We start from the raw sequence: 69079 nt of genomic DNA, 5'->3' as shown, positions 1-69079 counted from the left end.
CGTAGTTATCAATCTAATGGGGAGAAAGAAGATGATCACTAGTTGACTACTCCTTGATGCGACAAATTTAGCTATGAGTTTCAAGGAATCTCTCCCAATACATATAATGTTTACGATTAAGAACTTGACCCGCCATTGATCCCGTTCAGCCTTTATTTGTTTCAGCTCCTTACGGATAACATCAAACATATCTGATCATAGGTGGTGATTTGGATGATGGAGAAAGAGCACAAGATAACCCAAACATATTTTAGTGAATAACTATATTTAAATTCTGGATCAAAAATAACAAAAGTCTTTGTGTCATATTGGTTAAAGCCCTTGTAAAATTGTCATAGGTGCTCGGTTCAAACCATAGAGTATCCCTTTTTACTGTTGTTCAAATTTTAATTAATTCAAAGATTGGGAGAGAAAAAACGTGACAGAGAAAATAGTGCGAGATTTAAGGAAGATTTGGTATAAGATTTATGAAATATCTATAATTGAAAATGGAAGTTTCCATATTTTCTCGGATTTGACTAGAATACGCAATATACCTAACCCATAACACAGTACAACATGTGCAACACCTATTCTTCCTTAGGCGTCACATAAGGTAAAAGACAGAAGAATCTAAGACACAACATCTAAGTAAGGTACATCATAGAGTTCTGGCTATATGTCGTTATATATCTGCTGGTACACTAAAGACATATTACTAGATTGTGACGTAACTAATTCTAACTCAGATATGAGGTAGAAGAAACCTTAGTTTACGATATATACCCTAGATATATCTATGTATTAAATTTAGTATTCGTTTTCTGGATTAAGTAGATTAACAAAATGTGTATTCTGTTTTGGTTAGAAGAGAAAATAAAATATGATTTCCCATTTTTTTAAAAATAAATTTAAACATATAAATTATCATACCTATGTTTCCTATCCTTTTCATATTTTTTTACATTTTTAAAGTTATATTTACTATTTTTCCCATGAACGAAGGGTAAAACATGTCAAAAATTACCAAAAATATGAAAAATTCTAAATGGACAAACAAAAGTTCAAAGTGTCTCTTTTTTCCAATTCTCCCTTTCTTATATCCAGACCTTTATCATTTTCGAATTTGTAGTAGCATCCACCACATAGGAGTACATCTCCTTATAATCGTTTCCTTGGTCTCTGTGAGTATCATTGTGTAATCAAGCCATTCCTTGAATGCTTTAAATAGGAATATGAACACCTTAGTCCATGTCTCACGATTTCTTTTCCTTTCCCACACAAGACCTATTTTTCACTGGTTTTATCTTATCAGATGGTGTTTCTATATATGGCCAATACACTCATCTCTTTTATAGATTCTTTGAATCTTTCTTTGAACCCCCACGGTTTCCTTTAGTCTATGAATGCATTCTTGTATTCTCGTGGGTTCTGATCCTCGCTTATATCTTTTAAACTCAAGTGCTATTTTCTTATGCATCTTTATCTTTTATGTGTCGACACTTCTTTTATAGTGTTCCATTGTGTTCCAGACATGAACTAATCGATTAGAGATTTCATTCTTACTAAGAACCTTCATTTACCTTGCATTTTGGCGTTCCAAACTACATGGTCTGGTACCTTAGATGTTAGCTGCGCAGCCTTATCTCAATGTCTGGTCTGGTTTCTCTTATGACCTCGGATATGTCATTTGTATGCACCTTTCTTTTCATTTCCGAGGTTCCTTATCTTATGGAACATATTGGTCTATCTTTAGACTCTATAGCAACTTGATTATGTCTCTTCTAGGACATTAATTTCGTGGTGCTTAAGCTGGTATGACTTAGTCATTCTTTTTCTTTTCTTTTCGGGTCTAATCTGTCTGGCATTCTTTTAACTAGCTTTGTATGATCTTTCTTTGGACGTCTTAAATCATATTCTCTGGTCCGAGGATCTTGCCAAGACAAGGATGGTTAATACCATTCCATTTCTTTATACTTGTACCAGCTTATTTCTTTCTTCCCCTGATGTTGGATAGTCGGATTTAATCATGCAATCCGTAAACCTGGCCTTAATCTGATCTCCCATATTTGGCTCAAGATTTCTTATAAAATCGTGGGAGAAAGCATTCTCATATCCAACATATATTCCCAATCTTATCTCATCTTCTTATGAGGTTCCATCCTAGACGGCACATATTATTGTGGTGGTCTATACATAATCTCTTAGGATGGTCTATGTCTGGATCATGACCATTTATTATTCTTAGATGGGAATATCTATGCTCACTTAATATGGCCTGATGCATATTTTTATTACATGTAAATCCATGTGTTCCCAAGCGTTAGCTAGTGATCTTTGTATCAAAAAGAATTCGGCCAAGTTCTATCATGGTCATAGACCATGTCACTCGGATTTTTAATGTTGTTCATGGACCACGGGAGTGTCATTTCTCCCCCTCATGAACATGCTATAAATCTGTTTAGATGCTTGGAACATTATAGCCTATTGAGTTTCCCTTGTGTACATGTTACACAACGTGAGATTCTATGAGATAACTCTTTTGTGCCTTTTTCGATATCAATCTTTGCATCAATTTTAAAGACTGGATAGCTAGTCCAGTCATGTCATAAAGTGTATAAAATTTTGTGGTCAACCTATCTGGTTACCTAGGCATTTTGCCTTTATCATACTGATCTTTTAGCATAGTTTAAATCAGTTGGGAGTACAGTTTCGACCATTTTTATGCCTTGGGCGATTTTTACTTTCTTTATAATCTTTTTTTTTTGTAACAAACTTTCTTTATAATCTTATGGAACTTATATTTCCTTTGCCCATTGGTTCAATGTGGAAACCATTCATTTTCAAAATTTTATAACTCAAATGGGACTTTTATTTTGGTGAATAATTCATGCCCCTTTTAGGCAATGCCTTTGGTCGGATGATTTTTAATTACTATACTCATTTTTAAATTTTCATTTGTCATTTATCAAACAAGAAATTATCAAGCAAGTCAAACATGATAATATAAAACTAAAACAACTCTTATTATATAAAAAAATCGTAAATGACAAACAAATCAAAACATAAAATCAGAATATCGAAATCTCGATTCTTAGGCAATGTATAAGCCGGCCACTCCTTTTATTATTCTGGATGTGGATTCTTTGGATTCATCCTTATTCTCTCCAGCCTTATTGGCTTTAGGAAGTCTCATCTCACTGGTTTTCTTTAGTATCAAATTCGTATAAGTGGTGAAACCTTTTTTTTATAGGTATATTGTAACAATAGATCCCTTGGATCAAATGTGAGGAATGTCTTTTCCAGTAAATCTTCCTCTGTTACCTCTTCACCACATAGTTTCAATCTAGAAACGATTTTGATTACAGCTGAGTTGTATTTATTTACGGACTTAAAGTCCCGAAATCTGACATTTATCCACTCATGCCTAGCCTTTGGTAATAACACTATTGTGTATCTGGATTTTAACTATGTCCAAAGGTCTAGAGGGTTCTCAATATTTAGATACTGATCTCTGAGATCCTCAGTGAGATGTTGGTGAAGAATTGTTACTGTCCCATATTGATGATACATCTGTCAAATCCTCTTATCTTCAGGATAATTGCAGTGTTCATTGCCATTTTTAAATAATTATCTCCAGGGAGATTAAGGGCTGGATAATCCAAATTGGACATCTGAAAATATAGATTTTAGAGTCTTATTATTTGACTTATAATCGGATTCAAACAATGCATTTTGGTTTCTTTCAACCTTTTATTTATGCAATGTGATTTGGTTTCTTTCAACCTCTAAATTATTCAATTCAATCCGATTTCTTTTAATCAATATAGCAATGCAACTTTGGTTTCTTTCAACCTTGGTTTTTATGCAATGCAATCCAATTTTCCATTCAATCTAGCAATCCGATTTTCTCATTGTCTACATGATCAAGATGAGATAAAAAAAAATTTAAATTCAGATCAAACTATTGATTCTAGATGATTTAAAAGTAATCGGATTCTAGAGAGAGAAAATAGGGTTTAGGGTTTCGAAAATATGGGGTTTCACTTTTTAATCATTATTTTCGAAACCATTGATCTGAATAGTCATTATATGACTTACAAAAATCAGATCAATCTTAACAATTATAGCATTTTTCTAATATTTCGAAGGAAAAATGGAAAGTTTCCAGCAATTTATAAAAGGCAATTTCTCAAAGACGGAAGTTTTTAGAAAAGTTAATTTTGCATTTTATCAATCTGGAAACATTCAATTATGGTTTTAAAAAAAGTTTTGGCAATCTTCCATTATTCTAAAATTAATATGGAAATTGTCAGAAACCATAAAAGTCAATTTTCACAAAACCGGAAAGTTTTAGAAAAAGTAAGATTTTCAATTTAGCAATCTGGAAAAATCCGAAATTTTTCTAGCAATCTCCAATAATTCAAGCAAAATCAGAATTAGATCCTAACAATCATTTCTACGTGATTCAAACACTTCAATCAATCACACACTTTTTATGCAGTTTTTTCGGTATGAAAAATTTACACTATGCCTATGTGATTAAAAACGAATTTGATGAAACTACTTACAGGGTTTCTTAGTTAGGATTTATCATGAGTTTTAGTGAATTTTAATTATTTTTTCGGAATTTATTTGAAGAGGTCAATTTCTGACCAGAAACCGAAAAATCGTTTTCCACATAGTTCCAGACCAATGGGTCGGATTCTGATGATGGAAAACTAACTTTGGGGATTTTTAGGAGATTATCATGAATTTTAATTAATTTTTAGACCATAATACATAGTAGGTCATATTTAGGGTTTTAGTTACTTTATAGATCAATAGATCAGACTGTGAGATTCAAAACCATTAGGGTTTCGAGTTTAATTGTTAGAAACAATCTCTGTTGAACATAAAAGCTCCAACTTACTTAAAGGGTTTGGGATCTATTATTTTAGGATTTGAGATTTTGCAAATTTTAGTGGTCTTAAACCTTTATCAATCAACCAAATTCAGTACGGATTCTCTTTTAGGTTTCAGAATTTTAATTACCTAAACTTTGATGTTTGTAGAACCGAACCACCGAGAGCAGGAACGAGTCGGGTCGCAAACTGCATGACGGGAACGGATCAGGAATTGGTCGCCTCTTCTTAACCTCCAATTGGGTTGAATGGAATTTATGAATCAAATATTTGATCTTGGTTAAACCTTAAACACAAGAGTCAAAAACAAGTTAGAATAATAATCAAACACAAATTGTAAAACAAAAGAAGAGATTAGGGTTTTATGGCAGTTGACGGCGCCGGTTATAACGGAGCGTGAGGGCGCCTTTGATATCGGATTGATATGAGGTTTGCGGCGATGGATTCGTCTCGTCCAGAACTTCAATTTGATATATTACTCGTCGTCTGGATCCTTACGGTTTGAGAGAACGAACGGTTTGAAGTCGTCGGATGAGTTTTAGAATTTCAGGGTTTTAGGTCACTTGACGGCGCGTCTTAGAATAGAGCGTGAGGGCGCGTCCGAAGTCAGATAGAAGCGAGGCCGACGGCGTTGGATTCGTCTCGTCAAGAGCTTTAATTTGATATATTAATCGCTGTCTGGATCTCTACGGTTTGATAGAACGAGCTATTTGAAGTGGCGCCGTCAATTAGTGTTTTTGAGGTATCTCGGAATTTAAGAGTCTCGTGCTGATAACGTATTATGAAACAAAGTGAGGAAACGTGTTTCTTGTTATTAATTTTGACCAGGAGTCTTACATATATATATATACATCAGGTGGTGTTTATCCTAAGTGGATAAGTATAACAGTCGATAAGCATTATCTCCTGTGATCGGTACGGTCATGGTCGGTCTGGTTATGTCGATCACAATCTAGTATATAACAAGATTAAAAAATGTAAAATTCGTATCCCGTTTACAATTTAACTTTGACTTAACTCATTGACTTAATTAGCTCATTTTAATTATAAGAGAAAAAAAAACTAAAATTATGTGACAAAGATTCAATATACATAAATCGTAATTATTATATATTAGATTTATATAATTTTGAATTTGATTATAAAATATTAATAATGTAAATAAATTATTTTAACATATATGAATTTATAAAAGATAAAATATTTAAAATCATTTCAGTACATATAAAATTTGGAGAAAAATATTTTATCACATAAAATATTATATTTTCAAAAGTTATGATCCCGTGCTATTTAACAAGTAGAACCTAACAAAATTATAAATAGCTAATAGTTTATATTGAAAATTGCTATTCGCAAAATTTAAGAGTCTGGATATATTTAACATCATAAAATAAATTTTCAACCTATACTTAATAATTTAATCGAAAACTAAACTTTTACAGTTATAATTAAATTACTAATAGCATTTAAAATAAACTATATCTTATTTACTTTTTTAAATACAATCTACTAAAAATTAAATATAAAAATAATGTAAAAGTTTTGTATTTTTTTATTAAATTGTTACTTTTCAACAAAAGTAATATCACGATTTTAAAACGCGGATCAAAATCTAATTTAGTGATAAAGCTAGTGATGAAGAAAAAACAGTAATCACTCCATAAAGACTCAATTCAAAACGTTCCAAAGCCATTTACTGAGAAAGTATCTATCTTATTAAAGTAGAAGTACTTTAAGCTTTTGTTTGGTAACATGGATAAAAGTCTTTAAAAAAATTAAAATTTGTTTGGCAATAAAGATAGTAGAAAATTTTGTATTTTCCTTATTTAAATGATAGATTTAAGTGTTCAATGTCTTTTCTAATTTAAATAATAGATTTCTTTAATAGAATGATCTTAACCAAAATAAATTTCATAATAGATTTTTTGTTAACATTTAATATTTTCAATATTTATTATTAAAAATAATAAAATAAAAATCACACATCAAAATCAATTTATATATCATATAAATAAAATATTAAATAATTTATTTATAAATTGTTAATATAACACTTTTATAATATAAGTCCAATTAGTTATAAATATTAGATTTTTATATGATACACTGTGATATAATAGACGATTAAAATCAAATAATATAATTATTTAAAGTAATACATAAAATTTTTGTTTTAAAATGTTATACTAACAATTATGTAATACATATTAATTTACATATATATATATATATATATATATATATATATTATCATTAGAACAAAGAAAAAAAATTGAAGTGAAAGCAAATATTTATCACCACGGGTCAAACTATAGAAATAAACAACAATGGCGTAGGATTTTTTTTATCAAATTTATTTTAATTTCAAATATGTTTATATATTTTATGTATTTATAAATTATTTTATTTGTTATTAAGAATCCTAAGATTTTGGAATTGGAAAAAAATTATGACCTATCTCTATATTATTTTAATTAGGAATTTAAAATTTATATCAAAATATTTTTAAAACTTTTAATTTTTATTATAACTACAAATGATAATTTCAATCTAAATTTATGTTTAAATATTACAAATATATTATTTAAAAATAAAAAACTAAAAACATAAAATAAATACCCGCCCGGTTGGGCGGGTCAAGATCTAGTTACAATTGAAATAAGAGTTATTCTTGGGTTCATCCCCTAGGGTGAATCTTTAGATTCACCAACCAATAGGATTCAAGTATTTCATATTTAATATCTTTTAAAAAAGTAAATAAAATATTGTTAAATTATATTATGTTTTCAAATAAATAGCTAAAAATAAATAAAAATAGTTGTAGTTGCAAAATTTTTTTTAATAAAAACTCTAAACCCAAAATACAGAACCCTAAACCCTAAATACTAAACCCTAAACCCTTGGGAAACCCTAAACCCTTGGGTAAACACTAAACCATTGGATGAATCATAGTTTTAAAAATTAAAAAAAATCTTTTTTTTTCAATTACTACTGTTTTTGTTTATTTTTAACTATTTATTTTAAAAACATAATATAATTTAACAAGATTTTGTTTCTTTTTTTAAAAGATATTAAATAAGAAATACTTGAATCTTATTGGTTGGTGAACCTAAAAGTTCACCCTAGGGGGTGAATCCAAGAATAAGTCTCGGAATAAATTCGAACCATAGCCACTTACCAAAAAAAAAGGTTTTACAATTGAATAAAAAAAAGAGAAGCCATTAACTCTCGTTTCTCTAAGTTACAGGCCGAACAAGAAAATGTAGAAATGTATCTGAAACCATGGTTCCTAGAAAGATGTAAATGTACTTCTTTAATCTATGGAAACGTTTGGTTCCTCAAATGTCAAATTTCATTTCCACCTGAGGACATATGAATGGAAAATGATGGATTCGGGTCTTCATTGGTGGTTGTACATGCATTTCCACCAATGATGTTATAGTAGGCTCTATATATCCATACATATCATGCAGGTTAAATCAATCCTACTAGCTTGTACCAGTCAAATCAGTCACAGTTACGACATAACTCAGACGATTTTTGGTGGTGTTGACCTGCATGGTCAAAAGAAGTAAGCTGGACCTAGCCTAAGAAATAAAAACAAAAAAAAATGTTCGTACCTAGTCTATAACCAACAATTCCAGTGCTGGATTAATCATGTCCTAAATATTTGTTGTTCTCAACAATCAGTAAATAGAACTAGAACGAAGATACGTTGGGCTAGTGGTTTAGCATAAAGAATTGGATTCTTTCCTAGTTTTATTCTTATTGGGAAAGATGATTTACACTAATATCACTTGGGCTTGGTCCGAACTCCTCCCAATTAACAAAAGTAAAAAAGAAATTAGTAAATAGAAATCAGGGTTTAGGAACAATTACTAATTGTCTCTTAGTTGAACTAACTATTCTAAGTTTTTTTTCTTTATAATTCTAAAAGCTTTCATATGCTCGAAGAAAATTGAAAGTAAAAGATTGAGACGTTCATTTTAGAAAAAGTAGCATGCTCAAAATTAATAATCGGCTGTCTTTAGCTTTCTTTTTCACTTTAGGCAACCAAAGTTGATGGGGGAAGGCCGGCCTCCTCATTGTTCTCCTCAAAGTTTAGGCATCTCAATAATCTAAACCGAAAACGAAATGGAATAAACTAAAAAGAGCCCATGAAATAGCAAAAGATAGACAGATTCGTTTGGATTTTCACTGACAAATAAATAAACTAAGGTATTCATTTGCACATCTTTCCACTTCAAGTTCAAACCCTTATTATATATTGCTCTGTAGTAGTATCTTCGAATTTTACTTTATGAGTATAAATGTCTATTCCCTTCTACTTATTTGTTAATTCTAATAGCATTACTCTCATTCTTATAAAAATTCTTCTAGCTCTTAGTCGGGAAAATATATAGGTCAACAGAACAACTAATTCATCCATTTTACAGAAAATGTGAAACCGACCAAGATAATACTCATTTCAGTTGTTGTTTTATTGGACAAACGAAAAAAAAAAACTAAATTGAAACTTAGACTAATCCACAAATCTCATGGAGAAATACCAAATTTTTACTATAGTGAAAGTTTTAGAAAAGGGGGAAAAATCGTAAAGGGAAAGTTTACGAAATAATTTGATAATAATAGTAGACTGGCATGATGTACATATATCCTTTTGGAGGTTCAAGGTCTGAAAAATTCGAGAAGATTTGGCTGTTGAAACACTGGGTACAGAAACAGAATCCTTGATGACAGAGAAGTAATTAATCTATATATATAAAAGAGAGTTGAATCTCTCCTACTGACACATCAGCGTCCACGTCAGAAATTAGAAGTCTCACGAGTTGACACATCAGATACGCACCGTATCACTTAAACTTTGTTCTCTCGAAATGGGCTTCGCAGTGGGCTTCGTCCAGCGCAAATGAAATGCTCTTCGGCACTAGGCCCATCGACACTGTTCTACGGAATCTCTAAACAGATGTTCTCCTTCGTGTTTTTCGTCTGTTTTCATTTGGCGCTGAGACTTTCTAGATTCTGTAACGGTGTTTGTGGTTTAATCTTAAATCGTCTTTATTCTCCATCCCACTACGAATCAACCTATTGCGCTCTTCGTCTGCTAGATCTTTATATATATAAACCTTCGATGCGTCGTTTCCGGCAAAATCTATAATCTTCCGGAGATCACGATCTCTTCATCTCTCTGAAAAAGGCAGCGTCTTGTGGGGTTAGCAAGCTATTCGTCGGCGAGCAGGTGAGGCCAGCGACCATTGGCATTACCCGGAGCAACCACAACTTCAAGCTTTCTGACTATACAATGTCTATACGCTTATGGGTATTCTCAAACCTTGGATATATTATCAAATATATAAGATACTACAAATTTTCTTTTTCTTTTCCAGCTTTAAAATACTCCAAATTTTGTGAGGCTCATAATCCGTTCGTGGAATATAATTATTTATTTTATGGTTATAGTTTAACTTGCAAATGTATGATTATAAATACAAACAAAAGTAATTTAAAAATATATATTATATTTTAACTATGTATTCACAAATGAAATTTCTATAAGTTCTATATGTATTAATGCTTTTAAAAATATTAATAAACTTTAATATAAATATAAATCACTGTTATAGAATAACTTACAAAATCCAATCAAATGACATAGAAGATTAATCTTATTTCTTCTAGGAATAGGAATAGATGAAGTAGAATAAAAAAACTTATATGATGTATAGATCTTTATAATTACACATTGTGAATGATATAGATGATATAAAAGGGAAAAACATTGACAATACAAGTTAGATCAAATATAAATAAACAAATAAAACATATTTGGATATTCTCATTTCTAAAATAAAACTATACTGTATAGGAAAATTGGTCAATTGTAATAAAATTATGTTTTCATCAAACTAAAAACCCACAACAAAAAATATAAATAATAATTATAATAGTATGGTCTCACAACATATACATCAAATAAAATTAGAACACATCACATTAAAATAAGTATATATTAAATGTTAAACAAAATAAAAATAGACATTTTAAACTAAATATTTATAGTATACATATATAGATATAATTATGTTTAAATATTTAAAAAATATATAACTGGTCCGGATCCGGATATACATGCCTAAAATTACAGTATCTAGATCTTAATGTTTTTAATTTGTATATTAACCGTTGAAATTATTTTATAGTTCACATCCCGCCCGTAGGGCGGGCCGACCCTAGTTTCTTCTAAAACAACATAAAACAAAAAGAGCTGCACAATTACCAAAGATTCTAGTTACTTTGGTCTGGACTAGCTTTAATGGTTGGACAAAGTCATTGCAACGCCTCTTAAATCTGATGGATTATATTTTTATTTTTAGTTAATTGAACATAAACATTCAAATGTAAGGTATGGTGTTTATTTCACAGCATATGGTTTGTAGTTAGCAGGTGAATTCCACCCGAACTAAACAAAAATTGATTAATGCTTTTTTAAAAGCAAAAAATGATCACTACGTTCGACCAAAATGATAAGACAGATAGAATTTAGCTGAAAATACTATTTGATATTAGCAACATGTGATATTTGTGTGTGTTTGTTTATCTGTGATATTGTATGTTTATGGAAATCCCTCTCATTGTTCCTTTTTAATTGGTATCGTAGAGATGGTTTATAATTTTGACCATTATTGGAATTGTTGGACATGTTAGCACGTAAACAATACTCCTTCCACTTCCAATGTATGTTTTAGAATTTTCACATATATTAAAAAAATATGTAAATTCTCGATTATAAATGTATTACTTTTTGTGTTTTACTATTTTCATAGTTTTTAACCAATCAAAATTCAGTAAAACAGTTAATATTTTAGAAATTTACAATTTATCATTTTATATATATTGAAAAATTAAAATATTGATCTTTTTAAAAACATTTTTTTCCTTAAAACATATATCATTCTGAAAAATAGAGTATAAATTTTAAAATAAAGTTATACTATTTCAACTAATATATTATTTTTTTATCAATCTTCAAGACAGTAAGCTAAAATTGTTATACCAAAATCAACTTGTCATCCCTAGTATTTTTGATTTCGAACTGAGGTAAGATTAGTGTTGCATTGACAACAATTTTTGTTTTATTTTTTGGTTCCTAAAACCCAAAATTCATTATCTTTAGGGTCTCATCCAATCACGTTCTTAAAATTTTGTTCTCTTAAAACCTAATGAATAATGTGATTATGATCAGAATAATGTGATTATGATCATATAAATATATATATATAAAACCTAATTCAAATAATCCTAATAATTGGAAATAAAAAGAAAAAGAAATCAAATCAAAAGATAAAGAGAAGGTAAAAAGAAGGCAAGAGGCACTGATCTTTAATATCTATAATTGTCTCCGATCTCCATTAAAGAAAAAGCGATGATGTGTGTTCTCATCTTTTGTGAAAGTGTATATATATTGCTTTTGCTTTTATCAAAAGCAAAAAAAAAAAAAAAAAAAAAAAAGCATTAAAGCTCAATCCAACAGACGAAGAATGCATTGGATACTGCAACTTCTTTTTCACTTTTCTTTTAAATTTCTAGAATTATGATTTTCACATTTTAATATATTCATGAAAAAAACGCAACATTGAAATGATGAGTACCGTCCTCACTTATTAAGCCACTCACTATAAGCAGCAAACTCCAGAACATAGTGAGCCCCCAAAAATATTTAAAACAGTAAGAACATCATCATGTCTAATGATGATGATCTCCTTTGATTGATTCTTCTAGGATTTTGCAAATTTCTTGGAATACCCTTCTTCCCTTTCACTTCTCAACTTCTCTGATGTTACAATGGCAGACAGGATTTTCATTTTCTTCCTAGTCTTGTCTTCAATCTCTCTGCTCTTCTCTCCTCTCCTCTGTTCTTCTTCTAGTTCATCTCTTAACCTCTCACTTGTTAGACAAGCCAAAGTCCTTGTCTCTCTAAAGCAAAGCTTTGATTCCTATGACCCTTCTCTTGATTCATGGACCGTTCCAAATTTCAGTTACCTCTGTTCTTGGAGAGGTGTTTCTTGTGACAACTCCAATCAGTCCATTACTCGTCTTGACATCTCTAATCTCAACATCTCCGGCACTCTCTCGCCAGAAGTCTCCCGTCTTCCGTCTCTCGTGTTTCTCTCCGTCGCTTCTAACAGTTTCTCCGGCAAGATTCCTAAAGAGATCCACAAGCTCTCTTGCCTAGAGGTCTTAAACATCTCAACCAACACCTTTGAAGGAGAGCTTGCGCCACTCGACTTCGGTCAAATGACTCAGCTGGTGACTCTTGACGCTTACAACAACGACTTCACCGGATCACTTCCCCTGTCTCTAACCAAACTCACTCAACTCGAGTACTTAGACCTCGGAGGAAACTACTTCAACGGTGAGATCCCTACAAGCTACGGAGGTTTCTTGCGTCTCAAGTATCTTTCCTTATCTGGAAATGACCTAAGCGGGAGAATCCCTAACGAGTTAGGCAACATCACGACTCTTCAAAACCTATACTTAGGTTACTACAACGACTTCCACGGCGGGATACCAGCGGATTTGGGGAGATTGATCAATCTTGTCCACTTGGATTTAGCTAACTGCAGCTTGAAAGGATCAATTCCAGCAGAGTTAGGGTTCCTCAAGAACTTGGAGATTCTGTTTCTTCAGACCAATGAGCTCACAGGTTCTGTTCCAAGAGAGTTAGGGAACATGACAAGCCTCAAGACTCTAGATCTCTCCAACAACTTTCTAGAAGGAGAGATCCCTCTAGAGCTGTCCAGACTTCAAAAGCTTCAGTTGTTTAACCTCTTCTTCAACAGATTACACGGCGAGATCCCTGACTTCGTATCTCACCTTCCCCATCTTCAGATTCTCAAGCTTTGGCACAATAACTTCACCGGAAAGATCCCTGCCAAGCTCGGATCAAACGGGAAGTTGGTAGAGATCGATTTGTCTACTAATAAACTCACAGGTTGGATCCCCGAATCGCTCTGTTTCGGAAGAAAGCTACAGATTCTCATTCTATTCAACAACTTCTTGTTCGGTCCTCTCCCTCAAGATCTTGGCCAATGCGAGACGCTCTGGAGATTCCGTCTAGGTCAGAACTTTCTCACAGGTAGACTGCCAAAGGGTTTGATCTACTTGCCTAATGTATCACTTCTCGAGCTCCAAAACAACTTCTTGACCGGAGATATACCAGAAGAAGAAGAGGTGGGGAATGGAGGGTTGTCAAGCCTCACTCAGATCAATCTTTCCAACAATCGGTTAACCGGACCGATCCCTGGTTCAATCAGGAACCTCAGAAGCCTTCAGATTCTTCTTCTTGGCGGGAACCGGTTCACGGGGCAGATCCCTGGTGAGATTGGAAGTTTGAAGAGTCTTCTAACGATTGACATGAGCAGGAATGACTTGTCAGGCAAGTTACCTCCAGAGTTTGGTGATTGTCAGTCATTGACCTCCTTGGATTTGAGTCAAAACAAGATCTCAGGTCAGATTCCTGTTCAGATATCGAAGATTCGGATGCTAAACTATCTGAATGTTTCTTGGAACTCATTAAACCAGAGCCTCCCGGTTGAACTCGGATACATGAAGAGCTTAACATCAGCAGATTTCTCACACAACAACTTCTCCGGTTCAGTACCAACTCTAGGGCAATTCGTTTACTTGAACAACACGTCATTCCTCGGAAACCCTTTTCTCTGCGGATTCTCATCCAAACCTTGCAACGGTTCCCAAAACCAATCACGATCTCAGCTTCTTAACCAGAAAAACGCTAATTCCAATGGCGAAATCTCTGCGAAGTTCAAACTGTTATTCGGGTTAGGCCTTCTAGGGTTCTTCTTGGTGTTTTCCGTTTTAGCTGTGGTCAAGAATAGGAGAATGAGAAGGAGTACCTCGAATCTATGGAAGCTAATAGGGTTTCAGAAGCTCGGATTCAGAAGCGAACACATTGTCGAATGCGTTAAAGAGAACAATGTGATCGGTAAAGGCGGAGCAGGGGTTGTCTACAAAGGCTTAATGCCAAACGGAGAAGAAGTTGCGGTCAAGAAACTCTTAACCATAAGGAAAGGATCATCTCACGACAACGGTTTATCCGCAGAGATTCAGACATTAGGTAGAATCAGACACAGAAACATCGTGAGATTACTCGCGTTTTGTTCAAACAAAGACGTTAATCTCCTTGTCTACGAGTATATGCCTAACGGTAGTCTCGGAGAAGCCTTGCACGGGAAAGCCGGAGTGTTTTTGAAATGGGAAACGCGGTTGCAGATAGCGTTGGAAGCGGCCAAGGGTTTGTGTTATCTTCATCATGATTGTTCGCCGCTTATAATCCACCGTGATGTGAAGTCAAACAATATATTGTTGGGTCCTGACTTTGAAGCTCATGTGGCTGATTTTGGGCTTGCTAAGTTTATGATGCAAGACGATGGAGCTTCTCAGTGTATGTCATCGGTCGCTGGCTCGTATGGATACATCGCTCCAGGTAACATGACTGATTCCTAATACTTGTTTCTTGCATTATACGTAACACTAATTATGGCTATGCATTTAGGTTTCGGTTCCTTTTGTTTGATATTTGGTTTAGTTACTTACCGAACTAGAACAAATTACTATTTCGTATGGTTTGGTTAGTCAAAATCCACAGTTTGAATATGAAACTGAAAATGTGCTAAAACAAACGTGGTAGTATATAATTTTATTAAAATAATTATTTTCCTAAATAAGAAACTTCTTTAGGTCGTGTTGAGCTTAATTCTTTATGGTTTCTACTTGAATTGACCAGTTTTTTCAGTGTGTTAAATAGATTATAGTCCATTTTGGTTTAGTTAAATCGATTCAAATGCTCATTTCTACGTTCAACTCATGTACGGTCGATCTAAACCTGTTTTATCCAATTTATTTCAAGCAGAATATGCATATACACTGAGAATAGACGAGAAGAGCGATGTGTACAGTTTTGGAGTAGTTCTGTTGGAGCTAATAACGGGTCGAAAACCAGTAGATAAATTTGGAGAAGAAGGGATAGACATTGTGCAATGGTCAAAGATTCAGACAAATTGTAACAGGCAAGGTGTGGTAAAGATCATTGACCAGAGATTGAGCAATGTGCCACTGGGAGAAGCCATGGAGCTATTCTTTGTGGCAATGCTATGTGTTCAAGAACATAGTGTTGAGAGACCGACCATGAGAGAAGTTGTCCAGATGATTTCTCAAGCTAAACACCCCAGTACTAATTTCTAAATCCAGTATGAGTTAATATATATAAGTAAAATAGTTTTTTTGTTATGGTGTATGTGTAATGTGGTTATAGAGTTTTTTGGAAATGTAATGAAGATTTAGTGGTGATATGAGTTTATATAAAGGTTGAGAAGGAGGGGAAGGGCTTAGAATTATATATTCGTGATGTCATAAACCCATTCAGCAATTTCAAACAATTGTGAAAGATGTGAGAGATTATACATCCTGCGTCATCTATAAAAAAGTATATATATCCTACATACCACCAGTTGAATTAAGCGCAGTCGTTTGACTGATGCGTTCCTGGGTTGGATCTACTGTGAATGGGATGCTTTACACCATTAAAAGGTATTAGCGTAGACTGGTCCCGGACCTGTGGTGAATACGGACCTATGAACCTTGAACATTCCTGTTAATATATATATATAATATATATATATATATATATATATATATATATATATATATATATATATATATATCCTACATCAAATACCAAAGTTTATCAAGATAAATTGTGTGTGTTAATATGCATAATTAATAAGTTTGATTATATGTTTTTATCAATCTTGAATATGCAATCTAAAATTCATTTTTAGAAGAAAAAAATTAAAACAAGATATCATTCTTGAATATTCAATCAATCTTGAATATGCAATCTAATCCCATATCATTATATTGGGAAATTGTATTTTAAAATGAAATTTGCATTATCTTACACTCTTCCAAGATTTGAATTATTTACTGATAAAAACAAAAACAAAAGAAAAAATCCAAATCCAGAAAATTAGGTGGACTGCTGATGATGCTAATGTTTTATTCAAATTTTATCAGTCGATTTTGAACAAGTCCAAGAATTTGCTTTGGCGTGGACTGTGGAGTATCAAATTATCACGGATCTTAACTATTTGGTTCAGTTAAACAATACCCGCTTCAGATTTCCGGTTTGGATCAGATTAAATTAAACCAACTAGAGCAACTCCCAACTCTCCCATATAAAAAAGTAAACCACAGTCGAAACAATCTTCTTCCTTTCGGGACTGGAAACTTTTGGAGCTCCCAACGGTCAATCGATTTGTACCTCTTGAAATTGGATTTGTATATCTCTTCAAGTTTAATAAATGTTGGTTTAGTTTAGTTTAACTAGCAAGTTGTGATTCGATTTTGGTTAAACTTTTCGGATTTTTGGATCACGTTTTATTTTTAGCCCCTCCTTCCCCTTGAGTCGAATCTTATAAGATGCATGTCAGCTTATATGTTTCGTCGACGTTATTGTAGAGCGTGACAATCAGAAATGGGTCTATTGTCAAACTGGTATTGGTACGGATTCGTATTTTTACCACACACTGGCTGCCCTGGCTGCGTAAGAGTCTTGTCTAGTGGGCCTTGTGATGGGCCTAAATCTGTAACAATAAGGTATGGGGTGTGTGAAATGGAAGTGTACAGAAACTTGAAGGACTGGATTGAAAGATTAAAAAGGAATAAAAGAAGTGTTTGACACAATAACGCACCCACTATCTCTTTCTTTCTTTGTCTCCGTCTTCTTCTTCCTCTTCCTTCCTCACTGTTAACGCAGAGCCTCCGTTTCTTCTACCTCTCCTCCTCCACAGAAACTATCTTCCATTCTCTTTCTTAAATATTCCTTTTGATTCTTTGGTACGAATAAGAAGAAGAACAAGGAGGCGGTGTTTCTCTTGTCCTCGGTTGAAAGACATTAGGTGTGCGAAAAAATAAACACAGATCGGAAATCGTAAAACCTATCATTTACAAAAAAAAAAAAACATCCGTTCGCACTTGGGGTATAATGATGAGGTTTCTCTTCTTCTTCTTCTTCTTCTTCATCCTCTCCGTTTTTCTTTTCATTTTCGCTCTGTGCGTTACGCTGACCATCGGAGTCTTCCACTGATTTGGATTATTTTTTCTTTTTGAATTTCTTAAATTGTTTCCGATGGATCTGAGTTTGATTTGAAAAGCTTGATATTCAAACGTGTTTATGACTCTAATGTCAAACCTAAGCTTGATATTCAAACGTGTTTTTAGCTACCATCTCTTTTTGATCCAACAACCAAACTGTTCTGAAATTTTCTGGCCAAATATTTTCAATTAAAATTCTCAGAGCTTCATAGAATCTGATTTGGATTAGCCTTCATTGAAAAAAAAAAACTCAGGAAGATTTTTGAAGAAAGTTTACCTCAAAAAAAACTCTCACAGAGATTGGCATTTCGTAAAAAAATCACTGTGAAATCTTCATTTTCATTAAGCGGTATTGATCTGATTATTATTTTTTTTTTTTGGTTTAATAAGGTATCAGAGAGTAAGCCCAGATTGTCTCCCCCTTACGAACGGAGCCAAGAAGCCCTACTTAAGACCTTCACCATCATCTAACGAAGACACAACGACCTCAATCCCCGCCGGAAGAGGATTTAACGGCGAATCATGCACCATCAGCTCGTCACTAGACGGAGTTCCCAAAGGATTCCGGTTCAGATCCACCCAACAACAACAACAAGATCCTAGTCCCGGCCGCGGCTGTGGAGATGTGCTGTTGCAGTGGGGACAGCGGAAGCGATCGAGAATCTCCAGAGCCGAGATCCGATCCTCCTCAACCGCAACAGCAGCCGATGATTCTTCCTCGTCTTCTGGACAAGGTAAGACTCAATCGAACAAGCTCTCGAGAAGATCGGTTAATCCGTCTATGCCACCGCCTCCTGCTCCTGTTTTCTCTGGCCAGACTTCAAACCATAGAAACGGTTTCGTCGGCGGCAAGGAAATTTTCCTTTCCAGGTTTAGCCCAAATCTTCACACTCCATGCATTTTCCTATTTTTATATATTATTTACTTTAAATGTAAGATTATATTTGATTTGATTTTCATTTTCTTTTTTTTACAGATTTGTTTCTTAATTTTGTGTAGATTTTGTTACTGTAAAAGTTATTTTCTCTAATCGTGACTTGTTGTCTGTGTGTTTTTTTCCATTTGGTATTTTTGTTCGTCCATGTTTATGTCATAAATACTGTTTCTCATTTTTCAATTTTTTTTCGATTTATGATTTATTTAATTATATTTAGTTTAAGTTATTTTTGAGATCCAGACGCTTGGTTCATGGTTCTTCTGCTAAACCATTCACTAAAGTTGGTGATCCAGAACTCTTTTTAGGAATTTACATTAATACCCTTTGAAACACCAAAAGAAGCCGAGTGTTGTGTTGTGTTATGTCTCGTCTTTCCCCAAGTCTCTGTTTCTAGGTTTTTCGCTTGTTTTGCTTTTGTGTCAAATATATAAAGATTTTTCAATCTAAATCTTTGATTTTTATTTTTGTTTGAAGAAAATATTTTGCTTTCCTTTCTTAGACCCTAATCTTCAAACACGTCTCGCCATATTAATCGATTTTAAGTTTCTTCATATTTTCATTTTGGTCCCTAGAAGATAAAATCTTTAGTTTTTCTTCTGCGTTTTGATTCTGATTCTTAAATATGTTAAGGGTGGAACTCGTTTTCCTTTTCTAATTTTCTTCCATTTTTAACGAAAAATAATAATAAATAAAACTTTCTTCATTTCATATAACTCTTTCCAAGTGTGGAACTTTATTTTTAAAGAAACAAAATCACCTGTGGATTTAAGCTGATCATCATCCTCATCATGTCCATGTCCAGGAATCTAGAAGATCGATCAGCCAACGGATCACCATCAAGGCACATCGACGGCCGTATGGCGTCCAGATCAGCCGGCTCAAAGCGATCTCCACCGTCTCCTGACCAAATCGAGAAGAGATCTAGCGTCAGAGATCATCATAGACAAAACGGGTTGGATCATAATCATGATCAACAACATCAAAGAGTGAGCAGATCAGAATCAATGGCTCAGGCTCATCCAGAGCTGGAGACAAACAAAAACAATGGAGAGAGAGAGAAAGCAACGCAAGTGGAAACAAGAGAGTGGCCAAGGATCTACATTGGCTTGTCTAGGAAAGAGAAGGAACAAGATTTCTTGGTTATGAAAGGCACAAAGCTTCCTCACCGACCCAGGAAACGAGCTAAGAACATTGATAAATCCCTCCAGGTACATACTCATTAATTAATAATGAAATAAATAAATACTTCATTTTTGTCTTGAATTAAAAATCATGAGAATGGAAGTGTGTTGTTAATTTGTGTGTTTGTGGACAGTATTGTTTCCCAGGGATGTGGTTATCTGATTTGACCAAGAATCGTTATGAAGTTAGGGAGAAGAAAAATGTGAAGAAGGTAATTAACTTTACTTGCTAATCCTTTTTTAGTTCCTTAGTTTTGTGATAATGACAAAATAGATTTAATAAGTAAAAGTTAGTAGAATGGAAGAACACAAGATGGAATGGGTTTAGGTCTTTTATATTTTACATAATAATAATTTATGAGTGGCAAGAGAAGGTGGTGAACTATAGACCTTATTTAATAATTTAAAAATAATTTCTGTTATTAAATGAAATGAAGAAAATAGCAAGACATGGGACCTACTACTACTCCACCTAATGGAGAGAATAATGAACTGTTTATTTTTCTATCATTTTGTTAAGGAAAAGATCAAAAGAGTCAATAATACAATTATAAAAGTTGTTTGCAAAGTAACACTTGAAGCCACATATAATAAAAATAAAACCAAGTGGGTTTCATCTCTGTTTTATTTTTGTCAAAAGTATTTGATTTTTTTTTGTCAAAAATATTTAATTTTTTTGTCAAATGCAAATTTTGAATCAAATATAATGATTCAAATGAGGTTAATGGGGAATTAACAACTGTTTTATTTGATTACTTATATGCAGCAGCCGAAACGGAGAGGATTGAAAGGGTTGGAGAATTTGGATACCGACTCCGAGTAAATTCTGCTTCTTTTTCTGGTTATCGATTGAGTTTATATAAAGAGTTGGGGAGGACGAATGTACGTGTGGCTTGCTTGTGATGCTCGTGCCAACAAGAACCCAGTGGAGCGAGAGAGCTATCGAGAAGTTCACCCTTTTTCTTTTTGTTGCTGTTAGTGTAACAAAGAGAAGAAGGTGACAATGCATCTAAATAAACATAATTCAGTTTTTAATCTTTTTTGTCACAAATTCAGTTTTCTTAATCATTTACAAAAATGAAACGAAAAACGGAATCTTTACCTGTTTTGAAACCTCTTTTGCCTTCTATTTCTTGGATAAATCAATTTAACAGATTCCTTTATGCATGAATAATTAATCATATAATCCAGAAAACAGTTTCAAGTTAAAGAAAATATTTCGGATCACGTCAAAGGTTATTTGTGAATCGAAGATTCGAATCTCATTGACTTTACGTCCTTTTTAAGGCATCAGGCTGTTCGGTTCGAATTTAAATTTGCTTCATTTACATGCTTCAATAGCCTCTTTGAAATTTTACTCTCAGTTGCTTGCTTAGGACCCACTGATTTTCAAGGATGATCTCTTCCAAAAATGGTTTTATATTATTTAAACCTTTGTCCATTTGTTGACATTTTTGGTTGATTAGGATGAGACAATCTAAGAGATGCCATGAATGATGATATGTCTGAGGTTGATAAGTAAACATTTTATCCGTTAAATTTGATTCGATTCGATATTCGTTTCGATTCGAAAATTTTGATTATCTGTAAAATTTTGAAGTAAAACAACTATTAAAAATTAATATTCCTTAAAATCAAAGCAAATCACAAATATTAAAATTGTGGAAAGCGGATATCCGCTCTGATTCGGTAATATATAGATACATCTATATTTCGATTATATTTAAAGTTTTAAATGTATATAATTATATAATTATTATTCTAACATATGATTTGAACATTTATATTCACATTATTACTTATATGAAAATATTACATAAAAATAAAAGATTTTTTTATGAAAATTATATTTTTATTGAGTTTTGTGTTATTATAATTGTTAAATAAGTTTTAAAAATTACAAATAGATTAACTACTTCTTTTAATTTTTATTTTATATATCATGCAAAAAATATTTTACAAAACAAATTTGTATCGATTTTTTAAGTTATTTGTATTAATCAAAACAGATGAGATATACGAAAATATCTGTAGATATCCGCAAATATTTATTTACTTTCTAGATATCCATTTTTTCGAAACAAAACAAATCGAAAATTAGATATCCGTAACATACAAAATAAATCACAAATAACTTCAAAAAACGGATATCGGATCTGTTCCCAGCCCTAATTCTAATGTCTGCCTACAGGTTTTGTTTTAAGTTTTTTTTCATCTAATGAGAAACAGTTAATTGATCAGTTTTATGAAAAAATAAACATGGCTTCATTTTAAATCTTGAGTGAGTAGGGCCTCTGATGTTGACCAAAAAAAGAGAGTAGGGCCTCTAATAGTCATATACCGGCCCTGTCTATAGCTTGGGACTAATCTTATCTCAGGGTTTTACTATTTCATTTTACCGGCCGTCTATGTTTACAAAAACGACACGACTTGTGCATGTGAGATCTGAAACGGCGCGATCTGTGCTTGCGAGAAACTTTAACGGCACGTTTATTCTTCTAGGAAATAAAAACGACGGGTTTTGTGCTCATAGGCAAATAAAAGGGCACGCTTTGTGCCTGTTGAAAATCGCAACGACACGATATGTGATTCTGGGAAACTGAATCGGATAGGATTCAATATCAGCCCTTCATTATTCTGAAGAGATAAAAACACTCTACAAAGTCTCACACTATCTTCTTCCTCTTCAACAAAAATCCACCAAAATTCAAACCCTAGCTTCTTCCATGGCGATATTATCTCCCGCCGCTTGCTCCTCCTCCTCTAGACTCATCACTCCCTACTCCACCCCTTCCCTCCCTCTCTCCCCCGCCGCCATTTCCACCTCCGTCAAACTCAAAACCCTAAACCTCTCCTCCTCCTTCCTCCCTCCACACTCCTTCACCACCCCCTCATCCTCCCCCACCCAATCCACCCGCCGCTCCTTCACCATACGCGCGGCACGTGGCAAATTTGAGCGGAAAAAAACACACGTCAACATCGGAACAATCGGACACGTGGACCACGGGAAAACAACCCTAACCGCCGCCCTCACCATGGCCCTCGCCTCCATGGGAAACAGCGTCGCCAAAAAGTACGACGAGATCGACGCCGCCCGGAGGAGAGAGCCCGCGGGATCACGATCAACACCGCCACCGTCGAGTACGAGACCGAGAACCGCCACTACGCCCACGTGGACTGCCCCGGGCACGCCGACTACGTCAAGAACATGATCACCGGAGCCGCGCAGATGGACGGAGCCATCCTCGTCGTCTCCGGCGCCGACGGACCGATGCCGCAGACCAAAGAGCACATCCTCCTCGCCAAGCAGGTCGGCGTCCCGGACATGGTCGTCTTCCTCAACAAGGAGGATCAGGTCGACGATGCGGAGCTCCTCGAGCTCGTGGAGCTCGAGGTGCGCGAGCTTCTGTCCTCTTACGAGTTCAATGGTGATGATATTCCGATTATATCCGGATCCGCGTTGTTAGCAGTGGAGACGCTTACTGAGAATCCTAATGTGAAGAGAGGGGATAACAAGTGGGTGGATAAGATCTACGAGCTTATGGATGCTGTTGATAGTTATATACCGATTCCTCAGAGACAGACTGAGCTGCCTTTCTTGTTGGCCGTTGAGGATGTGTTCTCTATTACAGGACGTGGGACTGTGGCCACGGGGAGGGTGGAGAGAGGGACGGTGAAGGTTGGGGAGACTGTGGATTTGGTTGGGTTGAGAGAGACTAGGAACTATACTGTCACTGGTGTTGAGATGTTTCAGAAGATTCTTGATGAGGCCTTAGCTGGGGATAACGTGGGGTTGTTGCTTAGGGGTATTCAGAAGGCTGATATTCAGAGGGGGATGGTGTTGGCTAAGCCTGGGAGTATTACTCCGCATACTAAGTTCGAGGCGATTGTGTATGTGTTGAAGAAGGAAGAAGGTGGGAGGCATTCTCCGTTTTTCGCTGGGTATAGGCCTCAGTTTTACATGAGGACGACGGATGTTACGGGGAAAGTGACGAAGATTATGAACGATAAAGATGAGGAGTCGAAGATGGTTATGCCTGGGGATAGGGTTAAGATTGTTGTGGAGCTTATTGTGCCTGTTGCTTGTGAGCAGGGGATGAGGTTTGCTATTAGAGAAGGTGGTAAGACTGTTGGCGCTGGTGTTATTCAGTCTATCATTGAATGATTGTTTGTAGCATATCTATTTACTTGTTTTTTTTTGTTTCGCAGAACTCTTTTTGAGTTTTTAACATTTGATATCGAAATGTCATATAATTTTTGTGTGTTTTCTTGATGTTTGGATCGTTGTGTTCCGGCTTTGAGGACAAGATTACAGTCACTTGGTTTGAAACCATTGTTTTACATGCCCGTGAATTACAGAAACTGATATGATTGTAAATAACATAAAAAGATGAAAGTTGAAATTTGAAGAGATGATCGAGAAGGGGAAAGAGGGAGCTCATGGATTGTGACCACCACCTCTGCCACTGAAAGATGGGCCTGCATCGATCTGACCATTTGTTTGATAACTTCTCAATCTCCTCCCTAACAAGACATTATTATTAATTTCGGTAGAAGAAAACTTCAATATAAGTAAGGATGATAATACCATCTATATGCTTATGGTAAGGGAACACTAACCAGCTCTTGGGAGTGATTCTTGTTTAGAAGCAAGAACAAGACTGTTGCCAAGAAGAACCAGCAGCATGAAGAACACAAAAGCCAATGGTGAAAAAATCTTCTTTCCCATTTTACTCAAGTAATCTTATTTGGCCTCTTCGTTTTTTCTATTTTGTATGTATATATAGAGGCTGATTAAAGGTGGGTTTAGTCTAATTAGATTTTTTAATGAAAATTTTAAGAAAGATTCGTATTACAAAATAGGCATGATAAAGTATTATACACCACGAATCTCATGTGTCATCGTCCTCCAACTTGATCCTTCAATGATGACTTGTTTATAAATTCTTTCTGTCTTTTACTTTGACCTCTCTCTTGGTTCGAGTCTTTGATCTAGACCCGTGAAGATAAAGGCCAAAAAGACCCCCTCAACGTCAACGGTACAAGTTGTCTGGATGAGATTCTTTTGCAAAGTTGATGATGTTTAATAAATATAAAATATATGTTTGATTTAAACTTGTTTCTACACTAGATATTATACAGATTTCTCATAATAGGAAGTAGCTGCTTTCTTTTGATGCATGATGGATGATAACTACAAAATAGGAAGTTTCATGTCTCTCAGATACGTCGAAGTGAAGCCAATCTCCTCTCTAGATCATCCACTTCAGTAGATCCTTCGCTGCAAGAAGAAGTTAAAGGATGATTGAAATGAATGATTTATGGGTCAAAGTAGATACTGTGAATTGTACATACTCATTCTTGTTGCTGACTGTGGTGGGAGCAGCGGTCTTTGTTGCAATCCGACCCTTTGGAGCTGAAGATAACTGTTTACAAAGAATCAAGAAACAAGATCTTACTTGTAAAGCGTTGAGAATATTTTCTTGAAAAATTTAGCCTAACTAGTTTAAGAGAAACCAACCTGAGATGCAACACCAACACCAATCTCATCGAGCACCTATATAAGAACGAGGCAATATAAAGGAATGAATGAGTAAAAGCTTGGAGAAAACAAAGCAGAGGTGTCTTCTAGTGATTGAAACTGCAGTAACTAAAACCTGGTTAGTGAGATCTTCAGTTTCTTCTTCAGCTTCATCTTTGTCAAGTGTTTCATCAATTGCCTCAGACATCATCTCTATCTGCAAACACACAAAAACCAGACATGACACAACAGCTAATCTTTGAGTTCACACCAGGACTTAAAAAAGTATCAATGCTCTTAAAGAGAGCAAATAGAGAGAGAGATTGTTTACCGTCATGTCAAGTTGTGCAGACTGCTTCTGGAACTCCTTGATCACTTTAGCTTGTTTCGTTGGTGCCATTTGCTGAAAATGTTGAAAAGAAGTGAGAGACCCATCACAGTAGCAAATGATGAAGCAAAGTGGGGATCAGTACCTTGTTCATCGCAACCATAGCTGTGGTTGCGCCTTTCATTCCTGATGAGATTGAGGTGCTTGCATACAACGCCTATGTATCAAACATCCAGTAAGTTAATAATGGTATTGAAGCATGTGGAGATGAAAATGGGTGGATGGATAGATTTAAGTAAGTTAACCTGTGTATGGGTGGTTACACCACGAATTTGAGCACGGCTTCCCTGCAGATTAGTGATCTGTTGCCTCAACCTAACAAGTTGTCGAGCTAAGATCTTCGTGGCAGCCTATGACAAAATGTCTTAAAAATGATTATTCATGTACAATAGAAGAGTCTAGTAAAAACACTGCAAAAGAAACTGTGAATATAGCGACTGGATCCTCTGCAAGTTTACCTCATTTCCAGTCTTAGCTGTTTTCTTGATTTCTGCTACAAGCCTCTTCTCCTAATTAATAGCCATATTTGGTGAAACGTCAGAGCTACTAATGTAACAGCATCGCAGGGAATAAGATCAAAGAGTCAAGAAAAAAAAAGAAGATGTCCTCTTTACCTCCATTTGAAGAGATGTAATCTCGCGCTCAATACCTGCAATTACATTGGATTAGATGGAAATAGAACTATACAGCAATCCAAAGAAACAAACTCAGCTAGCTAGCATCATATGATGCAACTATTCTAGTCAAACTAAGCGAAGAAGCAAGAAAATGTCTATAAATAAGTGAACTCAGCTAGCATCGGATCTTGTACAAAGACAAAGATCACCACAGAGACTCTACAACAACAAGAAGGTCTATAAAAATGTAAAACAGGATCTCTCTACCACAGTTCCAACACTTCCCATTGCTACACTACATTTTGAGTGGCGGCAAGATAAATAATATGCTTACAGAGGTAAGTATGCAAGAATGAAGGAAGACATACCTCGTGTAGCCACAGCCATTTCTCTCTTGCTGGTGCGGAGAGCATCTGCATAAAGAATTAATGATTTCAAGTGAGATTTCAAATTAGCACTAAAACAAAAACTGAATCTCAGGGCAAGTAACTAATTTAGCAAGAACACAAAGTCACTCAACAGAGTAGACGCTCTCTCTATTACGGACATAGAAAAAAAAATCAAAACAAAACTCAGAAAGATCTTAGAAGAAACTCAACACCGTCAGGTTCAAGCACAGAAAGGTTACAGTTTTTGCAGTAGAATCCCTAGATCCAGTTACTACAGTATAAAAAGTGGACAAAATCAATTTACAATCAGGATACGAAAATCAAAGCTTTAACCTTTGGGGGTTGTCTTCTTCTTGAAAATGTTCATTGCCTATTGGAATAATCCTTAATCTTTGTGCTTATGGCGACAGAAACCTAGTTCCGTTCTAGATGGAAGTGAAGTTGATCTCTTTAGAGAGAGAGAGAGAGAGAGAGAGAGAGAGAGAGAGAGAAAAGGTGTGTCCTTTATTTCCTGAGTATAAAGTCAGTGAGTCACTAACGCAACGGAAAAATGTAAACGTAGCCGTTACACCCAAAAAAAAAAATGAAAATCCTCTTAATGTTCTTTAATGCATAATGGAAGAGTTCTTTCTTTTTTTTTTTTTTTTTTTTTTTTTAAAGAGCTTTGAATGGACGAGATATTAGTCTCTGAAATCTGTGAAAAACTCTTTGAAATCATTCATATTGATTTTTCTTAGCATAAAATCATTAAACTATTCAAAACTAGGATTATGATTGGTTTCCATTACATGCGGATTATATATTTCAATTTTTATATTTATTTATATCATGTTTTTGTTTATTACTCTGCTTTTCTATTATGTAATGTTTTTAATGTATTTTCTTTCGACTATAATATACTTTTTATTACAACTATAACATGTAAATCTAATATAAATACTCATTTTAAAGTAAAACTAAATTATATATCTTATCCAAAAAGTCCATAATAAAAGTAAAACAAATTTTTAATGTTTTAAGAGTTAAGTACACTAAAACTTCATCATCATTCTTCTTCCATAACATCTTTTCACTTTTCCCAAAGATGTATGTTCAATCAGAAAATAGTTGAAGGCCTTTAGATGATCTTTGTGGCCTACATAACTACTTGTTTTGTGGACTGTAGATGATTTTGTGGCACACAAACACATTCATAGCCACAGATACTCTCTAAGTGATTTCTTTTTCTTTCATCATCACTTGTTTTGCTTCTTGGATCTTTGTATTTGGCATTTGATGATTTTTATCTTTTTCATCGGTAGATGGGAAATGGAAGGGTGCCTAACATGCCAAATGGAACAGCCTCTCCCGGGACAATGCCATCTACTTCCACTGTGAGTTATCATTTTTTGATCTTTGTAATAACTCTGTACATTCTTTATGGAACTGGTACTTACTCTGTTCATTGGTTTTCCAATTTCGTAGCAGTTAACACCACCGTCTAAGACACAGACCGTCGTTGTATAAAACCCAATGTCTGTTAATGCAACTGGAAAGTTTGTGAGTTTTAGTATCTCTTGTGTTCTCTTGTAGCTGTTTGCTTCTTTTTATCTGCTTGTTTATACAATAGAGTAAGGTTTAGAGTAAGGTTTGACAAAGTGACTGAAACACACAAATTTGCAGGTGAGCAACGTTGTGGTTGGAGTGACAACTTGCAAAAAATAACCCAAGAATTGAGTGATCTGAAATATAGATCATGGATTGTACATATTACATAGTTATCTCTTGACAACTTTTGATCTGGCACTTCAGTTTTTGTAGACTTCGGCCATTTGTGGCATTGTTAATGTATGTATTAATATAATCTGACTACACCAACCAAACAGTAAAGACTTTGGTTTGACAATCTGCTTCTTCTCTGAAATAAGATTTGCTTCATGAAACTTTAACATGGCAAGAAACTGATTTAAGCATTGGTGGATTAGATAAGACTGCTCTTAAAGCAAGTCACTGGATTCTGGGAATCTTTTCACAACAACCAAAACCTAATTAATACACTCCAAGAATGATAAAGAGTTAGATGATCAGACAAAACCTTCTAACAAGACATAGAGCTCTTCCCATATAAATACTCTGTGCACGTTGCCACAGATTCATATTACTTTCCTCTTTTTGATCACTCACTGCATCAAACAATGCCTAGAGAGAAGATTCTGTTTGCTGGTGGTGGGACTACAAAGAGTTGGAAACTACTCTTGGGGCTGAGAATACTTGCATTCATTGCTACTTTTGCTGCAGCCATTGTAATGGGACTGAACAAAGAGACAAAGACCTTGGTTGTGGCCACAATTGGTACTATTCCAGTTAAAGCCACTTTAACCGCTAATTTTCAGGACACACCTGCTTTCGTGTAAACCCACAAAACCCTATCAAGAACTCTATGTTTTGATTGTTACTATTCTTAACTACAACTCTTGGTGAAAAATGTGTTACAGGTTCTTTGTTATAGCTAATGCCATGGTGAGCTTCCACAACTTGTTGATGATTGCTCTTCAGATTTTCAGCAGGAAAGTGGAATACAAAGGCTTCCGTCTACTCTCCGTAGCTATTCTTGACATGGTAACATGCCCATTTTCGATTGAACCAGTCCGGTTTATTCCGGTTTAAGAAACATTAATATGTGTATATGGACTTGGTTTCTTGATTGATACAAAAAAAGCTAAACGCAACTCTGGTATCTGCGGCTGCAAACGGGGCCGTGTTCATAGCGGAGCTTGGGAAGAACGGGAACAAGCACGCCAAGTGGAACAAAGTCTGCGATAGGTTCTCCGTTTACTGCGATCACGGCAGAGGAGCACTCATCGCCGCTTTCTCCGGAGTCATTCTTATGATCCTCGTCTCCGCCGTCTCCATTTCTCGCCTCTCAATCAACTCTAATAAATTCTCCACCGCTGCGGCTGTTGCTTCTCCGTAGTAACTCGCCGTCAAAAGTTGTTCAGCAATATGTATGCATACTTATGTGTCCGTGCGTGTGTCTATTACTTGGTGTGTTGTCTCTCAAGTCTCAAGTAGCTATCATGTTGTCTAATGCACTGCTCTGTTTTGTCACTTTCATATAGAGACGACTTTTCATTTCTCGCTCTTTTATTACATTCTAGTATCATTTGATTATTTAAAAAAAAAAATCTAACAGATTACAGTTTTCTTTCTCGGTCACTTCTTCCATTATTATCCAAATATAATTCTAACAAATTGTTTACATCATTACATGTAAATGAGCTTGTAACACTATACAATAAATGAAATCATTAGTCACAAATATTGAAATGCTTTTTAGATTGTACAATAAGAAGTACTATTGTTTACAGAGTGAGGGATGAAGTGCTAAAATGAAAATTAAACAGTTCAGTAATCATCCTTAATTATTTCTTTGGGTAGTCAACTTTCAGTAATTTTCCTAACTAAAATAAATGTAATTATAAATTATAAATTATTTTCTAACTTTTTTATTGGCGGCTTCTTCTTGACCTTTCTTAGACCAGACTCCAAGATTGCTCATTTGGTAATCGTCGCCCTAAAAATAAACTCTGCTTTATTTTTCTTTTTTTCTTTCTATAACAAGGAAGTAAGAAAGAAAATCAAAACCCTCTTCTTCACAGAGTCTAGTTTAGACTACGTTTCTACAACTTACAAAACCTTGTTGCGGAATCTTGGCCCCCTCGTGAAGGTACACGCTTCTTCCTCGCGTAGAGTTTTCTTTGTGTGCTTTTAAGAATCTTTATTACTCGTTTAAAGCATAGAGTAGGTTTCCTCAACCAGATTAGATGTTAATTCCTCAGCCAAACGAGATGATTTGAGTTGGGATTGTGTAAAGTTCGATCCTTTGAGCGATACTTTGAATTGGGTTTGTGTAAAGTTGGATCCTTTGATAGAGATACTCGTAACTGGCTTACTTTCAGATTCTTTCTTGGTTTGCTTCTTTAGTTAAACAGTCTTTTTTTTCTGGGTTTCAAAACGGTACTGCATTTCTAGTGAAGCTTTTATTTTTAAGTTTTAACACATCTTTTCTTTCTTATGGCTTTGTCACTTGTGAATGGACAGGCTTGCATCTGCAACAGTGTTTATGGCTATGGAGGTTCTCTTCTTTATCCTTTACTTCTTATATTCCTCTCATAAATTTGGGAACCCTCTTTCTGTAGTATTCAGTTTCTGAATGTGGATTTGTGTAATTTTACAGGTTGATTCTGAGAAACAACCGATTAAAAGGGATAGTAGCCCTGAGCCTGACTCTAGTCCTCCTAGTCCCAAAGTAAGCAAAATACTATTAATGATACCTCTGCTTCTACCACACGTATTGGTTAGGCAGATGTGTTGTATGCTAAGCAATAATGAAATATATGTGTTACACCGTTTTGACCTGTATCCAACCAATCCTGATTTTGGTTAAGTTCATGTTCTGAGTTATTGAGATTGGTTCTTATTGTTTCTGCTTTGATATTTAGCACTCCGGTTACCTAATTCTTGAGGATTTAGAAAACTCATCTGGATAACCTTATTTGTTTTCGCTTTGTTTTTGAGGTATCTCCTAAGTGGAATCCATCAGAAGCTTGCAGGCCTTCACTTGATGATGCTCCCATATTCTATCCCACTAATGAGGTACTTCCACCTGCAGTTTTGCTTCTGTCTTGGTAATCTAACTGTTATCTCTTTTTGAAAATTCTCATCCTTTTGATGCATTCATGGTCAGGACTTTGAAGATCCACTAGCTTACATAGAGAAACTGCGCTCTAGAGCAGAATCATTCGGCATATGTAGAATTGTGCCCCCTGTTGCATGGACCCCTCCCTCCCCTCTGAAAGAAAAACAAATATGGGAGAAATCTAAATTCCCCACCAGGGTTCAGCTCATTGACTTGCTTCAAAACAGAGAACCAACCAAGAAATCTACCAACAGCAAGAAACGAAAACGGAGATTAATCTCCAAAACTGGTTACTTAAGAAGAAGAAGAAGAAGAACGGATTCAGACTGTGATGCTCCTGATGATTCCCCTCAAGATGCTGAAGAGAAGTTCGGTTTTGAGACTGGACCAGATTTCACCCTGGAAGATTTTCAGAAGTATGATGAAGACTTCAAGGAATCTTATTTCCAGGTGGAGGATGGTACAAACAAGAAATTTAAACCCAAGGTTAAGGATATTGAAGGCGAGTATTGGCGGATAGTGGAGCAAGGAACTGATGAAGTAGAGGTATGTCATACAAAGCAGTTAGTTTCACCTTTTTCTTCCTAACTTGCTACTCTTGTTTTTGGGCCCTATGACAGGTCTACTATGGAGCTGACTTGGAAACGAAGAAATTTGGAAGTGGGTTCCCAAAGCAATCACCAGGGTCTGGTAAAAGTCTAGAAGTAGAGCAATACACCAAAAGCCGTTGGAACCTAAACAATCTATCCCGTCTCCCAGGATCTGTTTTAGCTTTCGAGAGCTGTGATATCTCAGGAGTTATTGTGCCTTGGCTTTATGTTGGAATGTGTTTCTCAACTTTTTGTTGGGTAAGTTATGAACAAGAAGTGTAACTCCTTTGGGTTGGTTCTTTCTAGGATCCAATACTAATTATCTTTGTTTGAAAAACAGCATGTTGAAGATCATCATCTTTATTCCTTGAACTACTTACACACTGGTGATCCAAAAGTTTGGTATGGGATCCCTGGAGAACATGCTGCCTCTTTTGAAAACGCATTGAAAAAGCGTCTTCCAGATTTGTTTGATGAACAGCCTGACTTGCTACATCAACTGGTCACTCAGTTATCTCCAAGTATTTTAAAAGAAGAGGGAGTACCTGTCTATCGAGCTGTCCAGCGCAGTGGAGAGTTCATTCTAACCTTCCCCAAGGCTTATCACTCTGGGTTCAACTGTGGTTTCAACTGCGCAGAAGCAGTAAATGTTGCGCCAGTTGATTGGCTCGTTCATGGACAGGATGCAGTTGAAGGATATAGCAAGCAGCGGCGAAAGACCTCACTGTCACATGACAAGCTGCTTCTCGGAGCAGCTCTGGAAGCTATCCGTTCCCTCAGGGAGCTGGCGGTTTCGAGGAAGAAGACTCCTGTGGTTGCCAGATGGAAAAGGGTTTGTAGTGAGGATGGATTGCTTACCAAGGCAGTCAAGGTGATTCTTGTTCTGATTCTCTGTTTCTTTTTCTGTGTGCTTACACACTCAATGGTATTAACATAGCTAAGGTTAAGCAGAGGCGGGTGGAGATGGAGGCAGAGAGACTAAACGAGCTTGGGGATGGTTTTAGGTTACTAAAGATGGAGGGAGATTTTGACATTAAGAGAGAGCGAGAGTGCTTCTTGTGCTTCTATGATTTGCATATGTCTGCGGCAAGCTGCAAATGTTCCCCTAACCGATTTGCATGTCTTACACACGCCAAGAACCTCTGCTCCTCATGTGAAAGCAAGGAGAGATTTGTCCTTCTTAGATACACCTTGGTTGAGCTGCGATCACTTGTGAGAGCTCTAGAAGGGGATCCCGATGCCATAGAAGCTTGGGCACAAAATGGCCGTGACAAGAATCCTTTACAACAACACCAGAGAGCAAAAGAAGCCTTGGGTACCTCCTCCTGTTCATCAAAAGCACATCAACAAGATGCTGGAACCAATAGGTTAAGTCAGTCTGTGGAGCTGTTGAAGTCTGGATCTCTCGTTGTTAAAAAGCCGTGGTGCAGTAAGCAAGCCATATACTCAAAAGGTGAGACGAGTTTTTGTATTTTAGCGTTTGTTTTATGCCTCTTATAAAAGTTTTGCTTTTTTGTATTGAGTTTTTGCAGGATTCAAGAGCCGTGTTAAGTTCATAAGCGTGCTTGATCCAACAAAACTAACCAATTATATCTCAGAGGTTCTGGATGCAGGGCTTCTTGGCCCACTGTTCAGGGTAAAGGGGGGGACCTTACCTTAAAATCATGTTGTGGTTTAAAAGAATACAACACTGCTGAATCTTCTTTGATTTTATTGTTGGTATTGTTTCAGGTCTCACTAGAAGAATACCCCAGCGAGAATTTCTCGAATGTGTCAGCTGAGAAGTGCTGGCAAATGGTGATACAAAGACTCAAACTCGAAATCATCAAAAGATGTGATCAACCAGCTAGCTCCTTGACCTCTTTACACCATTTGGATAGTATCAACGGCCTTGACATGTTTGGTTTTCGCTCCCCACACGTTATTCAGGTAACACAATTAAACAAATCCTTTTTGCCAGTACTGTTTTGGACTCAAACTTAACGTTTGTGCACAGGCGCTGGAGGCTCTTGATCCAAAGCATCAGCTGGAGGAGTATTGGAACCAAAGAAGAGCGGAAGTGTTTGGTGTTGAACAAACAAAGGAAGGAGAAAAGGAGGATGATACAGAGAAAGTAGGGGCTTCAGATCCCTCTATGGACAGGGACACAAGGCTTCTGCGTGGGCTTTTGAAGAAAGCGACACCGGAAGAGCTAGCGATGATGCATGGACTTTTGTGTGGTGAGACACGCAACACGGAGCTACAGGAAGAGCTCTCCTCTTTGGTGGATAAGATGGAGAAAAGTCCGTGATAGTGAGCAAACAGGTACCACACACTCACTGAAGTTTAGTGTGTTCCAGGCTTCGATGGTTCTATTGTACTAGTAAAGAAGAATCTAGAGAGGTAGCAGTAGTAAACAAAAGGGTTAATTTCATTTGCTTGTACTACAAAATCTGAATTGAATTCAAAGCCTTTATAATCAATCATCACACACAGAGGGTTTAGACTTTGAACAAAAATGATAATTTGTAAGGAACTTTGGATTGAAAATTACACCCAAAAAGAAAAAATTATATCAGATTCAAATCACATACGCAATGGAGATCTTGAAAGACTATTGAATATTAAAGATAAAATTACCGGGCAGCCTTTCCAAGAGTATCTGAAGCGGATTGTGCACTTCCACACTCAACACAGCACATACGCCTTTCCAAAAAAAATCAGCAACTTCACTCCAGATGCTTAGCTTCTGTGCTAGGGCAGCGGCAGACTCCAAAACCATTTGAGCAAAGATAGTTTGCGAAAAAAGATATTCTATTTTCAGTTATAGATAATTCAACTTTATTTCCAAGAACATTTCTATTTTTTTTTTAACACTAGTTTCATTATGATTAAACAACATACAAAGACCGGCGATTACCACTAATCCCGGTAATAAAATCTGACGAACCAAACAAAAGGTTCCCGGAAACAACAGCCCACACATGGAAAACAAGATAACACATCCTTAGCTTGACAATCTAAACTAGAAAAAGCAAAAACCAGATCAAGAGAAACCAAGAACAAAGTATTACAAGTTGACTACAACAGAGCTCTTTTGAACAAAGACAAGGCGAGGACTTCAGACTTGAAAGATACCTCCGGCTTGCGTCTCCTCCTATAGAAAAAAGCACATGCAATGTATAAACCAAAGCTTCATACACCAGGAGACAGAACAATTAAGTTCACTAGTCGTCGACCGGATTGGCAGAAACGGAGAAGAGAGAACCCGAAACGCCTTGTGAAGCTTGACGGAAGATGAGATTTCGATCAAATCTTAGGGGTAATGACAAGGAGCGAAACAACTCACTTTTGGGTTCAACCTTGTTCGAAAATTCGAGAAGGTCGAAGATCGAAGCCAGAAATGAGCCAAAGGAAGCTCAGAAACGACATGCAACACCAACAATTTAACACATGGTTTCAAAAACAAAACAAGATCCGGAGGATAAGAAAATCCAATCTACTTCAACTAGTTAGAATAAGCATAGAGATCATCATAAAACAAAATCAAAGACCCGACTCCGGTTCTAAAGGAGCAACCGGAGTCGGAGATGAAGCTGCAATAATGGAGGTTTGAAGAGAGAAGGGAGAGGTTTTGATGAAAGAGAGAGAAAAAAGATGATGGCCAAGAAGATATTCAAGAACATTTCTATTAAAATTAGTTTTCCAGATTTATCTTATTTGTGACATTCTAATTCTCATAATTTTTAGATGAATGAAACAACTTTGCCAAGAAAAATATGAACTCTAAGATAAAAAACCAACTTTTTTTTTAATAAATATTTATTATTATAATCAACCGGTAAACCGGAATTCAGTAAATAATAAATATTTACTATTATAAAAAACCAACTTATATCACACCTTCTCCGGTTTATCTTCATCAAGCAAGTTCATGCAATAAGCATGACATCTGAACTTGAGATTTAGGTAACAAGTAGAAATCCAAACATTTATCTCCTAACTTATCCCTAACTCTACAATCTCCACCCCTATATATTACACACACCATTGACTTCAAAACATCATCAAACATACACCATCACAACTAAACAAGTCAAGCTACAATGTCAATCTCAAGAGTCTCTCTCTGCCTTATTTTTCTCACCTTCCTCACTTCCCCACTTGTGCTCTGCTCTTCCAGCCCCAAAGTGGATGTAGCAGCGTCAGTCTCAACAGAAGAAGTTCCAAAAAGACATATTGATCCTCCGGCAATGCTTGTTTCTGACTCCACCGAGGTTGATTCATCATCTTCCATTTCCAAGATTGATGATGAGTCTGCAAGGAACTCCGCGATAGCAGGTTTCTTCAGGTATAGATTCCCATTCCACGGATGGCCTTTCCCAATGGTTAAGCCTACTACAAATCCCTCTGTTCCTGCAACACCGGTGACTGGAGCTGGGGAAGAGGAATCTGAGAAGGTGCCTTCTTCACCAAGTGAAGGAAACAGTGAAGGAAACAGAGATGGAGGCAACGCGTGAGGATGATTGAAGACATGAAATGTTCTACTACAAACTTATATATTGTGTGTAATGACTTTGGGATCATTAGCATCTTAGTTTTTATATATTGTATCAAATGAAAAAAATGTACCATGTACTATACATGTTACGTGACATTTTACATGGATAATGAAATGACTGCAATTTATATTATCTACCAAGCTATGTGTCATACCGGTTTCTCAGGTAGACACATGAATATGAACAATGTGTCATGTCATGTGTTTCCAAGTAGCTTGAATGTCCAAAACTGGCCTTGAGGATTACATTGAGTAGCTTTGTATGTCCACTAGCTTGATAATGGAGTAAGAGATGATACATTCATCTAGACTACACTCATCAAAACACCAAAAGTAGGAATCAACCCCACAATATAGGTTTCATTTCCAGCAATGTATGCTATTTATTACTAACTGGACAGTTAAGCGTGTTATTAAGCCTCGATGGCAAACTTAGATCAGAACAGCTTATTGTTTGTCATTACTTTCGAACCAGTTGGGGGGTTTAGGATGCAGACCGAACAAAGAGCATTGGGAGGATAAAAGTTGAAGAATTCGATTTATCAGCTAATAATAACAGTCCTCACGCGTAATGACACAATATATAAGTTTGTGTATATATTGTTTAATGATCCCCTAATAACAGTCCTCACCCCTAATGATCACAAACTTATATATTGTGTTTAATGACTTGGGATCATTATCATCTTAATTTTAAATATTGTATCAAATGAAAAAAAAATGTATCATGTACAATAAATGTTACGTGACATTTTACATGGATAATGAAATGAGTGTAATTTATATTATCTACCAAGCTCTGTGTAATACCGGTTTCTGAGGTTGACACATGAATATGAACAATGTTCATGTGTTTCCAAATAGCTTGAATGTCCAAAACTGGCCTTGAGGATTACATTGAATAGCTTTCTTTGTATGTCCACTAGCTATTGATAATGGTGTAAGAGATACATTCATCTAGACTACACTCATCAAAACACCAAAAGTAGGAATCAATGTATGTTATTACTTAGCGTGTTATTAAGCCTCGATAGCAAACTGAGATGAGAACCGCTTATTGTTTGTCATTACTTTCGAACCAGTTGTTGGGTTTAGGATGCATTGCAGACCAAACAAACAGCATTGAACCAAACAATCTCTACAGAGGATAAAAGTTGAAGAATTCGATTTATCAGCTTAATAATAACAGGTCCTCCGAGAGTAAGATTGGAAGAGACAAGATTCCTACAATTCCAAATCGAGACAAAAACAGTTTCTTTAGTAAGAGACTTCAGACAGATAATGACTTTATATATCCAAAATCAGTAAGCCTGACATAAAACGTAATCCGAATAGTCTTTAGTCTTTTGATGCGTCGTCCACAAGTTCTTCCGTCATCCACAAAAAGCTGAATGTGTTCGCCGAAACATCCAAAGCTCCCTAAACAAGGTTTCAACTTTTACCTAAAAAATATCCACAAACAAGGACCATAAGGGTGATTAGACTTTAAAAGGGTAAGCAATGTGTAACAATCCTAGAGCTACATCTTCCCATTGAAAAAAGTTATTTAGTCGCGTCGCAGATAAGGTGAGTATAACAAGGTCTAATGGAATCTTTCTAAAGCAAAGACACAAGAATATAAAGCAACTCAAAACAAGGCACACTCATTATGTGATCCGGTCATCAGAGTTTCTAGACTTAAAAAGGGATAGCAATATATAACCCCGATCAGGCGCAAATAAGATAGTGAATTACCAAGCTTAATAGAATATATCTTAGTAGAAACACAAGACGACAAGTCAAAGACACTCACTCGTCAATAAAAACTACAAACTTTGCAAGCTAAAGATTCATCCAATCAAACAACTTATCTCAAGAAACAGTGTAAACAAAACAAGAAGTAAAAAACCGAGACAAAAAGGCATTCATTGCTAACCTAATCACTGCTGCTGATTATATTGATTAGGCGGAGGCGGTCCTTGCATGCCGGGACGCGGAGGAAAACCACCAGGTCGAGGCGGAGGCGGTCCCTGCATCCCATGAGGAGGTGGAGGAGGACCTCTCATCATCATACCACCAGGAGGAGGACCCATAGGCCTCTGCCCATACTGAGGCGGCGGCGGTCCACCAAACTGCGGTGGCCTCATACCGTAATTCGGAGGAGGACCTCGAGGAGGAAGACCTTGACCACCAAAAGCAGGAGGCGGAGGCGGAGGCCTCATAACCGGAGGCCGAGAGATCTGAGGCTGCATCATCCCCGGCGAAGGCCCACCGACTCCACGAACCGGGCCCGAAAGCCCAGGCTGAGCATGAACTAGCGGGCCCGTAGGCACTCCGCGTCCAGCTGCACGGCCCACTCCAGGCCCACCAGCAAGAGCCGCAGCTGCTGAGCCCGCCGCTTTGGAGCGAGACTCTTCGGGAGGAGGCGGTCCTTCGACCGTAATGGAGATAACCTCTTCGCCTCTGAGCAAGACCAAGCCGAGCGTGCGGCGCTCTTCTCTCTCCTCGTTGATCTTCTTGCCTTTACCAGGGGGAAGCTTGCGGAACTCCTCGCAGTCGCCGAGTACGAGGTTCGTGTGGCGGTCGAAGGCCATGAATTTGCCGACGAGTTGTCTTCCGTCTTGGATTGTGACTCGCATCCTGTAGTTTATGAACTGGAGCATCTTGGAGCTCTTCGACATCGACATTGTCGTCGATTCGGTAGTGATACTCGCGGCGCGGTTGAGAAGAGAAACGACCGGCGAATCAAGAGTGTCAAGGAGGATTCAAGACGAGGAGAACGAGATTAGGGTTTCAGAAACTAAATCGAGAAGCCAGTGTTTGGGGGTTTTGGCCGTGAGAATAAAAAGTAAGAGATTTCTATGCTTTATAAGTACACTATTTATTTGTTTATGGGCTTATATTATAAATGGGCCTATGTAGTAGACTTAAAGCATATATGTTGGATTTTAAAAAAAATTATGACTAAATCATTACATCTTCTAAATCTATAACAAAAATCCTTAAAAAAAATTTACTACAGAAAAAAAAAATTTAGAAGGCTGACAAAAACGTTTAAAACTCAAACTCAAACGTACGAGTCATTTTTGAAGGAGACAATCTTGGTGTTATGCAGCTTCTCGCTTCAGAAAATATAAATCTTAAGCTACAATCCATTATTTATACGATCAAGGCCTGGAAAAACTGTTTTGCCGGTATCCAATTTTCACATCAAAAAAGAGATGGCAATCGTTGTGAAGACATGTTAGCGAAAACTGCACTACTATCATCAGAACCTTTTAATATTTATCATTCTTGTCCATCTTATCTTAAACTTTTTGTAATAACAGATGCTACTTAATAAAAATTTTTGGCCGACAAAAAAAAAATATATATTCTTCGTAAAGATACATATAATAATAAACGGTATAGGTATTTTTTTTAAGAATCTATAGAGTTCGAACTATAAACTTCTTAGAAAGATTTTTTTATAGAAAGTCAAAATTTTCACAGAATTCTATCAATTACAAAATTAACATGATTATTTTTAAATTCTCGATTTTATTTTGTTGACAGAAAAAGTTTGAAGATTTTTAGAGAAATTATCTCTAAAACACACACATAAAAGTCAATTGTAAAATTAAAATATGTACTGATCAGAAATCTTATCCGACGAGAAAAATTCTATGAAAGTTTTCTTGGCAAACAGGTTTAGAAAAAATCATTTTTAGGTCCAATAAATTTTATGTTTAGTTTTTTCAAGCACACATCACTTCTTAATGAAAGTTATCTTCACAAAGAATCATGAATCTGATTAATTCTAATAAGTTTACAAATTTTGAAATTAAAAATTTGGAATTTTAGGATGAAATAAGAGAAAAAATAAAAAGAAAATGGTTTGTGTATAAAAAATAAGAATATAAAGATATAAATGTTCATTTTTAGGTGTATTTAGAGTTTGGAATTGGTTGTTTTGAGTAAGTGTGTTGATAATAATGACAAAGATATATACATAAAAGAAAAAGATGCGATAATTGAATAAGACAAGTATTTTCGAAAAAATTGTATTTTCGTGAATGATTACTGAATTTTTAAAAGAGATAAAGTAAATGAAAATTTCAAAAAAAAATCATAGATTAATTTTACATTTGATTTTTTTTTGTTTTGAGTAGTTTTTGGAAAAACTCCTCGAAAATATCACTAGTAAAAGTTTATTATTTTAGTGAGTTACTCTAGTTTAAAGACTATTGATGCAAATGGTCTTTGACCGTTCTTAAAAGAGTCTGCATTAAAAAAATGCAAACTTTTTAAGAAAATTGAAATACTATGTCATCCCTTTATAATAAATTGTTGATTTATTTTTGAATTGTAGTATTTAAATAACAATAATTAACTATTGAATTGTAAGTCTGTAGTAAATCAATTCCTTTAATATATATATAAGCTATTCTCTCAAAAATGCAAAATGATTAAACTAAACACTTATTTCGTTGTTCTGGTCTTTCAAGAAGAAGCATATCCATGAGGATGAGCCTTTTGCCACTTCCATGCAACTTCAAGACTCTCTTGAAGATTAGTGAAACGAGCAGACCAATTAAGATCTCTCAAAATCTTTGATGGATCACTGTAAACCTCTGCATAATCTCCAGGTCGTCGAGGCAAAAAGTCTACTTGTATATCTACTCCTGTCGCTTTCTTACAAGCTTCCACAAACTCCTTAACCGATCTTCCTTTTCCAGTTCCTACATTGTAGATTCCAACATTTCTCGGCTTAGCTTTCTCAAGAGCCTTCACGTGAGCATCAACGAGGTCAGTAACGTCAATGTAGTCACGAACACATGTTCCATCTCCTGTTTTGTAGTCTGTTCCTTTGACCTGAAGGCCTGGAATCACACCACGAGCTGCATCAAAACAAGCACCTGATATACGTCCGTGTTCACGTAGCTCTGGTTTTGGAGCTTCTCCTAGTCTACCTTCAGGGTCTGAACCGATCACATTAAAGTATCTGTGAAAGTCGTAAAAGTTGATCAGACATTGTTAGTTGTTGAAAGCAGCTCAAAATCAGTAAAACAGAACACTGACCTTAGGATCATGACGGCCATGTCAGAGTTCTTGGAGAAATCAAGGATCATATCTTCAGCCATCTTCTTAGCTTTTCCGTAAGGGTTAATAGGGACCTGAAAACCGATAATTTTCATATTTGATGAGACATGGTCATGCGCATGAGAGGGTTTTCTAAGAAACTGTTTGAAGTACCTGAGGAGTAACTTCAATGATAGGCATCTTGTCAGGCTCTCCATAAGTGGCACATGTGCTTGAATATATAAACTTCTTCACTTTATGTCTAGCAACAGCTTCAAGAACTACTAATGTGTTTGATGTAATGTTGTGGTAATACCTACATAACAGAAAAACAGATAAATTTTTTATCAGTAACTTTACTTGAGATTAGGCACAAAGAACTACAAGACATGGCAAGAAGTTGTACTTTAGAGGATCTAGAGTGCTCTCTCCAACATAAGCTACTGCAGCAAAATGCATAACAGCATCAAACGCGTTCTCTGAGAAGATTTTATCGACCTGAAATGTAATGTAGCAGTTAAGAAAACAAAACCCTACTTCATACAAGATATCACAAAAAAATGCTCAGAAGAATCTTAGGAAATGTGAAGGATTACAGCTTTGGCATCTCCTAAGTCAGCATAAATGAACTGAAGCCTCCCGGCTTCTGGGAACAACCCCTGTAGAACCTTGACAGCACCAAGATTCCCGCGAGAAAGATTGTCCTGTTTTCAAGAAAAAAGGAGTGTTGCTGTTTGAATACTTATCCAATGGACTGCCAAATACAAAGAATGAAAGAAAATTTACCACAATGGTTACGCGGTAGGAATCCTTTAGGAGCCTCAATGCAGCATGTGAACCGATATATCCAGCGCCACCAGTGACTAATACATGTGTCACTCCTTCCTGGCTGCGAGAGAACTGTGAAGAACAACAAAATTACATATACAAATAGATTCAGGAGAAATGTATACACACATAAGAAAAGAGTAACATATCAAAGATTCTAGCAAATTAGTTTGTGGAAGTTACTTACAGCGGTTGGTGATGTGAAACTAGGTGCGTTCTTGAGCACTGTAATGCATAGAGCTGTAAGAGAAACTAACAATATAACCCTTCCCATTACATTGCTCTTTCTTTTAGGTTCCAAATAATTCATCCCTGAAATTTAAAAAAAAAAATTTTAAAAAGATTGTTATATATCTCTATACATTTATCGGAAAGTCTTTCAATAATGTTAAAAAAAATGATAGGTTGATCCAAGACCAACCTCCTGCAAGAGGGCTTGTATTTCTCCCTGGACTTCTGGTTCTAGAGAAACTTAGCATTTTGAGATTAAGAAGAATCTGAAGTTTAAAAAGCACAACAAAAGTGTTATGTTCTTAGTATTGAGACAAAAAAAAACTCCATAAAACTAACTCAATAGCCAGCAAATATGAAGCTCATCTGGAGTAAAAAAAGGAAATAATATATTAACAGATCATAGGAGGGAAGAAAAATACTATTTTGTTGGAAGTGGGACCTGAATGAAAGAATGAAAAACAAAGATAAAGACAGGCAAAAGTTTTTCTTTTTGAAGATTGGCTTAAGACAGGCAAAAGTTGAATACATTTTATGGGAAATAAGATCAACTTATTATGTGACGAGTTTAATTATAATATTAATCTAAATGTTAACTGGAAAGAGTAAAGTTCTTATTAGGGAGAGAGAGTCATCGTGTTTTATCAGAGTTTCGTTGTATAATGAAAGAAAAAACTCATCTCAGAAATTACGCATGAGAAGGAAACCCGAGTACCTGAGAATTTATGAGAAATGGATTGAGAGGAAGATAGAAGAAGAATTGATATGAATTACGGGTTAAAAAGACGAGATGTCCAATGTTATTAAGGAAGGGAGTGAGAGATAGAGAGACGAAGAAGGCAGGAGAACGTAAGAGAGACTCAGAGAGAGAAAGTAGGGAGAATCGGGTGGAAGAAGAAGAGAAAGAAAGAAACGTGCAATGCAAAATGAAAGCACAACATTGACATGTTGACCGAGTCTTGTTGTAGAGAGATCTTTTCAGAAAAATAACTTAAAGTTGAGGAGTTTTGTAGTAAATAAATCAAAGTTATATGAGGTCTTTTTATAGCTAACAAAAATTAATACTTTTTGTTACGTTAACCTGTTTCATTACACCAAGTGAATAACTCGTCATTCGTCAATATAAAATACGACATAACATCTAGCTCTGACGGAATTTCAAAACTTTAGTTTCACAACTGAAACATGAGAATGAGAATGAAAATGAAATTTTTATTTTCAGTCATGTTTTAGATGAGAATGAAACTCATATGTCTACACTCTACACTATACACAGAAGAGTTTTTGTTCTGTTAATTTCAGGAATAACTGAATGAGGTGATTAGTTATGATGCGATTGCAGTTATTGTTATAAGTTGGTTACAATCCTCATTTTATGTTTATTGTAATCAAATACTGTTTTCTTGTGTTACAATCCTCATTTTATGTTTATTGTAATCAAATACTATTTTTTTTGCTGTCTAGTTGTAGCGACTGCCTAACCATCTAACGTGATTAGCCAACGATTCGATCCTAGACAATTTTTTTCTAATATATGTTATATATGACTTTGCTTTACATACAGAATTGATATCATAGCAGTATAGTACTTTATAATTCCAAATATCTTATTATTGGTTTTATTAATTAGTTTAGATAATTATCTTTATTATTTAGGGTTTTAAGGTTTTTATGGCTTTCTTATATATAGCCGTCTAGACTTAACTTTGTATTCAGTTTATGATTTGATTAATAAATGAGTTTTTCAGAAGAGGTTTTGATAAACCACTGAGAAGAAGTATTCTCAAACCCTAAAGAGGTTTTGATAAACCACTGTGAATGGTATTCACAACCTTTAAGAGCTTTTAATTAAGCACTGTGAAGAGTATTCACAAACCCTAAGAGCTTTTAATTAAGCACTGTGAAGAGTATTCACAAACCCTAGATTCGTGTATTCTTGGAATAAACGCATCTAATTTTATCCCCAGAAGCTTCCGCTACATCAAATAACTTAAGTGCAATAGTAATTCACGTAAACCGTTGATTTTACATATTTCTTTATTCTTATTATTACTGGTTTCTTTTCTTTCTGGAAAAAAGTTAAATAAGAAAACAGAATCCACGTGGACACTTTATTAAAGATCATTACATAGATAAATCTATCTGAAACTTGATAGTATTTTACATAGATAATTTTTTTTAAAAATATTAATTAATAATCTTGTGATAAATTTGTTTTGATGAATATAAATCGAGAAGATGAGAAATTTGTTCATGAAATTTGTTTCACGGTGCGCATCATGTTCTTGAACTCAAAAAAGTCGACGCGACCATCCTTGTTCCGGTCAACAGAAATAATCATCCTCTCTACTCTCTCCATCTCACCTCCTTCAGGCAACCCTAGCTTCTTCAAAACCGCCTGCAACTCCCTAGCGCAGATGAACCCATCACCGTTCTCATCAAACACCTTAAACGCCTCCGCGAGATCAGATTCGTCAGCTGCGGCTGGAGAGGCCAAATCATCGTCATCTCCGGCGAAGAAACAATCGTCGAGCGTCTTGTGGAGAGAGGAGAAGTCTTCGAAGTTGAGACCGGTGTTTCCAGGCTGGATGTAGGACTCGACGGTGGACTTGAGGTCGGAGAGATTGGCGTTGAGGCCGAGACGAGAGAGAGCTTGGCTTAGCTCCTCGAGGGTGATGAAACCGTCGCCGTTGTGATCGAATAAGTCGAAGATGCGTTGGAGACGAAGAGCGTTCAAGCTTGGGCTTCGTAGGCTGAAGGATGGCGATTTACTCGTAACTTTCTTGCTCTTCTCGCCTTTGTTATCCATTGTCTTCTTCTTTTTCTTCCTTCGACTGCTTCGTTATGGAAATTATAATCTGAGATAAAGAACGATTGGAGTCTAATTATAGAAAAGAAACAAATGGGGGAAGTGATCCGTTTTTGTCGGCATTGACTGTGTCTGTCCAGACATGTACGAACATTAAACTCATTTAAGGACAGGAGTAATTCACTTCGCATTAATGCGGAAATAAAAAGAAGCTTTTGAGTTTTTGACCCGTTTGAATGCGTTCGGGTCGGATCGGATTGAGAGAACACACAAAACTATGAAGCTAATACATCTTAAGCCCATTAAAGCCCATTTACGAATGTCATTTCTGCCAATTTCATTATCTAGTATCTGCAAATTCTCACATCATTAAAAAGTCATGAGACACCAAAATTTAGAGAGAAACAAGCCAATCTAGAGACAAGAAATCAATGTGGCATATAGCTCAGTTTAACCTGAATACCTTGAAAGACTGAATCTCTCCTCAAAGGGCTACAAATCAGTTATTTTATATATATAAAAAAGGTTGTTCTTTGTTCTTTCTTTGAACATTTTGAGAGAGAGCAGGGTTTTTTTTGGTACATGTGTTTTTTCTAGAAAATAAAGATTGGAGAGTAAAAAAATCAGATTGCTAAATCATTTAAAGAATACATACCTTAGTTCCTTTTTTCTTTTGATCAACACATACCTTAGTTCCTCTTGGAAAAAAATCAAGATCATTGGTTTGAAATGATGTATAACATAAAATAATAGTTTTAGAACCGGCTAAAACTATTTAGAAATGAAAATAAAAATTTTGAATGCAGAAAAATATATACAAATGTTACTTTCGCCTTCTCGGCCTAGAAGAAGTAAACGGAAAACGAAGAAAAACACGTTATCATTAAAGGAATTCGTGAACGCATGCAACGTTAGTTACGTTACTCAGTGTAAGCCGCACAAATAAGAGCCCTCTCATTTTCAACTTTTGCAATACAACATAACATAACAATCAAAATATCAAGTCATTATTTGTTGTCATATATATCAGTTTAATATTGGAGGGTATTATTCAGTTCTATCATATTTCATTATATTAAATTCAATTGAAACTTCTTAGAATTATTACATGGTTTATGTTTGACGTGTTTCATCCTAAACATGTGACATGGTCTGCATATATGTGATATTCCGGTTTTATGTTAGAATTGTCAATAAAATGTGATTATACATCTCATTTTCATATATTCCAAATATCATATATTCTCAAACAAAATATTATGACCTGAGATTTTGGAGACTATAGATAATTGTCAGAATTTTGATGAAATTTTGTTTTTAATAATTTAGAGGTCATATCATTTTTATCTCTTAACTATTAACTTTTTAAGCATAGTGTCAAAATCCAAAATAGTTTATCAACTAAAACACCATAGTGTGAGATTTATTGTATTCACTTAATTATGGAATAAGTTATGTATAAAGACTGCCATTTCTCTAGTTTATTTTATATCAAACAATAGTATTAGATTTTTAATATGAACCAGAAAATAAATTGCTTTCCTATCTTAAATATTGACATTAAAAACAATAATCTTATGAAAATTAGTGGCAAGCGTTATATATTTTTTTTGATGAAAACAAACGTTATATTTTGGTTACAATTTAAACTTTTATACTTTTTTATAAAGAAGAAAATAAAACGAGTGTGCAAAACTACAACTAACAATGTAATTCATATTAGTAATAGTCAGACAAATTAATGCAATTCATCTCTGATTTTGATGGTTGCTGAAAATTCTTAATTTACATTTCAAAATGTCTATCTAGTCAATATCTCGACCCATTCACATGATTGTTTTTTGTTGCTACAAAGGAAAATATGCAGAAAGAGAAATAAAATGATTTAGAGTCCTCAGTTTTTTTTTTTTTGGCAAACAGAGTCCTCAGTTTTTTTTGTCGAAAAGTAGCAAGTTAAAGCGAATAAGCATGATTCTTTTTTTTTTTTTTTGGTAAAATGTTAAGTATTATACCAAGCTTTTCAATTTTTTACAGAAGATACAAAGAGAAACTAGTAGCAGAATGCAGAAAATAAATCTAAACAGAGAATCTAACAGCAACAATGACACTAAACAAGAACAACATAGGACCAAGTTGAAACCGAGCTCCAATGAAGCAGTGATGGATCCAAGGAGAAGCAAGAGAGGCACGGGACAAACGCAGTTGCCGCGAGCAAACTGGAGAGAAAGGCGCCCTCAAACCTTGAAACACACAGCGCCTACAGCTTCTGAGCCACCCACACATCAAACAACCGCAAAGGAATCACAATCTCGGACTCGCAAGCTTATCCAAAATCACCTAACCGGCAGCACGAGAAGGAGTCCGCAACCAACGATGCCGTCGTTCGGAGAGGTTTGCTGAAGATTGCTGCCTCCAACTCACCTAACCGGGACCGTTTACATCCCTTTAACCCAAGACCCATATAGAGCACTGAGATTGGAAGGGCACACCTCTCCGGAATAGACAACCTTCAAACAAGGAATTAAGCCGATAGCCCAACTGAAACCAAGCTTCAAACAGAGGAACAAAGTCATTCTTACTCCAGCCACTGCCACTGCAAGATAAACACAAGAGAGAGAGCCCGCAGTGAAGAGCGCCACACCGTCGAACCCACTCAGACTTCGGGGCGAAGGGACTAATCTCACGCGCCAATATGACTTGACACAGCAAGGGACCACAACACCCACACGCGCCACCACAATAGTCTGCTACAAGGCAAGCCGACAACCAACCCTGGAGAAGACCAAACGCGCTTCTTCTGTAGACCCCAGAAGAACTCGAAGAAGAGCGGAATAAACCCGAGATCCACGGACCACAGGATCTAACACCACCAGAACATCCGCCAGAGACGAACACTAAGGGGGTTGTTCGAAGACTCTCACACCGCCAGACTCGAAGAGATCCAGCCGAGAAGATGAAAATCTCTCTGGTCAGAGATTTCTAAGGAAGTCAGAGAACCGAGACAACGAGGAAGAAGCCGTCCTCTAACCTCATCACATCGCCGTACACATCTCTGATACGCCAAAGAAACCGCCGGATCTGGAAACCAAAGAAAATCCCGGTAGAACTCAGCCTCTGCCGAGAAAGAGAAATAGGAAGGGAGAGAGGAGAATACGCAGGAAACAGGGGAAACAGAGCAGAAAAGAGAGAGGAAAGGCTCCGGCGACCGCCTAAAGGGACACGGCGGCCACCGGGAATGACGGAAACCCTAGGCGGCTAACTTTGGTTAGAGAGAAGGGAGAGGATAAGGGATAAGAGAGAGAAATGGTCGAATAAGCATGATTCTTTTTTGCAGAAGATTGTAGCGAAGATTTATTCACATAAGTTCAATCCTTACATACTCAACTTCAGCTTCAGTCAGGGGCGGATCTAGAATTTTTTTTTTATGGGGTACATATATATAAAAATGATATATTTATATAAAAAAAAAAAAATATATATATTTTTGTCATATATATAGATAATTTAGGAAACTAAATTTTAATATATTTTTAAGTTATTAAATTTTACATCTTTTCTTAAATGTGTCAAATAAACTATTTTTTAAAAAAAATTCAGATATTCGTTTTAGTAGTATTATTAAATTATATATTGCAAATGATAATTTCCTTCAAATATTTATTCATTTTGTTTTTATTTCCAGCTAAATATTGAAAAATAAACTTAATAAAAAATTTGTTAGAGTAATATTTAAATAAGTTATAATTCTTATTTGGTAAATAACCAATATTAAAGTAAAATAGAAAAGAAAACTACTATAGTTTTAGGTATGTGCTACTACTATGTAACATAAAAAAAATTAAAGAAGTGATTAATAATTTTTCAAAAATCAAAGAACAAATATACAATTAATTTAAGCACTAACATTATTAAGCCAAAAGTGGGTGGGGCACAGTTAATCTTATTAAGCCAAAAGAGCTAAACGTTTATGTATGTTTATGATTTTACACAAAGCACTTACATTATTAGTAGAATTATTCTTGGATTCACCCCTAGAGTGAATCTAGAGGTTCACCCAACCAATAAGAATCATTCATTTCACAATTGATATTTTTTGAAAAAAGAAATAAAATATTATCAAGTTATATTATATTTTTAAAATAAAAAATGTTAAAAATAAATAAAAATAGTAATATATACATAAAAATTAAAAATATTTTAACTCCGTCATCAAAACACTAAACCCTAAACTCTAAACTCTAAATTAAAAACATTAAACACTAAATCTTAAAAATACCAAATCTTTAATCCTAAAAAGAGTTTAGAGATTAATATTAAGGGTTTAGTATTTTTAAGATTTATTGTTTTAGTGTTTAATGTTTTTGATTTAAAATTTAGGATTATCCAAGTGTTTATGTTTTACCCAAGGGTTTAAGGTTTACAGTTTAGGATTTAGGGTTTAGTATTTAGATGATGGCGTTAAAATATCTATTTTTTTTGCATATACAGTACTAGAGTTTAGGATTTAGAGTTTAAGATTATCCAAGGGTTTAGCGTATACCCCAAGGGTTTAGGGTATACTCAAGGGTTTAGGGTTTATGATTTAGGGTTTAGGGTTTATTTTTGTTTATAATGTTAAAAATATTTTTTTTTATAAATCATTTTTTGTAACTATTATTATTTTTATTTGTTTTTATTTTATTTATTTTAAAGACATAGTATATTAATTGATAATATTTTGTTTCATTTTTTAAAAGATATCAATTGTGAAATGAGTGATTTCTATTGGTTGGGTGAACCTCTAGGTTCACTCTAGGGGTGAACCCAAGAATAACTCTTATTAGTATATGGCACTTGCCACACCCCAACCTTTGTTGGGTCCACCCCTGATTTAGTTGTTCGTATTAATGTACTAAAAGCATGTCTAATGTTGTATTTCTGGGTTCGATAACCGAAGTCGGTTTTTAAATTTTTTTTTTATCGTGGGATTTCATGTGGCGGTAAGACCCACGCACAATAAGAGCAGGTGCAACGGAAGTCCGACGCTGATCCTTAGCGTGTTTTTATATGCTGAGTTGAATAGATTTATATTATAAAAACTAAATAATCTAAGGATTTCATCAGATCAGTCATTCTGTAAGAGGTTTAAGGACTTGATCCTTAAGACAGGTGGCAACGGGTTATTGGACAGGTGATGTTTTGAGTTTGGTTTTGTCGGCAAACTCTCTCCTCCCTCGATCTCTCTCAATCTCCTCCTCCGATTCTTGATCATTCAGCCAACATCCAAGTCTCTCTTCACTTCCCCGATTCGCAGCTCCGGTGACGTCTACTTCAAATCACCGGAGAAAGCTTCGCGATTTCGCCGTTCGGAGATTTTGCGTTTCCGATGTGCAAAACGGAGGAATCGGGGTGGAGGAGGAGGAAGAGCTTGAGCTACAGAACAAGCCTAATCCTGCATCGAAACAAGACGAGGAGGACGAGGAGAATGAGCGTGGGAAGAAGAAGAAAGCAGACGACGACGAGATTCTCGAGCCGTTTCTCAAATTCTTCAAGCACGAAGAAGTAGAAGAAGAAGAAGATGAAGAATCGGAGGAGGAGACGGAGAGAGTCAATGAGTGGAGATGAGATCTGTTCTGAAGATGTTGAGATACACAAAGAGTGTGCCTTTCCTGATGGGATTTCAATCAATTGACCTCATCAGACTCGTGTTCTCGAAGAGCCAATCTTGTCTGAATCTCCAAAGCTACGCCTTCTAAAGTTGATTCCTTTTTGCAGTTTCCTGATAAAGGTTGCAACTTTTTTTGCTTGTTTTTGTGTGTTTTAGAAGAATAGAATGGATCGTTAGGTTTCTGTTTTGTTTACCCTTTGCTGATAGTGTGAAGCTGATGTTGTCTTGTCTTTCTTGGCTAGTTTAGTTTCGGTTATCCAGTTAGTTTAGTCTCTAGCCGCTTACATTAGAAGATGCAGGCCTTTCCTTTGCATCCGGTGAAGGTACTAATCTCACATGCTTTGAATCAGTCTTTGCAATGAGTTAACAGTTGGGTAGCTAGTTAGTTTAGTTCTCTAGCCTCTTACATTAGTAGTGTAGCTTGATTTATGGTTCCCACTTGTGTTTTTGTCTGGTTTCATGGTGTCATGTTATGTAGCAGGGGATGATGGTCAGCCGTTTGTGGGGAAGATCATAACAATGAAGTATGGAGACTATACAAGAAGAGTTGGGATCGATGGTACAGCTGAAGCCATCAAAGAAGCTATCAGATCCACGTTTAGGTTAAGAACAAGGCGAGCTTTTTGGCTTGAGGCTGAAGAACAGGTTGTACGCTCTCTTGACAGAGACATGCCAACATGGAACGAGTACTGCAAGCAGCTAGAAGATAACCCTTTTTTTTTCTTTGTACATATGTTCCGTCTATTCATTTCATCTATTAGCTTGGTAGACTTTGGAAGAACTGAATCAAAGATATGCAATGGACATAGACAATGAGAATAGCTTAAGGACTCCATGGTGGATCTCACCATTGTACATACCATTTGGTTTAGGATCCTTAACTATTCAAGAGAAAAAAATTAAAAAAAAATTAGTATTATAAGCTAAGAATTCCATGGTGAATCTCACCATTGCAGATGCTCTAACAAGCCTGATCTTTAACTAAAAATTATTTTGACAAAAATTCCAAGTTTTTAAGTTTAGCTGATCTCACACTTTATTATATTAATTTATTCCTAAGGATTTTTTTGCTAAAGATCCCCGTTGGACTTGCTCTAACGGATGCCTATATCTACGTGGTGTAAAAAGTCTCCTCTTTTTTCTTTTCAAAGAAAACTCTTCGCTTTAAACTTTTATATTCCTCCACAGTCTCACAAACCCAATTGGATTATACTACCGGCGTTGACCATTGACTTTAAAACAAAGCTACATCTCTTTTTGATTATGGGTATGGAACGTCTTCGACAACAATGTCTTACAAAATTATGTATGCTTTCTAGTTTATCTCTATCTATATTTGTAACTTATCTTGTTCATTATGGTCAATGCTTTAGCATATGTTTTTTAGTTTCATTTTGATTGACGTTTGATACTACAAAAAAACATAATTTACTGATTATAATAGTATAGTTTGTAACAAAAAGATGGTGACGTTAATGATGAATATTGAATACTTAAGATTATTATTCTCCCAATATTCAAAGTTTTATCATTTGAATCAATGATTAAAAGTCTCCTGAGATATTTTATTGTCACTTGTAAACTTCTAACTAAAAACGCGTTAAACACACATTTTTTTCTTCATATTCCAACTATATTGTAAAAGAAATTTCTGTATAATTAAAATAATAAAAAAAAATTAATCATATGTAAAACTGAAAGTACTAACTTTTTGTTATAAATGCACCATTTCTAGATTCACTATCTTCAAAAACTTTAAACAAATAGTAATTCAGTAACATATTTTTTTTTCAACATTTATTGGTAGAGTATAAATAATTATTTTTGCTTTTTGCTTAAAATAAAGTCAAAACACTTCAAAGCCTTCATGAACTCATCATCTCTCAGAGCTTATAAATAAACCGGATAAGTTAGCACAGAACAAAGACAACACGAGACCCAATAAGGATCTCCATTAGTATTACACAATGATCAAGACACGACCCATCTTTGTCTTCTTCCTCCTCTTCCTCTCTTTACCTCTCTGCTCTTTCTCTCAACCTTCCAATCCTGTCTACAACTCATTCCTCAAATGTTTCTCGGACAAGACAAAAACCTCACAAGCCAAAAACGTCTTCTCTCAGACCAACTCATCTTACTCCTCCGTCCTCCGCGCCTACATCCGCAATGCGAGATTCAACACTTCCTCTACTCCCAAACCCACACTCATCATCACCCCTCGCTCCGATAGCCACGTCAGCGCCGCCGTCCTCTGCGCAAAGCCCTTAAACTTCGTCTTCAAAATCCGAAGCGGCGGCCACGACTACGACGGTCTCTCGTACATCTCGGACAAACCCTTCTTCGTCCTCGACTTGTCGAACCTCCGCAAGGTAACCGTCGATATCGCCGGTCAGTCGGCGTGGATCTCCGCCGGAGCCACTCTCGGCGAGGTTTATTACCGTATCTGGGAGAAAAGCAAAGTCCATGGATTCCCCGCCGGAGTTTGTCCGACGGTTGGTGTCGGTGGTCACTTAAGCGGCGGCGGGTACGGTAACATGTTGAGGAAGTTCGGTTTGACGGTTGATAACTTGATCGACGCAAAGATCGTTGACCTCAACGGTCGGATTCTTGACCGGAAGTCAATGGGTGAAGATCTTTTCTGGGCGATCTCCGGCGGAGGAGGAGGGAGCTTCGGCGTCGTTTTGGGTTACAAGGTCAAGCTTGTCCCTGTACCGTCCATCGTTACCGTTTTCCGAGTGGAGCAGTTTATAGAGTCCGGAGCTGTCGACATGGTTCATAAATGGCAATCCGTAGGTCCGAAAACCGACAAGAACCTGTTCTTGAGGATGCTGCTTCAGCCCGTGACGAGGAACGGGGTGCAGACCGTGAGAGCCACTGCGGTGGCTCTGTTCTTAGGCAGAGCAGACGACGTCGTTTCCTTGCTAGGCAAGGAGCTTCCTGAACTGGCGTTGAAGAAGGAGAACTGCACGGAGATGACTTGGTATCAGTCTGCTCTGTGGTGGGACAATCGCCTTAACGCAACTGTGATTGATCCTAAAGTGTTTCTTGATCGGAATCTTGATTCCTCTAGGTTCTTAAAGAGGAAGTCTGACTACGTCGCGACTGAGATTCCTAGAGATGGGATTGAGTCTCTCTTCAAGAAGATGATCGAGGTAGGGAGGGTAGGGCTCGTTTTCAATCCTTACGGCGGGAGAATGGCGGAGATCGCGGAGGATGCGACGCCGTTACCACACAGGAAGATGCTTTACAAGATTCAATACTCTGTTAACTGGCAAGAGTCGTCTCCGGAGATAGAGAAAGGTTTCTTGAATCAGTCTAGGGTGCTTCACAGTTTCATGACCGGGTTTGTGAGCAAAAACCCTAGACGTGCTTACTTGAACTACAGAGATGTTGACATCGGGGTGAACGATCACGGCCCGAATAGTTATGCGGAAGGAGAGGTGTATGGAAGGATGTATTTTGGTCAGAACTTTGATCGATTAGTCAAGATTAAAACCGCGGTTGATCCCGGGAACTTCTTCAGGAATGAACAGAGTATACCTACCTTGCCAAGTAAGGCATAATAAGATATACTATTTACCATTTGATGTAAAGATTGGTTTACTTTAATGTAATGCTTTGGTGAAGCAGTATAGAATGTATGTTTCTGGATATTGTATGTTTTATGGTTCCTCTGTTTCATGGGGAACTCTACAATAACATCATTTGATAATAAAGATTGGTTTTACTTTAGTGTAGCGCTTTGGAGAAGCAATATAGAATGTATGTTTTTGGATATTGTATATTTTATGGTTACACTGTTTCATGGAACTCTGCAATAACACCATTTGATATAAAGATTAGTTTTACCTTATTGTAATGCTTTGGTGAAGCAAAATATAGAATGTATGTTTTTGGTATATGTGCATGGTTACTCTGTTTCGTGGAACTGTGCAATAAAGTCTGCCTAGATTGGTCGTATATCTGAGAGAAAAGTAATAAGACAATTTTTCTGGTGATGAAAATCAAATTCGAAACAGGTTGATTGTTGATTTTTTTAGCGAATTGCCTTTGAAATTAATGGCGAAAATTGTGGACATTTAGTCTTTGGTTTGGAGTACTTAACGGTGTTTCTGGAAAATGTTCTCTTGTGACCTGCAATATTGTCTAATAAATCAGAGTGTTGACTTTTAGATCCGCTTTTAGCGACTTTTAGACCCGCTTTTAGCGCAGCTACAAAGGGAACAGTGGTGACTGAGAATTATCTGAGATGGTCACAAGCCGTAGGAGCCACCCTAGTTGCAACTATGGTCTTACATATCTTCTAGAAAATTAAGACTATTTTTGCTTTGTTCTGAATTGTTGACTAATGGTATTTACATCCAAAATATCTGAAGTTGCGAGAGTTTAAAAGATTCGAGACTTTTTTGTCAGAAACACAAAGAATGAAGTGTTAGTGAGAAGCTGGTTTAGATATTTTTCCATCTAATCTTATGTAGTTTAGATATCTTAGCATCAACATCTATGTACTTCTAGATAACTGATAATGTATATGTATCTCTTCGAAAACTTCAACAGCTATTTTATGTAACATTGCTGTTGGGAAGTGTATTACTTTGTGGAACCTGATAGGTCACGGCCAGGTGTTCACGTTGTCATCTTACCTTAAACGAAATAAACATACAGATATGGTTTTTTTTGGCTGATTCTTACTATGTGGTGAAAGTTAAACAATACTTGACCAGTAGTTAGTTTCTGACCTAGTTTAGACCGTTTTTGGGTAAATTCCATACTGATTTCATTTGGTTACCATGGGAACTTTACATCTACTCAAATCTAATTTTGACTTTTTTGTTTTGTTTTGAAGTTTCTCCTTTTTGATCTTTCTGATCTAAGTCTTGTGGTAGAGATTGACTTAAGCTTGCTAAGTAGTTCAAGCTTGATAAGATTCCTGAGAATGTAACTCGTTTCCTAAGTACAAGCATGAGCAAGCTTGTTAATCAATGGCAATACATAGGTACAACTACCAAGCTAGACGAAAAATTATTAGTGAGAATAATTTGACAATAGTCAAGAAGGGCAATACATGATGTTGAGGTGAACCCATGTGCTTGTTTTTGTTTTAATTTTTTTGGACAGCCATTGCTTCCCATCAACCCTAGACTTAATTTCCTTCTTTCCTCTTTTCAGGTCAAGCGTGAAGAACCAGAAGCTGAAATTTCTTTAATTAACGGTTTTGATAAAAAGCTGCAACGCTCTTACAATTAACTTGTGGACAGACAAAATAAAATCTAAAAACCAAGGAAACAATCATCACTTTAGAAGACCATGCACTCTTTCCAGAAAATAATTAGTTTGACTTATTCTTAGGTTCACCCCTAGAGTGAACCTAAAGATTCACTCAACCAATAGGAATCAACCATTTAACAATCGATATCTTTTAAAAAAGGAAACAAAATATTATCAAGTTATATTATATTTTTAAAATAAAAAATATTGAAAATAAATAAAAATAGTAATATATGCAACAAAAAAAATTTAAAATATTTTAAATCCGTCGTCAAAACACTAAACATTAAACTCTAAACTCTAAACTAAAAACATTAAACACTAAATCTTAAAAATACCAAACCCTTAATCCTAAAAAGAGTTTAGGGATTAAGATTAAGGTTTTAGTATTTTTAAGATTTATCGTTTTAGTGTTTAGTTTTTTTAATTAAAATTTAGGATTATCCAAGTATTTATGATTTACCTAAAGGTTTAGGGTTTAGAGTTTAGGGTTTAGTATTTCGATGATGGCATTAAAATATCTAATTTTTTTTTGCATATACTAGAGTTTAGGGTTTAGAGTTTAAGATTATACAAGAGTTTAGCGTATACCCAAGAGTTTAGCGTATACCCAAGGGTTTAGGGTATACTTAACGGTTTAGGGTTTATGATTTAGGGTTTAGGGTTTATGATTTAGGGTTTAGAGTTTATTTTTTTCGAAGATGTTAAAAATATATTTTTAAATCATTTTTAACTACTATTATTTTTATTTGTTTTCATTTTATTTATTTTAAAGACATAATATAACTTAACAATATTTTGTTTCTTTTTTTAAAAGATATCAATTATGAAATGAGTGATTCCTATTGGTTGGGTGAACCTCTAGGTTCACTTTAGGGGTGAACCCAAGAATAACTCAATTAGTTTTTGCCTATCAATAGATGCAATGTATATGTTCTCCCAAATACCTTGTTCGATTTTATTATATTATTATTATTTTTTCTTTATATTTTTCGGTTACATGTAGACCAAAAAAGAAAGAAAAAAACCATCATAAACTATCTTTTTCCTCTCATTTCTTCCACCTCCCCAGTCGTCATCCTGCATTTTATCACCATAGAAACAATGTTAATTTCACTGCAAGTGCATACATGCATATAATATACAGTCACAAAGACGGAAAGATATATATACCGCGAGTTCGGTTTAGTTGAGTGAAGGATACTAGTAGTTTTTCGTATGCAGCCGGACATACATAGTCTGAAGCACGGGGTTTTGAACTCAATATCATGGCAGAGAATCGCACACTTAAATGTACATATGTGATTGATTGCTTCTCCTCCTGTGGCCGCCATCACCACCAAAATGAACACCATCATCGCCACACTCCATTTGTTCTCCATTTGTCTTTGATTTGATTTTTTGTATGTATATATAAATTTAGGGATCTCTCTCACTATATATAAGATAAATATATAGACCCCCTCTTTGTCTTATTTCTGTTAACTTACATGAAATCACTATGATCTCTATATTTGCCAGGATATCATAAATGTGGTATTGAAAACTGACTTGAATTCTGGACAATGCATTTGGACGTGACATAAATTGCATGTAACAAAAAAACAGTTTATGTCCAAGCATCTTTTAAAATGGGTATATTCTTCTTTTTTTGAACAACCAGGTATATTCTTTCATTTATTCTCTTCATTTTGACCAAATTATGGTCATTGACCAAAGAAGTCATTTAATTTTTGACTAGGATATGACTTGCGTCTTGCGCAGGGTGAAAATGTTCAAAAAAAAATTTAGGAAACATTTTTTATAAAAAAGAAAAATTAGGAAACATTACATATTCTATAATATGTGGAAATTTTCAAAATGGTATGAGTAATAATATATAGGGGTTAACATTATTAGTAACATAATATACCTTAGACTTTAAAGTATATGTTCCGGTCTTGTGCTAAAATAGTTGGTTGTCACTGCATCTCTTTGAAAAAATAATGGTCCACTTATATACCGAAGCCATACCAAATAGCAATGAGTGTATGCGATTATAAACATAAATACACGTGTCATACATAGTCATAATTTTGGTGAGTAGCACAGCTATCCAACAAATTCTAATTAATATATTTGTCCAATTTCCATTATTAACGACCAAAATTTTAGCAAGTTTATATTTATTGTAGATCATCTTTTCATAATTTAGGAAATGCATAAATATCATGGTCAAGATTGATAAAATTATCCTCGAAATTATAGATATTTGGCTCAAACAATATCAATCACCCCCAAATCACTATAAATTTGGCTCCTAATTTTATATGCTTCCCATATTTCAAAACATGCAATAATGTTGTATGTGGTTCTTATTTTCGAAATTCGAAATGTTGAAAAAAGAGCACACATATATAGAAAAAATATGGGCTCATATTCGTGTTAGTGTTCAAGAATATATAAAAGAATGTAGAAGTTATATACACATATATGATAGCAAAATCAGCAAAGCATGTGATAATTAGCATACAAAAAAATATGATCCGTACAGATGTAAAGGAAAAATGTAATAAAAAACTCGAAATGCATGTGTCCTTGAACTCGACAACTCATTTTATATAACCTGTTTGCAATGCATATGTGTCAAATAATATAAAAAATGAGCCAAATAATATGTTGGGAATGAGAATATAACAAACATAATAGGACCAATGGCATTATATGTAATTACTCTAGTAAATTAAGGATAATTTTAAATGATGGCTGAGGAGGATTGTGAGAGTAATACATAGACATAATGGCAACATCGAAATTAGTTTACTTTTAAAAGTTTAAATTTTTAAAATGCTTCTGGATTAATAATAAGGGGATGAGTGATTATGTTCTTTATTTTCTTTAAAATGTTTCAGTTTAAAAAGAATATTCCACTTATTTTATTTCTATTTAATTTTGACTGGTGTACATTTTTTTACATATACAGTTTTACAACTTTATTTTATTTTTTAAGATAATAATTCAACAACTCTTTATATAGTTGAACATTTTACATGAAAATGAAATTTCATTGCAATATGTTAAAAAGGTAAAACATTTCAAAAGAAAAGTATGTTTTGTTAAATAAATAGCTCTTGTTGATATGGTTTTACAAGATTCATAAAACATTAACGAACAAGTTACTTCTTTTGCATATCAACATATGCATAGAGGTTCACCCAAAACCATGTTGGATATTGTTCATCTGATTTGTGGCATGAATATGAGAACCTCGTTTTTTTGTGTAGCACCAGAAACTCGTTTATTACTATTTCTTATTATATATTTTATTTTACATCTACAAATGAAGGAAAATGATTTTTTTTGTCATAACAAATTTAGAAACTATCTCTATTCTCTCATGTCATCTATCTCTCTTGTCTTTATTCTGCATTACCACCACAGAGACAATGTAAATTTCACTTGACATACACACTCACACATCATATATATACTCATATATAAACACACTCACACACAAGTATCTTAAAGAGATATGTTTACTGCAAGTGTGACCTGGATGATGCTTGCATAGCTTTTTAAGTAAAGTACTATTTGTTTGTAGAGGATGCAAGATATCACTTTTATAGGCTGGATATACTTTACTTGTGATCTATATTATTATTATTTTGTATGATTTTGTGGTTTGTATTTGCAAGAGATGTTTAATGACTATTGTATTTGCAAGAGATGTTTAATGATTATTGCATTCTCAATGCTTTCGTTTTCTCTTTCCATTTGTATTTTGTTCTGTTTTTGTCTATCTTCCTCCCAATCCTCTATTTGAGGTGTGTGCATGTTGTTTTGGAGGTTCTTTGTACTTTTCAATCTTGAAATAAAACCAGCATAAAAGAAAGAAGAAGAAAAGTTTTAAATAAAGAGGGATTATGTGTGATAAGATATATTTTATTAAATCTCATCAAAATATATTAAATACTAGAAATCTATAGAAATAATTTTATTATGAATATAAGACAAACAATATAATGGTTTTTTACCATACGAAATGTATATACATATACATTATTTATTTATACTACTAATGGAACCATATATTTATAAATGCTTTTCTACAAAGTTATTGTGTCATATTTCGAATCAATCCAATTTAGAAGTAGAAAAATTATTAATTTATGATATTTATTAATTTATAGAATATTAATTTATAAATTTCTACGATATAAGCTTTTGTTATGTTTTGGACTGGCGTTCGTGGAATGCTTTGGTTTCATTTGTTATCAAAGGAATTTCGGCTTATTTTTTTTGTAAAAGTCTACCAGCAATAAAGTGTTTTTTATCTGCTCGTGTATATTTCATCTTGACGGATGACACGAATGTAATTATTTATTTTTATTAATATGGTTAGGCGATCTTGAAATGTGACACTGAACTGGAGTTTGATTATCTTTGTGGTTGGATGTGTTAAATCTGTATTTTTACGTGTTTGTTTTGTGACTCTGAACCAAGTTGCCTTAGTCTAATGATAAAGAGGTTCGTGCTGGAGTTTCCGTCTGAGTTTTAGTAGATCATTGGCCACCAATGAACGTTTTAAGTGGCAAGAAAACTTTAATTTTTATGGGCTTCGTGATATTAGTTTTTGAGCATAGAAAATCTTTAAAATTCCCACGATTATAAAAAAAAAGAAGGTTTTGTGACTGAATTGAGTGGGAAGTATTAGACTTCGAAGTAACATTTACAAATATTTCATTGCTTACCGGTCACCGTTATGTGGTATATTAATGGCTAATTGAAAGTTTGTGCTCAAAAATTGAGGAAGAAGAAGGCCGCATCTAAAATGAGTCTGTTTTTCTTGTGGGTCGCAGTAAATTTGTTATTGTCAATATGGATCACTATGAGTTTAAATTAGAACCTATGACACACATTAAGAAAGAGAAATAAATCATGTCAATTTTAATCTTTAGATCCATAAACTTGTAAAATGCTTTTGAGATATCTAATCTAGTAAAAGAGGAGTACAAAACTAGATTACCCCTTAGTTTTCTAATATATTTACGAGAAAGCCACTAATGTACTCCTTCCGTTTCATTTTATTTGTCGTTTTAGATTTCGGCACACAGATTAATAAAACATTTAAATTTGTATATTTACTAGATAAAAACATCATTACCAATACACTTAACAAGATTTCAACCAATAGAAAAATAGCTTAGATTAAAAAGTCAATAAATTTTGCATTAAAATCATAAAACAACACTTATTTTGAAACAAAAATTTTGCTCTAAAATGACATCTAATTCGAAACGGAGGAAGTATTAAATAAAACTACATTTATGGATTATTTGTCTTACACAGATTATTAAATGATTTATCTAGAAGTAAATATTTACTTGCCAAATAAAAACAAAAACTCCACTTTTACAGCATACCCATTCAAAGTATATTATTTGTTTTTTTTATAACTGAGTATCCTGATCCCACCATAGTGATTCAGACTAGAGACCGAAACAAGCAAAGACGCTGTCAGAATGTCACCATGTGGCTTACCGTGAACGGTATTCGGTAGTTTTTTTGTTTGTCTGATGATCTCTTTCAAACTATTATTTCTACGTAGTTTTTTTTCTTCTTTTCCATACATTTTTAACATGCACTTTCACAACTGTTTCTATATCTAATAAACTTTATATATGATTTAATGCATTAAAAATAGAGATAAACTATACAAACAAGTATGTTATCCTAATCATTATTACGATTCTACATATTTAAATGAAACACTTCTCCATACAAACGATTATGTTGTTTATAAAAATATTGCTATTATTTTCAAAATCTTGAATACTAATATAATCAATTTCTCGACATCAAACAAATTTGAAAAATATTCTCTATTTATTAACCATGTTTATCTATTCTATTAAAACTTTAAAATAGAAGTTATAACTTATTTCATGTGTGATATTTAACGTGGATTATTTTCTAGAAAATTATTAATTAAAATATATTTATCATTTAATTTTACATTATATCTATGTAACTACATTAATCATAATGTTTTTTTATATCTTTTCATTTTTGATATATGTATATATTAAAAAATTCCAATTGTTTTTTTGAAAAATATTTTAACAAGATCTCAGTGCTTAAAATTTGATGTAAATTTTTCACTAATTTCGTAACTAATACTAAAATATTGTTATTTGTTATACATTAATATATATTCATTTATCATTCATAAAATGAAAATAATAATTCTATCACATTTTTATTTATTTTATAGTTATAATTTTCCAAATAAAAATAATTATTATATTGAAATAAATATGATGAAATTATACTATTAAATTGACATATTAGTATATTTTATTTTCATATTAAATGAGTGAAATCATCATTTCAAGCTCTGTTTCTTGGTGGAATCGAGAGATTGATTCATTCGATGAACCAGAAGGTTTCTCAGGGAAAAAACTCCACTGATGATTTTAGAGCCATTGGGTGTGAAAATAAGTAAGGCATCAGATACTCAGTCTCCATATCCATACATGAGAGGCAATCTGGATAGTATAAAGTATATGGTGAAATGGAAAGTGAATGTAGTCGAACAGGGGGTCAACACTAGTTTTGAAGATGCGAGGAAATTGGGTGAGAGATTACCAAAATAGTTTATGTGTGATGTGTAGTTTTTTGTATAAAAAATATACACATACAAACATTAACATACTTTTTTTTTGAACACCTACACATTAACATACATATGGGGTCTTTAGCCCTTCACATTTACTGGGAACTACTCAAGTAACAAGTCTATGTATAATACATAAATTAGTTGCTAGACATAGGCACAAATCTTAACGACAGATTTTACCAGAAAAAAAAATCTTAACTATAGACATGATATAGAAACGAGGCTTTCCACTATACATAATGCATTTTAAGTTATGACAAGATTTCAATCAGGGCAATTCCTTCATACAACAATTACGTATGTTAACTTCTTTCACACATAACCACAAAGTGGTGGGCTAGTGGTCTTTAGGTAGTTCCAACGCCGATAAGGACCCAGGTTCGAATACTCCTTGTGACCACGAAATGCTTTACGCCCTCCCCAAATTTAAATTTAAGCGCGGCGTTGGTGCTGGGCCCTTGGATAATGGGTATTAGTAACGGCTGGTTTCGGGCCAGGGGTGACTACAGGCCTAAGGATTGCGGAAAACTACGGAAATGACTACGGATATATGGATTGCGGAAAACTACGGAAGTGTCTACGGGTTGCGGAACATCCCTGTTAAAAAAAAAATAAAAAAAAATAAACTTCTTTCACAGATAATGTTCCATATAAAATAAGCAAATATATTTTAACATTATACTCTATAATTTATAACTCCGGCGTGCTATTTCTCTCTTATTCTTTTTAACTGCTGTTCCTCTCATATTTGTCATTTTATTTCCAAGAACATAGTATTTGGAATTCGAATTACATGTGTTAGTTACATGGAAAAGATATCAAAAATGTGAAAAAATGGAAAGAATGTTTAAACTCAAACTTCGAAATTCTTACTGAAAAAATAATAGGTCGATTATCTCTATCCTTTTTTTGAAACACTATCTCTCTCTCTCTCTCTTTTCTACATATACGTCATGCAAACTTTTTAACTATATGCAAACTTCTTAACTACAACATCTTGTTACTTTCACACAGATCATACAACATGTTGTTACTTGTTTCACCACAATACTTGTTTATTGCAAAACATTTTTGTCTTTCACAAAGTAGTTGGAATAGTCATGCAAGTTTTTTTTGCTAAATTGTAAATATCATTAACTGAATAATGAAGGTTTAATTACAATCGGAATTGAATCATAGTTTGCTTGAGAGCAGGTCTGATCCTAAAGGCCGCAAAAAAGTAAAAGAACCTATAGCATCAAGGAAAGAACTAAGGATATTGCAACAACACACTTAGAACTAAGGTTAAGCAACAAGTATCTTTGTTCAAAGAAAAAAGCAACAAGTATCAACTAAGCTTCTAACACAAGCACTTCCTAATCCTTTTGCTGATCGAAACCGGCTGAGAAGAGGAGTTGGCTAAGCGGGAACGGATTGCCGAAGATTAACCCGAAGGTCTCTCAAGCTGCGACGACGGAGAGCCTGACTTACGCTCCGGTGCTAGCTGAGGAGGGACTTCGCTGAAACCAAACCCAAACCACTCGGAAAGTAACCTTCTGACTATGCCGAGATATCTTCACTTGAAGTTAGAGTACAAGAACGATGATCAAGCATAGTCGGTATAACGCTCCCCAATCTGACCACGTGACCCAAGGGATAAGCTAACACATCAAAGCTGTCTGAAGAAAACATACCGGAGCTTGACGACGGAGATGAAGAACAGGAGAAATCCGAAGACTCTCAAAAACAGGTTAACTCCACCAAAGGCAAGTCTCAATCGTCAGAAATCAAGAGACAGAGACATCGGGACTGTCCTCAAAGAACCCTAAGCCTCCAACCACCTTAATCAAACAAGATAGAGAACTGAACTACGGACAGAGAGAACCATAGAAATGATACTTGGAGCTAAATACAGAGTCCCTCAACGGAGACCACTACTCCACCGCTCTCTGAGGACAAATCCCCTGAGGAGAGGCTCTACAAACTTTGAATCTTCGCAACCAAAGGACACGTCGGGAGGCTGGTCGGAGAAAAGAAGAGAGGTAGCTACTTTCTCAACCTAGACTCGCTGACTAGAGGCTCGGATCTGACCCAGATCTGACGCCGACGCACAAGAGAGACAAAAGATCAAAGCCACCGATGGTCTCAAACGCTCACGACCTCGCCTGCGTTCCAGGAAAGAGAGGCACGAACCTTTACTTCTGATTAGGTCTGAAACTTCAGAAATCCAAAATTGCAGGGACAAAAAGGAAGTGACGCCGTTAGATAGGATTGGTGGGTGTGGTTAAGAGAAAGAGAAACTGACGGGGCAGGAGACCAACGGCTAAACAGTGTCGTCAGCCTCCTTGAAACAAATGACTGTGATGTTGGAAACTAGGGTTTAGCGGCAGAGGTGGGGAGAGACACCAGAGAAAAACTTTCTCTCTCTCTCTCTTGTTTTTTTTTTGCCGATAAGACCATGGTATATAGTCATGCAGGTTTAACATGTTTTTTTGGTTTTTTTTGGGTTTTAGTTAGCTACAATCATACAAACTTGTATAGTAACCAACGTTGAGTTGGCCTGGGGCGGTTTCACATTCTTTTTGGGAATCCAAGTATCTTGTGAACAAAAACTGTATAGTCAAGAAATTGTGATACCTATTTTGTAAACCACTTACGATATGACTATCAATGTTTCGTACATTCTCTGTTCAAGGTTCTTTTTTTCTGTATGATTGGATCCAATATCAGAAAAGTTGATTTTAGTAACTGTGGAAAATATAAGGTACTGTGAAAAAACCTCAGACAAATGCTTAAAGCCACACGATTAATTACTAAAGGAGACATCCGCACACTACGCCACTATCAAATCCCATATTATCTTGAAGTAAATTTGGTCATGTCATCACGTGTCTCCATCACCATCGCCACATAAACTGACAAAACTCTTTCACAGGTAGTGTGTTTTGTTTTTTTTTTGGTCGATACAAACCTTAATGCTCTGCATTTCATTATTAACAAGCTACCAATCTTTTATGATACTCCTTTTTCCCAGTAAACAACAATTTTGACTCTTTGACCACCATATTAATAACAACAACAATATTCTATGTTACAAAACTACACAGTTTCTTAAGCAAACAATTGTATAGCTTCGAACTGCCAACCACCCAACAACCACACTATCGTCAACACCGTCAACACGGCGAACCGCAGGTCCCACCACTGCCACGAAACCACACAACAAATGTGCTTTTGTTTGTTTGTGTGTGTTCAGAGACTGGTTTGAGATCTGCAGCAGACAAATCTCACAATCAGACACGAAGAGAGTGTCAGAACAACAGCTAAGACTTTCCCGCTTAACAATCCGGCAAGAGTAATCACTACCAGAAAAATCATTTTTGTTGCATCCCCTTTCGATCCATATTCTTCACCTTCTTCTCTAACCTCTTCACAGCTCTCCAGCAATGGTGGATTCAAACCAGTCTCATCTCTCTCAGATACTTGGCTTCCGATTGTATCCTCAGAATACAAACTTGACACTTCAGCTTCTTCAACTACCTCCACTCCTTCCGCTTCTTGTTTTACTTTCTTCTTCTTCTTCTTCTTATAACTCCTCAACTTATTCACAATCTTGGACTTAAGCTTGCCGCTTCTAATCTTCTCCTTTATCAACACCACTTCTCTTTCCTCCGGAGGAAGTTGAACTTCCTGAATGCAATCTACCGAGTCTTGAAAGCTTTCGATGATTTCAAAAGAGACATTGTTGTTCTTTCTCTCTTGCATCGATGATTCTTCTACCTTCTCTTCACGCTTCTTCTTTTTCCCTATGAGCTGCGTGAATACACGCGCCACCGCGAGCTCGAGGAAGAGGAGGGCGAACGCGGAGATAGTGATCCAACCGGCTAGCTTTCTCGTGCTCAAGGCGAGCACAGCCACCGCGAAGACCTTAACCACACACACCGCCAAAACGCAACATCCTCCGCCGCGATCACCGCCGTTTCCGCCGTCTTCGTTGCTGTTATCACCGCCGTGCCTTTTCTCCGTTGTTGCTAAGCCACTGCCATCGACCAAACTTTCATCCATCGCACTCGTCGCGAGATCCTCTGGATCAAGCTTCTGAGGAAGAGGCGGAGACAAAACACGCGGTCGTGTGGGAGCGATTTGTGTCGGAACGGTCGTGTCGGAGCGGAGCGGTTTGTGTCGCGGTTTGAGACGATCGCGATTCTTAACGAAGAGATCGATGAGAGAAGTAGGGAAGCCAGTCTCGACGACGAGAGATCCGCCGCGTTTGGGAGACTGTTGGAGGTCCGACATGAATCTGGAGATCCGACCCGATTTGGATTTGGATTTCTTCCAGGGAAAATGCATGGCGAAGAAGACAAGGACACGAAAAGGAGAGACCTTTTTTGATTAAATTTTCTTGCGAAGAACCCAGAGAAAAGGGGTTTGTGGAAGATGTGGTTGGAAGATCAAAACCATTTAAGAGAGAACGAAAAGGCAGAGAAAGACAGACAACAATTTAATGGAGACAGTGAAGGCGAACTATATGATGAGGAAACCGCTTTTATGACATTACAGGACGACGCGTGCCTTAAACCAAATTATTTATTTATTTTTGTACTTTTAAAATTGATAGTTTAGTTAATTGCTTTTTCAATAATAAATGTACTGTACCACACAGTACTTGGTAGATTTATAAGATTTAGCATTTGCACCAAACCAAATAAAACCCAAATTTAGATTCGAACCAAGATGTCAAGAACCGATGACGTACATTTAAGTTTACCCTTCCAAACCGACTGATGAATTTTAAAAAATAAAGAGACTTGAGAAACTTAAAATTAAAAAAACTCAAAAAATAGTACTTTTATCAGTTTGCAATATTCTGTTTAAAATTTAATTACATTATTATATGTGCAATTTTTTTAAATAGACTATTTTCAAATTTTTGTCACAAAACAGATATTATAGAAGAAAATGACCAAAATATTTTATTTAATAGGTAAAAGGACTTTTATATCCTAGATATATAAATACAAAAAATTGTGTATAGTTTTAGATTATATTTTCTCATATTCGAAATTTTTATAATTTTCTTTATGACATTTTTCGAATCTTTTTTCAAATTTTCTTTTTGAAATTCAAAAATACTTGTTGAAACTATTTTTAAATGTTCCATTTTTAAATTTAGTTTTTATTTTATAAAATTTTAAATCCCAATCACAGTTCCAAATCTATATCCCGTAACTCTAAATTCTAAGTTCTAGATTAGTTAACACAATAGATATAAATGTATATTTACCTATTTAATTAAACATTTTAATTATTATCGTAGGATATTTCTCTAATTACATTGTACTAATATTATATCTGAGATATTTATCTACTAATATTTTTCATCTTAACACTGAACACTTCAATTCAAAATGGTCAACGCTGAAAAGTTATTCTTCTAAAGGCGTGGGACTTATTACCGAAAATTCGAACTCGATTTGAGATCCAATTCAGACTTGTTCAGAAATTTGGTTATCCGGAGGGATCAGATTCGAGTCCGGATAGTAAATATTAGATCCGTTTAAACAAAATCTGAATCCGAATATCTTAATTTGTTGTCTGGATATCTAGATCTATAATTTTTATTGATGATTATTTCAAAAATAACTATATATATAAAAAGCTAATTATATTTTTTATTTCTATACTAATATTTATATATATATATATATATTTCATATTA

At 35.2% G+C, this 69079-nt stretch overlaps 12 protein-coding genes and 1 long non-coding RNA gene across 16 annotated transcripts; 8 read left to right on the top strand and 5 right to left on the bottom strand.

Annotated features, from left to right (window-relative positions):
* Window positions 1–12546: 12546 nt before the first annotated feature.
* Window positions 12547–16300, top strand: LOC108822663 (leucine-rich repeat receptor-like serine/threonine-protein kinase BAM3). Its single transcript, XM_018595800.2, has 2 exons — window positions 12547–15390; window positions 15817–16300. The coding sequence occupies exons 1-2, from the start codon at window positions 12729–12731 to the stop codon at window positions 16146–16148; spliced, it is 2994 nt and encodes a 997-aa protein (XP_018451302.1). The 5' UTR covers window positions 12547–12728; the 3' UTR covers window positions 16149–16300.
* A 1352-nt stretch (window positions 16301–17652) lies between these two features.
* Window positions 17653–21340, top strand: LOC108818753 (uncharacterized). 2 transcript variants are annotated; one of them, XM_018591686.2, is made up of 5 exons: window positions 17653–17957; window positions 18450–18929; window positions 19799–20204; window positions 20312–20389; window positions 20947–21340. In XM_018591686.2, exons 1-5 carry the CDS (start codon window positions 17950–17952, stop codon window positions 20998–21000), a joined length of 1026 nt encoding a protein of 341 aa, XP_018447188.1. In that variant the 5' UTR covers window positions 17653–17949; the 3' UTR covers window positions 21001–21340. The 2 variants fall into 2 exon arrangements, with proteins under 2 accessions (XP_018447188.1, XP_018447187.1); XM_018591685.2 differs by having other exon boundaries at window positions 17654–17957; window positions 20944–21340.
* A 1485-nt stretch (window positions 21341–22825) lies between these two features.
* On the top strand, window positions 22826–24442 carry LOC108822687 (elongation factor Tu, chloroplastic). The gene is given in 2 exon segments (XM_018595831.2): window positions 22826–23267; window positions 23270–24442. Coding segments are annotated over 2 exon segments (1437 nt in total). The 5' UTR covers window positions 22826–22903; the 3' UTR covers window positions 24343–24442.
* Window positions 24443–25254: 812 nt separating this feature from the next.
* LOC108822689 (vacuolar protein sorting-associated protein 2 homolog 2) lies at window positions 25255–27596 on the bottom strand. Its single transcript, XM_018595832.2, has 11 exons — window positions 27426–27596; window positions 27072–27116; window positions 26701–26735; window positions 26545–26595; window positions 26332–26436; window positions 26172–26243; window positions 26030–26101; window positions 25835–25915; window positions 25699–25734; window positions 25533–25603; window positions 25255–25458 (listed from the first exon to the last, which is right to left on the bottom strand). Exons 1-11 carry the CDS (start codon window positions 27457–27459, stop codon window positions 25398–25400), a joined length of 663 nt encoding a protein of 220 aa, XP_018451334.1. The 5' UTR covers window positions 27460–27596; the 3' UTR covers window positions 25255–25397.
* Window positions 27597–29180: 1584 nt separating this feature from the next.
* LOC108821034 (CASP-like protein 1B2) lies at window positions 29181–30275 on the top strand. The gene is made up of 3 exons (XM_018594081.2): window positions 29181–29481; window positions 29567–29690; window positions 29791–30275. The coding sequence occupies exons 1-3, from the start codon at window positions 29267–29269 to the stop codon at window positions 30043–30045; spliced, it is 594 nt and encodes a 197-aa protein (XP_018449583.1). The 5' UTR covers window positions 29181–29266; the 3' UTR covers window positions 30046–30275.
* A 354-nt stretch (window positions 30276–30629) lies between these two features.
* Window positions 30630–34848, top strand: LOC108818711 (lysine-specific demethylase JMJ14). 3 transcript variants are annotated; one of them, XM_018591636.2, is made up of 11 exons: window positions 30630–30798; window positions 31173–31206; window positions 31309–31380; window positions 31662–31727; window positions 31819–32316; window positions 32391–32618; window positions 32701–33231; window positions 33312–33813; window positions 33893–33996; window positions 34092–34289; window positions 34357–34848. In XM_018591636.2, exons 2-11 carry the CDS (start codon window positions 31195–31197, stop codon window positions 34648–34650), a joined length of 2505 nt encoding a protein of 834 aa, XP_018447138.1. In that variant the 5' UTR covers window positions 30630–30798; window positions 31173–31194; the 3' UTR covers window positions 34651–34848. The 3 variants fall into 3 exon arrangements, with proteins under 3 accessions (XP_018447138.1, XP_018447136.1, XP_018447137.1); XM_018591634.2 differs by having other exon boundaries at window positions 31159–31206; window positions 31650–31727; XM_018591635.2 differs by having other exon boundaries at window positions 30631–30798; window positions 31650–31727.
* A 1542-nt stretch (window positions 34849–36390) lies between these two features.
* LOC108821426 (uncharacterized) lies at window positions 36391–37081 on the top strand. The gene has a single exon (XM_018594467.2). It carries the CDS (start codon window positions 36446–36448, stop codon window positions 36857–36859), a length of 414 nt encoding a protein of 137 aa, XP_018449969.1. The 5' UTR covers window positions 36391–36445; the 3' UTR covers window positions 36860–37081.
* Window positions 37082–38046: 965 nt separating this feature from the next.
* On the bottom strand, window positions 38047–39732 carry LOC108819102 (uncharacterized). Its single transcript, XM_018592092.2, has 2 exons — window positions 38816–39732; window positions 38047–38342 (listed from the first exon to the last, which is right to left on the bottom strand). The coding sequence occupies exon 1, from the start codon at window positions 39564–39566 to the stop codon at window positions 38820–38822; it is 747 nt and encodes a 248-aa protein (XP_018447594.1). The 5' UTR covers window positions 39567–39732; the 3' UTR covers window positions 38047–38342; window positions 38816–38819.
* A 1539-nt stretch (window positions 39733–41271) lies between these two features.
* Window positions 41272–43912, bottom strand: LOC108821375 (probable UDP-arabinose 4-epimerase 3). The gene is made up of 9 exons (XM_018594412.2): window positions 43715–43912; window positions 43190–43265; window positions 42956–43080; window positions 42727–42840; window positions 42537–42644; window positions 42347–42438; window positions 42115–42256; window positions 41941–42035; window positions 41272–41863 (listed from the first exon to the last, which is right to left on the bottom strand). The coding sequence occupies exons 2-9, from the start codon at window positions 43245–43247 to the stop codon at window positions 41362–41364; spliced, it is 1236 nt and encodes a 411-aa protein (XP_018449914.1). The 5' UTR covers window positions 43248–43265; window positions 43715–43912; the 3' UTR covers window positions 41272–41361.
* A 1170-nt stretch (window positions 43913–45082) lies between these two features.
* LOC108821787 (calcium-binding protein CML42-like) lies at window positions 45083–45961 on the bottom strand. Its single transcript, XM_018594785.2, has one exon. The coding sequence runs from the start codon at window positions 45806–45808 to the stop codon at window positions 45251–45253; it is 558 nt and encodes a 185-aa protein (XP_018450287.1). The 5' UTR covers window positions 45809–45961; the 3' UTR covers window positions 45083–45250.
* A 4778-nt stretch (window positions 45962–50739) lies between these two features.
* On the top strand, window positions 50740–52276 carry LOC130498889 (uncharacterized). Its single transcript, XR_008937912.1, has 2 exons — window positions 50740–51575; window positions 51937–52276. It is a non-coding gene; the product is annotated as an uncharacterized LOC130498889 (long non-coding RNA).
* Window positions 52277–53361: 1085 nt separating this feature from the next.
* On the top strand, window positions 53362–55187 carry LOC108818828 (berberine bridge enzyme-like 19). The gene has a single exon (XM_018591762.2). The coding sequence runs from the start codon at window positions 53423–53425 to the stop codon at window positions 55016–55018; it is 1596 nt and encodes a 531-aa protein (XP_018447264.2). The 5' UTR covers window positions 53362–53422; the 3' UTR covers window positions 55019–55187.
* Window positions 55188–66271: 11084 nt separating this feature from the next.
* Window positions 66272–67890, bottom strand: LOC108821983 (uncharacterized). The gene is made up of 2 exons (XM_056991927.1): window positions 66727–67890; window positions 66272–66631 (listed from the first exon to the last, which is right to left on the bottom strand). The coding sequence occupies exons 1-2, from the start codon at window positions 67708–67710 to the stop codon at window positions 66452–66454; spliced, it is 1164 nt and encodes a 387-aa protein (XP_056847907.1). The 5' UTR covers window positions 67711–67890; the 3' UTR covers window positions 66272–66451.
* Between the last annotated feature and the right edge of the window lie 1189 nt (window positions 67891–69079).

The sequence above is a fragment of the Raphanus sativus genome, chromosome 8 (genome assembly GCF_000801105.2).
Source record: "Raphanus sativus cultivar WK10039 chromosome 8, ASM80110v3, whole genome shotgun sequence".
NCBI lineage: Eukaryota > Viridiplantae > Streptophyta > Magnoliopsida > Brassicales > Brassicaceae > Raphanus > Raphanus sativus.
Note: the sequence above shows the minus strand (reverse complement) of the source record. Positions and strands in the feature narration are given on the sequence as shown.

Coding starts and splice junctions, on each gene's coding strand:
- LOC108822663 (XM_018595800.2), top strand. CDS start 12,729: ATGGCAGACAGGATTTTCATTTTCTTCCTAGTCTTGTCTTCAATCTCT. Junction 15,391..15,816: donor GTATGGATACATCGCTCCAG/GTAACATGACTG, acceptor TATTTCAAGCAG/AATATGCATATACACTGAGA.
- LOC108818753 (XM_018591685.2), top strand. Junction 18,930..19,798: donor AAGGAAATTTTCCTTTCCAG/GTTTAGCCCAAA, acceptor GTCCATGTCCAG/GAATCTAGAAGATCGATCAG. Junction 20,205..20,311: donor ACATTGATAAATCCCTCCAG/GTACATACTCAT, acceptor GTTTGTGGACAG/TATTGTTTCCCAGGGATGTG.
- LOC108822689 (XM_018595832.2), bottom strand. CDS start 27,459: ATGAACATTTTCAAGAAGAAGACAACCCCCAAAG. Junction 26,437..26,544: donor CAGCTAAGACTGGAAATGAG/GTAAACTTGCAG, acceptor ATTTTGTCATAG/GCTGCCACGAAGATCTTAGC. Junction 25,604..25,698: donor GTGTTGGTGTTGCATCTCAG/GTTGGTTTCTCT, acceptor CTTTGTAAACAG/TTATCTTCAGCTCCAAAGGG.
- LOC108821034 (XM_018594081.2), top strand. CDS start 29,267: ATGCCTAGAGAGAAGATTCTGTTTGCTGGTGGTGGGACTACAAAGAGT. Junction 29,482..29,566: donor CAGGACACACCTGCTTTCGT/GTAAACCCACAA, acceptor AATGTGTTACAG/GTTCTTTGTTATAGCTAATG. Junction 29,691..29,790: donor CCGTAGCTATTCTTGACATG/GTAACATGCCCA, acceptor ATACAAAAAAAG/CTAAACGCAACTCTGGTATC.
- LOC108818711 (XM_018591634.2), top strand. CDS start 31,165: ATGGACAGGCTTGCATCTGCAACAGTGTTTATGGCTATGGAG. Junction 31,381..31,649: donor CTAGTCCTCCTAGTCCCAAA/GTAAGCAAAATA, acceptor TTTGTTTTTGAG/GTATCTCCTAAGTGGAATCC. Junction 32,317..32,390: donor AAGGAACTGATGAAGTAGAG/GTATGTCATACA, acceptor GCCCTATGACAG/GTCTACTATGGAGCTGACTT.
- LOC108821426 (XM_018594467.2), top strand. CDS start 36,446: ATGTCAATCTCAAGAGTCTCTCTCTGCCTTATTTTTCTCACCTTCCTC.
- LOC108819102 (XM_018592092.2), bottom strand. CDS start 39,566: ATGTCGATGTCGAAGAGCTCCAAGATGCTCCAGTTCATAAACTACAGG.
- LOC108821375 (XM_018594412.2), bottom strand. CDS start 43,247: ATGCTAAGTTTCTCTAGAACCAGAAGTCCAGGGAGAAATACAAGCCCT. Junction 43,081..43,189: donor TACAAGCCCTCTTGCAGGAG/GTTGGTCTTGGA, acceptor TTTAAATTTCAG/GGATGAATTATTTGGAACCT. Junction 41,864..41,940: donor ATGGCCGTCATGATCCTAAG/GTCAGTGTTCTG, acceptor CGACTTTCACAG/ATACTTTAATGTGATCGGTT.
- LOC108821787 (XM_018594785.2), bottom strand. CDS start 45,808: ATGGATAACAAAGGCGAGAAGAGCAAGAAAGTTACGAGTAAATCGCCA.
- LOC108818828 (XM_018591762.2), top strand. CDS start 53,423: ATGATCAAGACACGACCCATCTTTGTCTTCTTCCTCCTCTTCCTCTCT.
- LOC108821983 (XM_056991927.1), bottom strand. CDS start 67,710: ATGCATTTTCCCTGGAAGAAATCCAAATCCAAATCGGGTCGGATCTCC. Junction 66,632..66,726: donor CAACAAAAATGATTTTTCTG/GTAGTGATTACT, acceptor TGTCTGCTGCAG/ATCTCAAACCAGTCTCTGAA.